This window comes from Nicotiana tabacum, chromosome 4 (genome assembly GCF_000715075.1).
Source record: "Nicotiana tabacum cultivar K326 chromosome 4, ASM71507v2, whole genome shotgun sequence".
Classification (NCBI taxonomy): domain Eukaryota; kingdom Viridiplantae; phylum Streptophyta; class Magnoliopsida; order Solanales; family Solanaceae; genus Nicotiana; species Nicotiana tabacum.
In genome coordinates this window covers 115,443,881-115,515,969 of record NC_134083.1, presented here as the reverse complement: position 1 = coordinate 115,515,969, position 72,089 = coordinate 115,443,881, and the positions used below count along the sequence as shown (strand labels likewise).

Here is a 72,089-nt window from a genome sequence, read left to right as displayed (position 1 = left end):
CCAAAGGTGTCCCGAGTCGACTGAAGATAAAGCTACCTTCTTCTTCTAAGTCCGAGACGAAGTCAAATGATCTTCTGCAAGCAGCTCAGACCCTTTCCAAGTCCAAAGCCATGAAGGATGTAGATGAACCCCCCCCCCCCCCCCAAAAAAAATTCAGTCTCACACTTGCAAAAGGAAGGAGCACGTTAGTTTCGTCAAACAAGGGCAGTGAGCGCCCAGCCTTGTGCCACTTTGTGATGAGAAAACTCATCTTCCCATTTCGCCCAATAGTATTGGAGATATTACTACAACTTCTAGTCTAGTAGAGAGTGAATCTAGCAAAAACCATCATTGGAACTGTCCGAACAAGAAGGCAAAGGAGTTGGGTGATGACTATTACGGTATTGCTGCCTTAGATACCATCATTATTAAGGATGATGCTTTTGTGGATGAGGATGCCGGCTTAATAATGCCATTCCTTGTATTTATCTTGTTTGTATTTCTGTTACCTTCTCTTTTCTTCCCATAATTAAAATACATATTCACATGTGTTATGCACTATGTGAATAACATATCTGGAAAGGGCAGGCCCAGAAGTAGGCCGTGGGCAAGTAGGCCCAATGCAAAAATGCATTGAGGACCCAAAGTCAGGCCCAAATCCGATTGGCCTCATATGTTAAGTATACAGATCTGTTAATCAGATATGTTCATCTTCATCGCAGCTTCATCGGCTCCAATACCCCCCTCAAGTTAGAGGGGTAGAAAGCACACCCAACTTGCCCAAACGATCACGATGAAGAGGTCTTGTGAGTGGTTTTGTGAAGAGATCTGCCAATTGGGTAGAAGATCAAACAAATGATAACGAAATCAGTCCAGCTAGGTATTGTTCGCACACAAAATGACAGGCGATTTCAACGTGCTTCGTCTGTTCGAGAAAATCGGGGTTTTTTGCTATATGAATCACTGCTTGGCTGTCAGAGTGAAGAGTGACTGGAAGAGAAATGGGAATTGACAAATCCTCAAAATGTCAGACCAACCATGTAAGCTCTGCAATCACTCGACGCATAGATCTGTATACTGCCTCGGCCGAAGTGAGTGAGATGGAAGTTTGCTTCTTGGATTTCCAAGAAATCGGAGAGGTACTAAGGGAAATTTAAAAACCACTCACCGACTTCCTCGAGTCCGGGCAGGTGGCCCAATCGGAGTCACAAAAAGCTAGGAGCTTGAATGAGGAGGAAGAAGACATAAAAAGCCCAAGCACAGTGTCTTTGAGCAGATAGCGAAGCACACTGAATGTTGCATCTAGGTCTAGCTTTCGTGGGTCCTTCATTTACTGGCTGAGGTGCTAGACAGTGAAGGATAAATCTGGTCGGGTGTAAGTGAGGTAGTTATGTTTTCCAAGGAGATGGCGATACAAGGTGGGATCCTTTATTCGTTCCCCTGTGTGAGTAGACAAACGAGTAGATGAATCGAGTAGAGAAGAAACAGGTGACAAATGGAGGGAGTCAAATTCTTGGAGAAGGTCTAAAGTAAATTTGCGTTGAGAAAGTATGAGTCCATTTGTTTCTCGGATAACTTTCATTCCTAGAAAAAAATGTAAGTCCCCAAGATCTTTTATTTTAAATTCTTGATTGATAAATTCTTTCAACGCATGTAATTCTGCATTGTCATTCCCTGTCAAGAGTATGTCATCCACATAGACAGCCACTATAGAAATGGAAGAATCTAACTTTTTAAAGAACAAGGAATAGTCATTTAATGAGTGAGTGAATCCCTTAAAATTCAAAGCAGTTGTAAGTTTAGCATACCACTGTCGAGATGTTTGTCGTAGCCCATAAATCGATTTCTTTAACTTACAAGCATGAGTAGGTGAAGGAGGTACAACCCCAAGTGGGAATTTCATGTACACTTCTTCATTTAGATCTCCATGTAGAAAAGCATTATTCATATCGAGCTGGTATAGACCCCATACTATCTTTACTGAAGTAGCTAGTATGCATCTGATTGTGGTCATCTTCACCATAGGTGAAAAAGTTTCATTGAAGTTTATCCCCTTTTTTTGTATGTATCCTCTAATGACCAATCTTGTCGTTTGTCTTTCTACACTACCATTTGAATGTTGTTTAACCCTATACACCCATTTGCATGGTAAAGCCTTCCTCTCAGGTGGTAATTCAACCACTTCCCAAGTCTTATTAAGTTCAAGTGCGTCAATCTCTTTGTCCATTGCTTATTACCATCCTGGGTGATGTGTTGCCTGTAAATAGTTGGTAGGTTCTTATATATTGGACAATGTGTTTAGCATATGTTGATTAGTAGAAGTTAGTCAACTGAAAGATATACAAGTAGGTATAACAGGTATGAGAAAGCAAGAGTTGCTAACATCTGTGAGTTGGAGTTTATTACAGATATAATCCTTGAGATAAGATGGAGTTGTGTGTGGTCTGGTGGACTTCCTAATAAGAACATCCATCATAAGATCAGAATCTAAAGAAGGAAAAACGGGTGCAGATGTATATGAATGACTAGATAATACTGGAGAATCTGGAGAGAACCTAGAAGAAGAGATAGATGGAATAGGTGTGATAGGATGAATTGAAGAAATGGGAGAAGAATAGAAATCAATTGATGATTCAGTAGGCCTTTGGGAAGCTTCAGTGTGAGGTCTACTAGCAAAAGGTGAATTTTCAGGAGTCTGGTTACTTAGAGTAACTTTAGCAATGGGTAAAGAAATAGCAGAAGAATAATTAGACTTAATAGAAGCAAATGGAAAGAATTCTTCATGAAATACAACATCTCTAGAAATGAAGGGCTTCAAATTCGTGAGGTTCAACACTTTGTAACCCTTTTTCCCATAAGGATAACCTAAGAACACACAAGGAGTAGCCCTTAGTTCAAACTTAGTTCTATGATTTGAGATAGTAGAAGCAAAACACAAACACCCAAATTATCTAAGGTTAGAGTAATTTGGCTTGCTTGTAAAAAGAACTTCATAAGGAGCCTTAAGCTTTAAGACACTTGAAGGAAATTTGTTGATCAAATAGGTTGTTATAAGAAGGCAGTCACCCCAGTATGATATAGGTAGGTGTGATCGGTATAACAAGGCTCTGGATGTCTCTAAAAGATGCATATGCTTTCTCTCCACAACTCCATTTTGTTGTGGTGTGTACACACAAGTGGTTTGATGAACAATACCTTGTGACTGAAAAATTTCTAATTGAATGTTTCCACTTCCCAAATCAAAAGCATTGTCTGGCCTTATAGTCTTCACCTTGCTGTTAAACTGCCTTTCTACCATAGCTAGAAAGCTTTTCAGAATAGTTGTTCCTGTCGGGTAGTACCTTTTGGGGTTGGGTGTTTGTTATACTTGTGGTTATGCAGGCCACATTATGAGAGATTGTCCGACGAGTGGTGGTACAAGCATAGTTCAGCCATCGAGATCTATAGTTGGTTCGTCATCATCAGTACACCCCCTAGGCAAGGTTCACAAGCACCAATCAGTCGTGGTAGAGGCAGAGGTGGAGCATCTAGCTCGAGCGGTCCTAAAAACCGCATTTATGCATTAGTAGGTCGACAGGATCAGGAGTCATCACCTGATGTTATTATAGGTATATTATCAGTCTCCTCATATGATGTATATGCATTAATTGACCCCGGTTCCACCTTATCATATATTACTCCGTTTGTTGCTAGTAAGTTTGGAATAAAACCTGAGTTGGTTAAACCTTTTGAGGTGTCCACACCTGTTGGGGATCCAGTGATAGCTAGGCGGGTATATAGAGATTGTATAGTGGTAGTTCATAGTCGATCTACAGTAGCAGGCCTAATTGTGCTAGATGTGGTAGAATTTGATGTTATGATGGGTATAGATTGGTTGGCTTCTTGTTATGCCAACGTCGATTGTAGATCAAAGATGGTCCGATTCCAATTCCTAGGGGAGCCTGTTTTATAATGGAAAGGTAATACAGCATCGCCGAGAGGTAGATTTATTTCCTATCTCAAGGCAAGGAAGATGATCAGAAAGGGCTATTTTTATCACTTAGTTTGGGTACAGGATGTGAAAGTGGAGTCACCAACCATTCAATCTATCCCTCTGGTTAATGAGTTTCCCGATGTTTTTCCTGATGAGCTTCCGGGTCTTCCGCCAGAGCGAGAAATTGAGTTTACTATTGACCTATTACCAGATACTCAGCCAATATCTATCCCTCCCTATAGAATGGCACCAGCAGAGCTGAGAGAGTTGAAGGAACAACTAAGGGACTTGCTTGAAAAAGGCTTTACCAGACCTAGTACATCACTATGGGGAGCACCTGTGTTATTTGTGAGGAAGAAAGATGGTTCCTTACGGATGTGTATTGATTATAGACAATTGAATAAGGTGACGATCAAGAATAAGTACCCACTCCCAAGGATTGATGATTTATTTGATCAGTTGCAAGGTGCCAAGTATTTCTCAAAGATAGACTAGGGAGAAAGATATTCCGAAGACAGCATTCAGGACCAGATATGGGCATTTTGAGTTTCGTGTTATGTCATTTGGTTTGACCAATGCCCTAGCAGTATTCATGGACTAGATGAATTGTGTGTTCAGACCCTTTCTAGATATGTTCGTGATTGTATTTATCGATGATATATTGGTTTACTCCCGTTCAGAGGCAGAGTATGCATATCATTTGCGTACGGTACTCAGAGTTCTACAAAAAGAGAAGTTGTACGCCAAACTCTCTAAATGTGAATTCTGGTTGAATTCTGTAGATTTCCTTGGGCATATTATTTCTTCTCTTTCAGCACCATTGACAAAGTTGACTCAGAAGGGAGCTAAGTTTCAATGGACTGATGCTTGCGAGTGGAGTTTTCAAGCATTGAAGGACAGATTAACTTCAGCACCGGTTCTAACACTCCCAGAGGGAACCGATGGTTATACTATCTATTGTGATGCTTCGGGCGTTGGATTGGGTTGTGTATTGATGCAACATGGTAAGGTTGTAGCTTGCGCTTCTAGACAACTAAGAAAGCACGAGAAGAATTACCCGACCCACAATTTAGAGTTAGCCAAGGTGATTCATGCACTAAAGATGTGGAGGCACTATTTGTATGGAATTCATGTTGATATATATACAGATCATAAAATCCTTCAGTATATCTTCAAGCAAAAGGAATTGAATTTACGTCAAAGGAGATGGTTGGAGCTACTGAAAGACTACGACGTTGAAATTGTATACCATCCAGGGAAGGCGAATGTAGTAGTCGATGCCCTCAGTCGTAGATCTATGGGTAGCCTATCATATTTACAGCCAGAGAAGAGGGGGATAGCCCATGACATTCATCAGCTAGCTAGTCTTGGAGTTCGATTATTGGACTCAAGTGATACTGGAATTACTATTCAGGACACGAAAACATCCTCTTTAGTAACTGAAGTGAAGGAACGCCAGTACGAGGATCCTGTGTTAGCTCATTACAGGGATACAACCCCTCAGAAGGAGAAGACACCATTTGAGATTACAGGAGATTGGGTCCTCAAATATCGAGGGTGATTATGTGTCCCTAATATTGCAGGGCTGCGTCAGCAGGTTATGGGAGAAACTCACTATTCTCGTTATTCTATCCATCCAGGAGCAACAAAGATGTATCATGATATCAGGGAAATATATTGGTGGGACAAAATGAAAAAGGATATAGCGGAGTTTGTTGCTCAGCTCCCTAACTGACAGTAGGTTAAGATTGAGCATCAAAATCCCGAAGGATTATTGCAGGCTATAGAGATTCCGACTTGGAAGTGGGAAGTAATCAATATGGATTTCATCGTAGGTTTACCTTGTACCCAGCGTAAGTTCGATACTATATAGGTGATTGCTGATAGACTTACAAAATCAGCCCATTTTCTGCCTGTTAGGACTACATATTCCGCAGAGGATTATGCAAGGCTTTATATTAAGGAGATAGTATGACTTCATGGTGTCCCTATATCTATAATCTCGGATATAGGAGCTCAATTTACAGCTAATTTCTAGAGGTCCTTCCAAAAAGGATTGGGGACTCAGGTAAGTCTTAGTATAACATTTCATCCCCAGACAGACGGACAGGCTGAGCGTACTATTCAGACACTTGAGGATATGTTACGGGCTTGTGTGATAGACTTCAAGGGTAGCTAGGATGATCATCTTCCACTTAGGCTTCTCAAGTCATTTCTTCCATATTATTGTTTCTCCAAAGTACTTTCACCGAAGCTACGTCATTAGTCCTCAATCTCCGAACCTGTCTCTCTAGTATAGAAATGGGAGTTTCCTCATATGATAGTTGCTCTGTGACCTGAATATCGTCAACTGACACGACTCTGGAAGGATCTCTGATACATTTACGGAGCATAGACACATGAAAGACTAGATGTACAGACTCCAAGTCATAAGGCAAGTCTAACTCATATGCTATCTGGCCTACCTTGCGTATGATCTTATATGGTCCAATGTACCGAGAGATAAGTTTTCCTTTATTACCGAACCTTATAATGCCTTTCATCGGTGATACCTTTAGGAATACCCAATCATCAACCTGAAACTCTAAGTTTCGTCGTCGATTATCCGCATAAGACTTCTGACGGCTTTGAGCTGTTAATAGCCTTTCATGTATAAGCTTAATCTTATCGATTGCCTGTTGTACCATCTCCGGTCCTACTAACTTAGTTTCCCCAACATCGAACCATCCTATAGGCGACCTACACTTCTGTCCATAAAGAGCTTCGTATGGAGCCATCTGAATACTGGAATGATAGCTATTATTATATGCGAACTCCATGAAGTCTAGGTATCCTCACTTATTTCCTCTTCCAAAGAAGGATCCGAGTAAGACATCACAACCTTAAGGTACGAGTATGGATTCTTGTGTTAGTTATTGTCATTGGTTGTCTGAGGCCATTGTCATTATTGATGATTATGGCAATATGTGGCATTGAATTGTTGAGTTTTCTACAGGAAGGGCTGGTAGTACTACTGTTACAAAGGCAACTCTACCAAAATTTATATAGATCCCAGGGAGTTAAACATTCGAGGACGAATGTTTCTAAGGGGGGAGGATGTTACATTTCGCATTTTCGTACGTTAAAGTTTTGTCGTAAGTTATTCGACGTAGGCTCGAGAATGAGATTACTTTTGAGGTTATAAATTGTTATGCTATTTATAACAGGTGGTAAGTAAGTTCCGTGAAAGTTAAAGGGTAAACGAATCAAAAAAATGAGCTTCGTTGAAGGTTGTCAATTTGGGATAAAATACGGTCCGAGCTATAATACCTGGTATTTATACCACATGACCATGATAGTAAGGTGTATAAGGTATGTTAAAAGTGAGTAGTATTTTAAGTAATTTTAGAAACTTCTTAGTTATGTGGATAATTGGGTAATTATTAATTTTTAGTGGGAGATTAAGTAATTAATTAGCATCTTTGGATAAGCCTAATGGACCTCAACGTGGCAGCAAAGACCTTAGGCAAATGTGACTCTTAAGTTCATATAATAAGGTGGCACATTTAGAGGGTTATGTGTCTAAGTCACCATATGAGTGGGGCCCACACCCACTAAGGTATAAGACCTCTCTAATTCACAAAGAGAGGTGCTTATATCTAATCTACAAGTAACGGATCTTCAGCAAAAGAATTCATACGAAGTTATACTATGTAATAACAATGGGATTTACAATTCTAAGGGAGCCCGATATAATCTTTCTCAAGAACATTATACGGATTTTTCCCTACTTCGATCTGCCGTTACGTATCTTTTTTGCGATTGGCATGTGTTAGAGGGATTGTCAAGAGAATAGGTTCAGGTATGTTAAGGCTATCCCTTCTTTCTTTTTAGCATGATTTATACGATACAAACGAAATGAGCAAACGCACAGCTTTCATAAATGACATTATTCATAGAAGTACTAGGGGTGCCTATGTTCTTGATTCCCCATGTGAATTATTATTATATTTTCTATTCATGGGTCTCAGAAAAATGCATAGTTGATAAAGTTTATCCGAAAGGCATATTGATCTTATAACATTCCGAGAAATCTTATTAACGTATTTCTTATGCATTTCATTCATTTATACATGTACATTGACCCATGACCAGATGGCATTATATACGTATATTTATATGTATATGGGATATGGGAAAAGGTTACGGCATTATATACGCACCACCACCTGATCAGCTGGTATATGTTGATGATTTTACCCACAGTGGCCGAGATGATATGATGGGATGCCCTCAGAGGCTTGATGATTTTATGTACACCTATACCTAGTCATGATACGACATTTATACGCATGTGCATGACATTATAAATGTTTCAGGATTCACAAAGTTATTTAGACTCACAGGTGGAATTCTTTACTCCATGTCTCATATTTGTCTTTATGTACTGATTTGCATGCCTTACATACTCCGTACATTATTCGTACTGATGCCCCTATTTCCCGGGGCCTGCGTTTCATGCCCGCAGGTGCAGGTAGACAGGTTGACGGTCCCCCTTCTTAGGATCCTTAATCAACGAGAGTTGGTGTGCCCCATTTGATCTGGGGCTGCTTTGAGTTTTGGTATGATGTGTTTGTATACATATATGGGTATGACAGGGCCTAGTCCCGTCCTTGTGCAGCTGTACATTCAATTAGAGGTCTGTAGACAGTCATGTTTAGTTGGATAGTATGTGGCCTCGTCGGCTTCCAGTCTTGGATATATAGTTGTCTATAGTAGCCTTGCCGGCTCGCTCTACCGTATTCCGCATGTATATGTATATATGTCTTTTGGACAGATTTTCCTCACTTATGTTATTCACGTAATTCAGTAGCTTATTGACAGATGGTATTCATGACCTACCCTTAATTCATGTTTATATCTTAGACGCATGCGCATGGGTGTTTGACAGGTAGGACTCGGGCACTCGTAATGGCACATCAGTTTGGGTCGTGGCAGTTCTTCAACAATTTGTTCTTCAATTCTTGCTCGAATCTTAGATAATTAACAAGGAAAACTCACTAGGTCTTCATCCTAGAGGTAAGATTCTACACCCTAACCCTTCATTTCGAAAATTAACTAGAAATGGGTAATTAGTAAGATAATTCTTGGGTGTGGGAGTTGGTTATTTTGCATGCATGTGTTATCAAGGGGTGTAGGAAAATTGTTGAGTTAAAAATGGTAAAGAATGGGTTGTGGGATGACGAAATCCTCCATAAAAGAACCTAGAAACCTTAATGCACACCTAATGTTTGATAAAATGCTCAAATGAGCTAGAACCATGATCATCTTCCTAATTTTGGTTCAATTTGTTACATTTCTAAAATAGATCAAAGTTGCTAAGATTTACGGAATATTTTAAAGTTTAAGGAAGATCAATTGAGATATGTTGGCTAAACTCTTCTTTAAGAATTGGAACCCCCATTACCCTTGTAAGTTCGAAAATGTTTATTACAAATCGAGTATTCCGAATAAGTTTTGTGACAAAGATATATGTTCAATTCGTGTTTCAAATGCTCTTATCATGTCGTATTATAAATTGGGGATGTGTTCCAAACTATGGATTGTGTATCTACATGTTATAATTTCAAGTCATGATTTATGTGAAAACTATTATGCTAAACTGTGTAGAGATTGTGATTGGGATTACACCTCCACCCGCATACATTGGGGTGAGGCGGCATGGTCGCTTTGTGTATGATTGTGGTATTGTTGTTGCACCACCACCCGCATATATATATATATATATATATATATATATATATATATATATATATATATATATATTGGGGTGAGGCGGCATGGCCGCTTTGTGTAGGTTTTTCTTACTGTGGTTGTACCTCCACCCGCATACATTGGAGTGAGGCGGCAGGGCTGCTTGAGTAGAGTTTTGGTACTCTACTTACACCTCCACCTGCATACATTGGGGTGAGGCGGCGGAGCCTCTTGGTGTAAAAATGGTTACAGAGGATCGCATCTTAAATTCTATAAATGTTAATGACAGCTCTTGATAAGCTTGCTTTGGTTTAAAACTATCTATGTTATTCTATTGTCGCCCTGATTCATCTATTCATATTGTATTTCCGAGTTCTTAAATTGGTATTTGGTTTTCATACTAGTACTATTCGACATGTACTAACGCCCCTTTTTGCCGGGGGTGCTGCATCTTTAATAGATGCAGGTGGTTCCACAACGGAGGATATTGACCAGTGATAGTGGTGCTCATTCCTCCCAGCTGACTTGGTGAGCCCCGTCTCATTCCGGGGTTGTGTATCTTTTGTTTTGTATATGTTAGCATGTTTTGAGGTATAGCCAGAGCCTTGTTGCCGGCACTATCATCGTACTCTTTGGTATCTTTAGAGGCTATGTAGACTTAGTGTGGGTTGTATATGAGTGTCGGGAATGATAAACAAGTTGTGTTGTGATTAAATCACTTGTTCCACTTTGAAACATGAAGGGGTGTGTGTGTGTGTTTTGAGACTTATTAAACGAAGTAACTAATGGTAATGAATTGGTATTGTAGACATGATTACCTTATTGTCTAATTAACGAAAATATGCATTATCTTTATTCATGGATGTGTTTGGGTAGAAGGAAACCTAACATGCTTGCTCGGCCGGGTTGAGCTCGGTTGAGCGCCGGTTGCGCTCCCCGATTTTGGGCTGTGACAAACTTCGTATCAGAGCCTAAGGTTTTAAAGTATCCTAGGATGTCTCGGAGCCGTGTCTAGTAGAGTCCTTCTTATCGGTGTGTTGTCGACCACATCTATAATTAGGATGTTGCTTGGGCATTCAGGAATAATACCCTTCTTTCATATTCTCGATCGTGCGATAAAGCTGATTGTAAGATTGCACTTCTTTAACTCGTGTGTTGCTCTAATTTTCAGTACATGGCACCTAAGAAGAAGGCAAGAACTGGCCAAAGAGCCAATGTCACCCCAGAAGTTGCAGTTGATCATATATTTGATGATGCGGGTGAACACCCGAGGGGTGAGGATATTCCCCCAGTTACTACATTGCTTGCTTCTACCACAACTGATCAGACCGCACATGTCCCTACACCTACTGAAGGTGCAATGGTCCCTCCAACTGATATTCCAGTTCCACCTCCAGCTCCAACTCCAGCTTCTGATTCTGGTGTTTTTGATGTTGATCTTAGGGGAGCCATATAGATGTTGGCACAGATAGTGGCTTCTCAGGCCCAGAGATCGAGTGTTGGGCCTACTTCTTCCAGTCAGCCAGGGGAATCTGCTAGTTCCAGGGTGAACAAGTTTCTTTAGTTAGATCCTCCAGTGTTACGGGTACTAATCCCGAGGAGGACCCCTAGGACTTTATCGATGAGATGCACAAGACTCTCCGGGTTATGCATGCTACAGAGATGGAGGGAGTGGAGTTGGCCTCATAAGCACCTGAAAGTTGTGGCCTATTCTTGGTTTGAGTTGTGGGAGGAATCCCGCGGGGAGGGGAGCCCTCCGGTAAGGTGGGGTGAGTTCACAGATGCCTTTATGGATCATTTCTTTCTTGCCGAATCTAAGGTAGCCCGTGCCGCTGAGTTTGAAAGCCTGAAGCAGGGTAGTATGAATGTGTGGTAGTACCATGTGGAGTTTGCGCGCCTATCCAAGTATGCTATTCACATGTTGCTCACTATGGAGGCTAGAGCGCGCCGGTTTGTACAGGGCCTTAGCCCCTTGGTTATTAATGAGGTCGCTACAGCTGCCTTGAATTCTGATATGACCTATGGTAAGATGGTGGCATTTTCTCAAGCCACAGAGACCCGCAAATTGAAGAATAGAATAGAGTGTCAGAGTAGCAGCAAGGCCCAATCCGTGGGCAACTTTAATGGTTCTTTTGGAGGTGGTAGTGGTGGTGGTGGTGGTGGTGGTGGTGGTAGGTCGGCATTCAGGGGAGGATCATCAGGACCATCTCAATCATTATCTCAGTTTTTGATGAGTGCACAGTCATCTGTACCCAGTCAGGGCAACAAGGGACCCCACCAGCAGGGTCGGCCCGACGGAAGGTTTCAGCAGCGGAGGCTCCCATGCCCTAAGTGTAGGAGGATGCACTTTGGGTCATGCTTTATGGACCTACCTATATGCTATGGGTGCGGTGTGAGGGGTCACATTCAGAGAGATTGCCGCTCGACCAGCCAAAATATGGGCAGAGGTGCGGCGCAGCCAGCTAATTCTGCAGCTACTACATCCACAACACCTCCAGCTCGAGGCACCCTAGCACCAGAAGGGCGTGGTGCGGCTAGGGGTGGTGCATAGAATTCGGGAGGACCCGGTAGATTTTATTCTATGCGGAGGCGTTGGAATTCAGAGGCTTCTCCAGATGTTGTCGCAGGTATATTGATTGTCCAATCGCATGATGTGTATGCTCTTATTGATCCAGGTTCCACTTTGTCTTATGTCACTCCTTATGTTGCTATGGAATTTAGGATAGAACCGGAACAGCTTCATGAGTCGTTCTCCGGTTGGTGAGTCTATTTTGGCCGTGCGGGTTTATAGGGATTGTGCTGTCACATTGCGTGGTCAGGACACCATGGCTGATCTCATTGAATTTGGGATGGTCGATTTTGATGTATTAATGGGGATGGACTAACTTTATTCTTGTTTTGCCAAGCTTGATTGCCGAACCAGGACTGTTAGGTTCGAATTTCCAAATGAGCCAGTTATTAAGTGGAAGGGTGATGATGTAGTGCCGAAGGGTAGGTTTATTTCTTACCTTAAGGCCACGAAGATAATCAACAAGGGATGTATTTACCATTTGGTCTGTGTTACAGACACCGATGCTGAGGCACCTACGCTTGAGTCTGTGCCTATTGTGAATGAATTTCCGGGAGTCTTTCCGGATGAACTCCCTGGGATTCCACTAGACAAGGAGATTGATTTTGGGATTGATGTGATGCCAGACATATAGCCTATATCTATTCCGCCCTATATAATAGCACCGGCAGAATTGAAAGAGCTAAAGGAACAATTGAGGGATTTGTTAGAGAAAGGTTTCATCCGGCCGAGTGTGTCACCTTGGGGCGCACCGGTCCTTTTTGTAAGGAAGAAAGATGGGTCACTAAGAATGTGTATTAACTATCGGCAGCTCAACAAAGTCACGATCAAGAATAAGTACCCACTGCCAAGGATAGATGACTTGTTTGACCAATTGCAAGGTGCTAAGTACTTCTCCAAAATTGACTTATGATCCGGGTATCACCAATTGAAGATCAGGGAGCAGGATATTCCGAAAATAGCTTTCAGGACCCGGTATGGGCACTTTGAATTTCTGGTAATGTCTTTCGGGCTAACAAATGCCCCCGCAGCTTTCATGGATCTTATGAATCGGGTCTTCAAACCTTTCCTCGACTCATTCGTGATAGTGTCCATTGACGATATTCTTGTTTATTTGCAGAGTCGGGAGGAACATGTCGATCTTCTCAGGGCAGTTTTGCAGACCCTGTATCAACACCAGTTGTATGCAAAATTTTCGAAATGTGAATTTTGTCTTGAATCTATTACATTCTTGGGTCATGTCGTCTCTAGAGAAGGAATTGAGGTTGATCCTCAGAAAATTGCAGCTGTAAAGAATTGGCCGAGGCCTACAACCCTAACAGAGATTCGTAGTTTCTTAGGCTTAGCGGGTTATTACAGGACATTTTGTGGAGGGGTTTTCTACTCTTGCCTCTCCGTTGACTAAATTGACACAGAAAGCAATTAAGTTCCAATGGTCAGATGCTTGTGAAAGGAGTTTCCAGGAATTGAAAGCAAAATTGACTACGGCACCGGTGTTGACCTTATCAGAGGGTGCAGATAGATTTGTGGTATATTGTGATGTTTCAAGAATTGGGCTTGGGTGTGTATTAATGCAACATGTCAAGGTGATAGCTTATGCTTCTAGGCAACTCAAGAATCATGAAAAGAACTATCCAATGCATGACTTAAAACTTGCGGCGGTGGTATTTGCATTGAAGATTTGGCATCATTATTTATATGGGGTCCATGTGGATATATTCACAGACCATAAGAGCCTTCAATATATTTTCAAGCAGAAGGAGCTGAATCTGAGGCAGAGAAGATGGCTTGAGTTACTCAAAGATTACGACATCGATATCTTGTATCACCTAGGAAAGGCTAATGTTGTGGCGGATGCTCTTAGCCGAAAATCTATGGGTAGTTTAGATCACTTGGAGGCATATCAAAGGCCATTGGCCAAGGAAGTTCACTGATTGACTAGTTTGGAAGTTCGTCTTGCGGACTCTAGTGAATGAGGGGTAATTGTGCAAAATAGGGCTGAATCATCGCTTGTTGTGGAAGTCAAAGAGAAGCAATATAACAATCCATTGTTGGTGCAATTGAAGGAGGGGATTTATAAACATAATACCATGGCCTTTTCTCTTGGCATGGGTGATGGTACACTAAGGTAACAAGGGCGTCTATGTGTTCCAAATGTAGATGGTCTCCGGGAGAGAATCATGACCGAGGCTTACACTTCTAGGTATTCCATGCACCCGGGCTCTAAAAAAATGTATCATGATCTCAAGGAAGTCTATTGGTGGAATGACATGAAGAGGAATATGGCAGACTTTGTGGCAAGATGTCCGAATTGTCAGCAAGTAAAGGACGAACACCAACGGTCTGGTGGATTGGCACGGAATATAGAAATTCCAATGTGGAAGTGGGAAATGATTAATATGGACTTTGTGGTAGGACTACCACGCACTCCATGCAAGTTTGACTCGATTTAGGTGATTGTGGATCGACTCACGAAATCAGCACACGTTTTGCCAGTTAAGGCTACCGATACAGCGGAATAGTATGCTCAGCTGTATATTAAAGAAATAGTCAGGTTGCATGGCACTCCAGTTTCCATCATTTCTGATTGGGGGGCACAGTTCACGGCTAATCTTTAGAAGAAATTTCAGCAAGGTTTGGGTACTCAGGTGAATCTCAGTATAGCATTTCACCCGCAGACGGACGGGCAGGCAGAGCGGACTATTCAGATGCTTGAGGATATGTTGTGCGCTTGTGTTCTAGACTTCAAAGGTAGCTGGGATGATTATTTGCCACTCATAGAATTTGCCTACAATAATAGTTATCATGCTAGCATTCAAATGACACCGTTAGAGGCTTTATATGGAAGGATATGTAGACCTCCCATTGGGTGGTTCGAGATTGGGGAAGCATAGTTTGTAGGGCCAGACCTCGTACATCAGGCTATGGAAAAAGTTAAGATCATTAAGGAGCGGTTGAAAGCTGCTCAGAGTCGTCAGAAGTCCTATTCGGATGTTTGTCGAAGGGATTTAGAGTTTAAATAAGATGATTGGGTATTCTTGAAGGTTTCCCCCATGAAATATATAATGCCATTTGGTAAGAAAGGGAAATTGAGTCTGAGGTATGTAAGACCGTACAGAATCATTCAGAGGATCGGTGATGTGGCATACAAGCTTGAGCTACCACCTGAGATATCATTAGCGCACTCGGTGTTTCATGTGTCTATGTTAAAGAAAGTAGTTGGAGACCCGACACTCATTGTTCCGGTTGAGACTATTGAGGTTAATGAGAAATTGACTAATGAAGAGATTCCAGTTTCTATTATGGATCGGCAAGTCCTAAAGTTGAGAAATAAAGAAATTGCCTCCGTGAAAGTGTTATGGCGAAACCAATAGGTTGAAGAGGCTACTTGGGAGGCCGAGGAAGAAATGAAGAAAAGGTATCCTTATTTGTTTGAATAGCCATGTATTAATAAAGTTGTGATCTATGAATATTCTAAGAGTTACTTTCTATGAATTATGTATCATTTGTACAGTTGATGTTAAGGGTGTTCCTTTTTCTGGTAATATATTGCTTACGAGGCCACGGTTGGTGTTATTCTTATGTTATATTGCATCATCGGTTATGTATATGTTGTTAGGATTGGTTTTTGGGATTTTCTGTCAGGTGGATAGGCCCAGTTACAGGGGAGACTCTGGCGAAATATTTGGAAATTTAGGGAGTTAGCCAAATTTTGAAACTACTGGTGTGTGAATTAACAATTGAGTCACATTGAATGCTAATGACATATTTTGACCCTCATTCGAGGACGAATGATCCTAAGTGGGGGAGAATGTAAGGCCCCATAGAACTTCGTAAAGGAATATATGGTTTTGTGGTGCCGAAGTAGAATTACGTGTTTGGGGAGAGGGCATTTCTGCTGCCCACTATACGGTCACAGAATCACTCTACGGACCGCATAATGGCCGCAGAGTGAAGCAGATACTGGGCAAGATTTGGAGGAAGTCTGTGGTACATTATGCGACCGCAGACCAGTTCTGCAGTGCATTATGCGACCACAAAATAGGTCTGCGGGCCGCATAATCACTGCAGACCCAGGCAGACGACATCAGCTTTGGGGGCCAAATTGTACGGCCGATATGCGGACCGCATATCCATTCTGTGGTTGCATATGCGACCGTATATCCTGTTTCGGAGTTTCATTTTTGGGTTTTTATAACCCGACCATACTTCTTTAAATAGACGATTTGTACCATCCTTTGAGCAAAAATCTGATATTTTGAGGGTTAGAGAGTGACCTAGAGTGGGAGAGAGTTCTTCAACAATTTGTTCTTCAATTCTTGCTTGAATCTTGGATGATTAACAAGGAAAACTCACTAGATCTTCATCCTAGAGGTAAGATTCTACACCCTAACCCTTTATTTCGAAAGTTAACTAGAAATGGGTAATTAGTAAGATAATTCTTGGGTGTGGGAGTTGGTTATTTTGCATGCATGTGTTATCAAGGGGTGTAGGAATATTGTCGAGCTAAAAATGGTAAAGAATGGGTTGTGGGATGACGGAATCCTCCATAAAAGGACCTAGAAACCTTAATGCACACCTAGTGTCTGATAAAATGCTCAAATGAGCTAGAACCATGATCATCTTCCTAATTTTGGTTCAATTTGTTACATTTCTAAAATAGATCAAAGTTGCTAAGATTTACGGAATATTTTAAAGTTTAAGGAAGATCAATTGAGATATGTTGGCTAAACTCTTCTTTAAGAATTGGAACCCCCATTACCCTTGTAAGTTCGAAAATGTTTATTACAAATCGAGTATTCCGAATAAGTTTTGTGACAAAGATATATGTTCAATTCGTGTTTCAAATGCTCTTATCATGTCGTATTATAAATTGGGGATGTGTTCCAAACTATGGATTATGTATCTACATGTTATAATTCCAAGTCATAATATATATATTGGGGTGAGGCGGCATGGCCGCTTTGTGTAGGTATTTGTATCGTTTATGCATTTCCACGCGCATATATTGGGGTGAGGCGGCATGGCCGCTTTGTGTAGGTTTTTGGTACTGTGGTTATACCTCCACCCGCATACATTGGAGTGAGGCGGCAGGGCCGCTTGAGTAGAGTTTTGGTACTCTGCTTACACCTTCACCTGCATACATTGGGGTGAGGTGGCGGGGCCGCTTTGTGTGAAAATGGTTACAGAGGATCTCATCTTAAATTCTATAAATGTTAATGATAGCTCTTGATAATATTGCTTTGGTTTAACCAGCTATCTATGCTATTCTATTGTCGCCTGATTCATCATATTCATATTGTATTTTCGAGTTCTTAAATTGGTGTTTGGTTTTCATACTAGTACTATTCAACATGTCCTAACGGCCCTTTTGCCGGGGGTGCTGCATCTTTAATGGATGCAGGTGGTTCCACAACGGAGGATATTGACCAGTGACAGCGGTGTTTATTCTTCCCAGCTAACTTGGTGAGCCCCATCTAATTTCGGGGTTATGCATCTTTTGTTTTGTATGTGTTAACGTGTTTTGAGGTATAACCGGAGCCTTGTTGCCGGCACTATCATCGTACTCTTTGGTATCTTTAGAGGCTCTGTAGACTTAGTGTGGGTTGTATCTGGGTGTTGGGAATGATAAACAAGTTGTGTTGTGATTACATAACTTGTTCCACTTTGAACCATAAAGGTGTGTGTGTGTGTGTGTGTATTTTGAGACTTATTAAATGAAGTAACTAATGGTAATGAATTGGTATTGTAGACATGATTGCCTTATTGTCTAATTAACAAAAATATGTATTATCTTTATTCATGGATGTGTTTGGTTAGAAGAAAAGCTAATAGGCTTGCTCGGCCGGGTTCACTCAGTTGAGCGCCGGTCGCGCTCCCCGATTTTGGGGCGCGACATAAATCCCTAATTTGCAAAAACCCTCAATTCTTCCTAAATCCCTAGTTTTCTACCATGGAAGAACAAAGATTAGGGCTAGAAATTAATGGGTGATGTTAAAAATGGAAGAAAATGATTTAAAGTGTACAAACCTATGAATTGGTGTTGAGTTTTTCCTTATAAATCGCCTCTAGGCCGAGCTCTAATGGAGAGTTTATGAAACAAATGCAAGAATCCCGTTTTTGGTCTGTTTTATGGTCTGGGCGTCATGCCTTTTTCGCGTTCGCGAAGGGCCTGCCGCGTTTGCGAAGTGCACCAGCCTAAATGGGCTTCGCGTTCACAAGTCCTCCCATGCGTTCGCGAAGGCTGCTCACCCTGGCCTTCACGTTCACAAGCCAATGCTCGCGTTCGCGTAGAAGAAACAATGATCCCTCCTTCCCAGGTCACAAGCCTACGCGTTCGCAGGAATCTAGTCGTGTTCGCGAAGGGTGAGGCCCTCATTGCTCTGCGTTCGCGACCCAGTTACCACATTTGCGATGAAGAAAATCCCACCCGGCCCAATTCACTCTTCGAGTTCGCGGGAGTGCCTTCGCGAATGTGAAGAAGGGAACACCAGAAGCTAGCAGAAGTGAAAAACTAGCAAACTTTCTAAGTTCAAAAGGACTTTAGGCTATCCGAAACTCACCCGAGCCCTCGAGGATCCAAACCAAATATACACACAAGTCCAAAAACCTGATACGAACTCGCTCGCGTGATTAAAACACCAAAATAATTCCTAAAACTACGAATCGGGCATCAAATCAAATGAAATTTTCAAGAAAACTTTTGAATTTCTATTTTAACAACCGGACGACCGAATCACGTCAAATCACTTTTGTTTTGCACCAAATTTTGCTAACAAGTCATAAATATCATAATGGACCTATTCCAACTTCCAAAACCAAAATCTGGACCCGGTATCAACAAAGTCAAACATTAGTCCAATTTATAAATTCTTTAAACCTTTAAACTTTAAATTTTCAACAAATTGTGATAACTCAAGCTAGGGACTTCTGAATTCGATTCCATGCATACGCCCAAGTCAGAATCATAATACGGACCCACCGGGACCGTCAAAACACGGATCCGAGTCCATTTGCTCAAAATATTGACCGAAATCAACTCAAATGGATTTTTAAGGCAAAATTTCATATTTTTATCAATTTTTAACATAAAAGCCTTTCGGAAAAATACCTGACTGTGCACGCAAATTGAGGAATACTTAAAGGGGCTATCGGAGGCTTCAAAACATAGATTTAAGGTTTAAAACTCTAGATGGACTATCGGGTCATCACATTTGCGGACTCCACCAGATCTACCTCGAGTCTCCAAATGCCAATCCGAGCCGTTACGCCTCATGGACAGCTGGGACCAGTACCAAAATCTGCACAAGAAGTGCAGAGTGTAGTATGAGTACAACCGACCCAATATACTCTATAAGTGTCGAGCTTAACCTCGATGAGGTAGTGACGAGGCTATGACAGGACACCCACGTAATTAAACTTGTACAGACAGAAATATTCGTACAAAATAACAGTAGATAAAGAATTAACAAGTACAATTGGGAGGGGACATGCGAAAGGTGTACAAGATACGATAACTACAATAGGGAATGATAATAAGAAATAGTCAATAAACCTTCAACCAACAAAATAAACAAACATAATGAATAAAACTACACGGCATTACCCTTCGTGCTTTTACTCTCAATTTCATCATGAATCAATTGATACGGCACGGCATCACCCTTCATGCTTTAACTCTCAAATACGGCACGGCATCACCCTTCGTGCTTTAACACTCTCCCTTACCATGTAACAGTAAGCATATAATAATAGGGAGATGGAATAAGCAATATCAAGTCTTCTGTAAACAATCGTTCCACAATACTAATCTCAAGTTCAGAAACAATACTCAATTATCACATATAGTTCATAAGTACGGAAAGAACGATAAATTTATCAATTAACTAGTCTAAGCATGGATATAAGGATAAAGAAAAGAGATAAATTACAAGAAACAAGTTTCACCCGCATGCTTTAACCCAATAACAACGCATAAGTACTCGACACCTTACATATACGTTGTATCCAACATTTAAACAAGTAGCAAATAGGCAAACAAGTCCTAATCCCTCAAGTCAAGGTTAACCACGATACTTACCTCGCTCCCAAAGATCAACTGAAAGCTCATCCATGGCTTTACCTTTCAAACAAGCCTCCGAACCAACCAAATCTAGCAAATTAACAACCAAACGATTCAAAATAAGCCTTAGGAACTACCCACGAATGAAAAATGTTCAATTTAGGTCATTATTGAAAAACAATCAACAAAAGTCAACTCTTGGGCCCGCTTGCTCCAAACCCAAAATTTCGACCAAAACCCGATTACCCATTCACCCCCGAACTCGGTTATGTAATTTGTTTCAAAATCCGACCTCAATTTGAGGTCTAAATTCCAATTTTACAAAAATCCCTAATTTTTCCCAAACCCCCAATTTCCACCATGAAAATCCTAGATTTTCAATTGAAATCTCATGAAATGTAATGAAAAAATTGAAAGAAAGTAGGTTAGGATCACTTACCAATGAATTGGGGAAGAAGAACTCTTGGGAAAATCGCCTCTAAGGTTTCTAAGTTTGAAAATTTGAAGAATGAGAGAAAATCCCGTCTAACTCAGATTTTGATCAGGCGCAGATGTTGCAATTGCGACCTGGGGTTCGCAATTGCGAACCCCAAAAATGTGAGTAAACCATCACAATTGTGAAGTCTTCGCATTCCTGCTGCCTTCACAAATGCGAACAATATGTCCACAAATGCAAAACTGAGGGGATCGCAAATGCGACCTTTTATCTCGCAAATGCGAAAGTCCACCCCCCAGCCCTGCTCGCAAATGAGAAGACTTCTTCGCAAATGCGAGATCTGCAGACAACACCAGAAAACACTCATGCACCAGCTATGATTCTAAGTCCATGTTCACTCCGTAGCTGATCCGAAACTCACCCGAGCCCTCGGGGCTCCAAACCAAATATGCACACAAGTCCAAAAATATCATACGAACTTGCTCGAGCGATCAAATCGCAAAAATAACACCTAGAACTACGAATCGGAGACCAAATCAAATGAAATTTTCAAGAAAACTTTAAAACTTCTATTTTAACAACCGAACGTACGAATCACGTCAAACCAACTCTGTTTCTCACCAAATTTGACAGACAAGTCATAAATATAGTAATGGACCTATACCGGGTTTCTGAACTAAAATACAGACTCGATATCAATAACGTCAAACATTGGTCAATTCTTTAAAGTCATTAAGCTTTTAAACTTTAAAATTTCGACAAAAAGCGATAACTCAATCTAGGGACATCCGAATTCGATTTCGGACATACGCCCAGGTCCCAAATCACAATACGAACCCACCAGGACTATCAAAACACGGATCCGGATCTGTTTGCTCAATATGTTGATCTAAGTCAACTCAAATGGATTTTAAGGCAAAATTCCATATTTTATCACAACATAAAAGCCTTACGGTAAAACACCTGGATTGCGCACATAAATCGAGGAAGGCTTAAGGAAGATATTGGAAGCTTTGATACACAGAATTAAGGTTTAAAACTCTAGATGACCTATCGGGTCATCACACTCACTCAAACATTAGAAGTGAATTATCTAGAGTTAGATCCCGAAGAATTATCTAGCACCTATCCTATCAACCCCTATTTTCTCCCATTGATAACCTTATTGCTTACCTTTTTTTCTATTGTCATTAGTCAACTACTTTAGATTCTTAGTTAATTTTAGTTATTAATCATATAAATCTCGATTGTTGATTCTCTTGGATAGAAATCAAGCTAGAAACTATGAAAATATTGTTTAACTCCAATCCATGTAGATACAATATTATATTATACTATATTCGACTAGTGAGCATATTTAAGTGTGTCTTTTACGCTCTTCAAATTTTGGCGTCGTTGCCGGGGATTGGCAATCAATAGTGTTTCAAATAGTTTGTAGTGCTAATTCAGGAATTTTTCTTTTATTTTATTTGATTTTTCTCTTTATGTTTGGTGTTATTTGACTGTGCACAGGTTATAAGTTTAGATTGGTGCATGACTCGAACTTCTGCAAAGGAAGTGCTACCATACAAGCCAAAAATTGAAAACCAACGGTGACAGCTGAGGAAGGAAAGAAATCTCACCGTGACATCAGAAAAGGTTGGGCAGTATTCAACAAAAGAACTTATGGCTGGAAACAGTGAAGATAATGTAGATTTGGTTGCGAGAGAAGCAGCCCAGCAAAGAGAACAAGCTACACGGGATGTTGAGGAAGTAGCTATTAGAGATGCACAGAACATCTATGAAGAAGAGAGGGGTCTCAGACTTAATCAACATCAACCCTTGCCTGGGAGACCACTTGGCGATTATGCTAGACCGGTCTATAATCAAGGATTATCCAGTGTTTGACCACCTACAATTGCAGCTAATAACTTTGAGTTGAAGCAAGGGTTGCTCCAAACCCTTCAAAATGGTTGTATCTTCAGAGGGAAGATGAACGAAGATCCAAACAATCATCTAATGGATTTCGAGGTGATTATGAACTCCTTTCAATACAATGGTGTGTCACAAGATGCAGTTTACTTAAGAGCATTCCCCTTCACACTCAAAGATGATGCAAAGCAGTGGCTTCGAAGCTTACCTATGGATAAATTCGAACATGGGATGAGATGACCAGAAAATTTCTTGATAAATATTTCTCATTATCTAAGACGGGAAAGATTAGAAGAGAAATTTATAACTTCTGCCAGAAAGATACTGAGACTGTGTTTGAAGCTTGGGAGAGGATTAAGGAAATAGTCAAAAAGTGTCAACATAGCGAAATTGAACTCTGGATGCAACTCCAGGACTTTTGGGATGGATTGACATCGGCCTCACGTAGAAGATTGAGCAATGCAGTTGGAGGTCCTTTGATGAAGAAGACTCCAAAAGAAATAGTCACAATTCTTGATGAGTTATCTGAAGATGCAAATCAGTGGCCCTCTGAGAGTGCTGAAAGAAGAAGATCAACTGGTGTTCACCAAGTTGATGCTACTACATCTGCGCAGGTACAGCTTGATGCTATGGCTAAGGAAATAAAGAAGCTGACCTTAGCCTCGATATAAAATGAGACTCACGCAGCTTGTGATATATGTGGAAGAGGACATCCTACTCACGAGTATCAAGCCTCAACTGAGGAAGTGAATGATGTGGGAAATTATAATGCAATGGGTCAGAGGCACCCCGGTTTCTCAAGGAGTTCACCTAGAGGTACTGCGAACGCTTGGAAACAAAACAACCCTAGACCTTAGGGACAAGGAGCTCCAGTCTTCCAAAATCAACAGAGGCATCAGTTTTAGCCTCAACAGTCCAATCAGCCTAGTCTAGAAGATCTAATGAAGGCCTTCATTGTCAAGACAGATGAGAGGCTAGACGCTCATGGGGCAGCTATCCAAGAATTGGGTACTAGTTTTTGAAACTTGGAGAGACAAGTGGGACAGATTGCAACAATATTATCTGAGAGAGACCCAGGTACTCTGCAAGATGATACTGGGAGAAATCCCAAAGAAACAATGAATGTTGTGACCTTGAGAAGTGGAAAAGTGTTGCAAGATACCACTCAGATCCAAAAAGAGGAGGTACTTGAAAAGGAAAATGGGGAGCAGCTGAAGAATGATATTGATAAGAAGAAGAAAGGCAAGATGGGAGCTGACAAAAAGAAGAAGGAGGAAACTTCGAGAAGGGACTAATCTAATGAGAGCGAGCATATGCCTACTTTACCTTTTCCTCAAAAGCTATATAGAGAAAAGTTGGACAAGCAGTTTGAGAGATTTCTGGATATGCTAAAACAGGTTAATGTAAATTTGCTATTCACCGAAGTGCTCTCACAAATTCCTGCTTATGCCAAATTCATGAAGGAGATCCTTACAAAGAAGAGGAAAATTGAGGAGACTTCAGTGGTGAAGCTCACAGAGCATTGCTGTGCTATATTAGAAAAATAAACTCCCACAAAAGTGTGGAGATCCAGGGAGTTTTACTATACCTTGCTCTTTAGGCTCTATTTATTTTGATAAATCTTTATGTGATTCTGGTGCCCCAATTAATTTAATGTCTCTATCTATTTACAGGAAACTGGAGAAGGAGATTGGAGAGATAAGGTCAGTGCCAATATCTTTGCAGCTGGCACCCAAACGACTCTGATACCCGAGAGGATAGTGGAAGACGTCATAGTTTGGGTAGATAAGTTCGTATTTCCTATAGATTTTATAGTAGTGAAGATGGAGGAGAATAAGGAGGTCCCCCTAATCCTAGGAATACCATTCTTAGCCACGGGTAGAGCAATATTAGATATACACGAGAGAAAGCTCATGCTTAGAGTGGATGAGGAGACTACAATTTTCGAGATGAATGTAGAAATGGGGGTGAAAAAGGAGAAGCCAGCTGCAAGTGTTGAATGGAAGGTGAAGGTCTCAAAAGAGAAGGATGCGGTGAGCGAGAAAGATAAGTGTGGGGTGTACCCCAAGAAGGCTAAGAAGAAGCTATATGCATGGATGTACGCATTAGTTCGAAGGCGAGGAATGGAGCCCGACTTTGACTCAGACCCCGACTAGATGTTCAGGGAAGTTTCCTTTACCTTATGCTTTTTAATTGTGTGTCATGGGGACATGCCATAACTTAAAGTGTGGGGTGGGGGATATGTTGTATGTATGTATGTATGTATATTAGTTTTAGTTTTTGTTGTTTTAGTAGTTAGAGATAGAAAACAAATTGAAAACAAACCATAAAAATTGAAAATGTTTTATTTTTCCCGACGACGGATATCATTCGACGGATTTATTGAGGGATTAAAGTTGAAAGAAAAAGACAAAAAGATTTTCTTTTGTTAGGTAGTGTAATAATTCCCCCTTGATTTTTCTTTGTGCCGCGGTTCTTTTCCAAGGGTTTTATTTGAACACGGTGTTGTTAGTTTTTATTTTTTTTAGGAGTAGGAAACCTTGTGCTATGAATTGAATTGAAAGCAATATCTCTTAACTTTATTATACCTTGAGAATAGTAAGTGCTTTAGTCGTAACTCTTAGGCTCAGTTTTTGACTCTTGTATACATACCTTAAATTGTATGATCTTAACTTTGCTTAACTACTTTGACTAGAGTGTCATGATAGTCCAATCTTGAGTGAGTTATATGCCATGTGTGTGTGACATTTTGTGTTATTCTGTGCATTGAATTTGATGTCTAGAACTTGCCTCGTGAGTTTTCAAAGAGAAATAGTAGTTTTATTCAGTTTTGGAAGGGATATAGGCATTTCTTTGTTGAGCCAGTTATAAGCTTTTACCCACCTAATTATTATGTATCTTAGTTAACCCCCTTGAGTCTGTGATCCTGTTTCTTTGGCAACCACATTACAAGCCTTACCCATTTGTTTGAATTGACCATCTATTGGAACCTTGTACCTCTCGTGAGCACTTGAAAGTGTTATGAACTTTGTAAAAGTTGAAGTATGGGGTGGTTGGTTTGGCTTTTGAGTGGAACTAATGAAATAAGGAGAAAGGTGTATTATTTTGAAAAAGTAAGAGCCACTTGAAAGAAAAGGAAAATATAGTTATATTATTGTGAAAAATATTCCTTGAAGAAGTAGGGAGTTAATATATATTGATGTGAAGGTGGAGTTATGGTTTGACATAAGTGTGGGGTTTTGAAAGGTAAATTGTATGTATTGAAGTGCTTAGGGAGGTGTAGTCACTTTTAGATCTAAATATATCATACCCGTCCCACAACCTACATTACAACCAATTAAAGTCATACTTGATCCTTGACTGAATGAGCTCAATTAGTAGAGTAGGACACTACGGGCAAGCCTATGGTACGTCTTTTGTGGAATATGAATGTTGTTTCTGAGAGTGAGTGAATTCTTTCTATCTTGAGTTCCTAATTGTTCTTAAATTTTATTGTGTGTGGAACTACTCTCTATTGTTGTGTGAGGGAACTTGATTCATGAAGGAAAGGTAATGTCATTGACCTCTATGTTAGAGTAAGTGAGCAGGTTATAAAAAATGCGTGCTGCTTTTGAGTCAAATATTGAGGCTAGGATGTTACGGTATTGTACTTAATCTGTTTTAAATTTTCTTGGAGTAATGAGTTATTATAGTTGTTTAAAAGGTCGTGTCTATATGAAGTGTAGTTTGATTGCTCGAGGATGAGGAATGGTTTAAGTGTGGGGTGTTGATGGTAGGCTATAATCTCGTGTTTTAGTCGCTTATTGCACTCTAATTTACTGCACTTTTATTGTGTTTGAGCTTTAATCGCTAGTGTTTTGTACTTATTGTGTGGTTTATACCTTGTAGGAGTGATTCCGAGCTATGTAGATGTTATGGAATGAATTCGAGTGATTTGGAGCTTTGAAGTCTGAGTAAAAGCCCAAGGGATTAAGCCGGGATTGCGTTCGGGGTTCAAGAACCACATCTGGATATCAAAAAGCAAGGAAAATTCCGTACTCTGAGAAAAGTCCACTGTCACGGCGAGTGGGGCGCCGCGTGGGGCACCGCTGCTGCCCAAAACTCGGCTGCCTATCAGAATCAACTCTCTGGATTTCCCCACTAATGCCCCGCATGGCGCGTCGCCCCATGCGGCATACCTGTGCAATTTGTACAAAGTGAATGTCCTATTTCGGCTAGGAAAAGGTGATTTTGTTTGGGCCCGACTCTACTTGGTATAAATGCATGGGAAAACGTTATTTTCAGGACTTTTGACATATTGTAGACCTAAGGAGGCTAAGGAGGAGTTGGAGAAGCAAAAGCACAAGGATTTCATCATTCCTTCCTCACTCAAGGCCTGAGTTTGGATCGAATTTATGTTTTCCTATACTTTAACTTTAATTGTGATGAATTTCTCCATATCTATGGAGTAGTTGTCATGCCCCAAACCTGGGGAGGCGTGGCTGGCCCCCGGTGCCGTGCTGGCCTGAGCAAACCACTCTGTAACTCATGATTGTTCGACCAAAACTAGAACATACATAGGTCGAGTTAACTAAACTCATTCCTTTTGTAACTATCATGGGCCCACATGGCCACCACTCATAATGTACAACTGTAAGTGGGAAAACACTATATCAATGAACCATCTTTCTTAAAACATGAATACATATGGGTCGTCAAGGCCTCTAACATACTGTATAAAATGAACCTTTGTCTACAAAGCCTCTAAGATTATTTGACATCAAATGGAACAGGGTACCCGCCTACCCATAAGTCTATAGCAAAACTTCGACATGATGAATCATAGACTCGGTTGCACTCCGAATGAGGTGGAGTCTTACCGATCCTTCGCTAAATGCTAACCTCGTCTACTATAAGGGCTCGTCAAACTGATTATCTATACCTGCAGGCATGAATGCAGCGTCCCCAATAAAAGGACGTCAGTACGAATAATGTACCGAGTATGTAAGGTGGAACTGAAACATAACAATAAGTCAACAGTAATTAAAGACATGTAAGAATCAACCTGAATCTCTGAAGTGCCACCGTATATACATACTTAGTATACTTATATATATAATGCTTCTCTTTGAGACTATTATCCATATCGTATGATGCATGACTGCCCAACTGATCAGTGGTAACTGCCCGACCGGCCGTAGCGCGGTGATAAATGCATGACTGTCCGACCGGCCGTAGCTCGGTGGTAAATGTGTAACTGCCCAACCGGTCGTAGCTCGGTGGTAAATGCATGACTGCCCGACCAACCATAGCTCGGTGGTAAATATGTAACTGCCCAACCGGTCGTAGCTTGGTGGTAAATGCATAACTGTCTGACCGGCCGTAGCACGGTGGTAAATGAATATGCATGTCTATCCAACCGACCGTAGCACGGTGGTAAATGAATATGCATGACTGCCCAACCGGTCATAGCACGATGGTAAATGAATATGCATGACTACCCAACCGGCCGTAGCATGGTGGTAAATGAATATGCATGACTGCCTAACCGGTCGTATCACGGTGGTAAATGCATGAAGATGCATGTATCACTATATTAAAAATATTAACATCTTTATCATATACCTCAATAGAGACCTAGGAAATTACTTAGACATACTTGAATATAACTTTACATGAATGAATAACATAGACATCCTTAACTGCTAAGAGTAGAACCACTTATGGAATAGCATTACGTTTACGTATCGTTACTTGGATCATGCCAAAAGAAAAGGAGGGATAGCCTTAACATACCTGAGCCGATTCTCTTGACAATCCCTCTAACACACGTCTTTGACAAAACACGTGATGGCAAGATTGGAGAAGGGAAAATCCGTATGATATTCTTGAGAAAGATTTTACCGTGTCTCCTAGAATTGCAAATACCGTTGCTATTACACAGTATATTTTTGTATGAAAATTCTTGCTGAAGACCCATCACTTAGAAGATGTAAGTATCTTCATTTGTGAAATAAAGAGAGGCTAGCATAAAATCATCTCTTAATGAGGTAAGAAGGCCTCTTATATTTGTGGGTTTGTGGGCCCCACTTGAATAATGACTAAGCCACAAGAAGAATTCTCTTAATGCCACCTTATAACATAACATCATTAGTTACATTTAGGCTTGATTAACTTCACACATGTTGCCACGTTAAGGAGATTAATCAACCTTATCCAAATAAACTAATTAATTAGCTAATCTTCCCCTAAATATCATTAATTATTCAATTATCCACATAATTAAGAATTATCTCAAATTGCTTAAAATACTACTCACTTTTAACATACTTCATACACCTTAATATCATGGTCATGTGGTACCTTGTATGACACTAGTCCATAAATATAGGGTATTATAGCTTGGACCGTATTTTATCACAAAATGACAAGCTTGAATGAAACTCATTTTTTTTGATTGGTTTACCCTCTAACCTTTACGGCGCTTACTTATTACCTGTTATAAATAGCATAAATAATTATAACCTCAAAAATAGTCTTATCCTCATCCTAAAGTACTACTATTAAAATATTAAAATATTAATAAATCATGGTACCATATGCATACACTATTATTTCATTTAAACATCCATGTAAAAATACATATATTTTCTCAACTTCTAATTTTCCTAATCTCATATAAAGAGTACAAGTTTTCGTACGCTTAATTCTTAAAATGGTAGAAGATAGCCTTTTTTTCTTGTGAGAAAATAATTTCTATCTTTACAATAAAGAAAATCTCATAAACTTTCTCATATTATGTGTATAATTTAAAGCATATTCGAAAGTAGTAATATTAATAGCTAAATAAAATCATATTTTTCAAACCTTCTTTTACAAAAATGTTCCACTCAAAATACCATATCAAATGTATATAAACGGTATCAAGGTTGTTAAACTTACGGGGTCTTACAATAACATAATCACAAATCCTTTATAACCTCGTGAATGGTCTTAATCCCTTTAAGCTCATATGGATTACTACGACTCATCCTAGTATTAAAGTACGGGATGTAACAGTAGTTCCCTTTAGGGTTTGATGGATTTGGTGTATTGATGATTGTTTGTGGATTATAACTCTAGTTTTATGTATTGAAGCATTTTTGGATGATTTAATCGTTGCATCTATATTCACTAGTTCATGTAATCGAGAGAGGCATAACTTGTAATATCTTTGCATTATATTGTTGGTTGAGTTCATAGATTCTTCTAAGTAATCGAAAGAGGCTAGTTAAATCATTGATTGAACCTAGTTAGGAGAATAATCGAAAGAGATTTTCCTAAAGACCAATCCACTATGCATTCGTGCATATCTTCACCGAGCTTAAATTGGTTCATCTTATGAGGTTGAGACTTAATCGAGAGAGGAGTTTCTACTAAACGTTTGAACTAATAATTGAGTGAATTCGAGAGACTCACTCGAACATTAGAAGTAGATTATCTAGAGTTAGATCCCGAATAATTATCTTGCACCTATCCTATCAACCCCTATTTTCTCCTATTAATAACTTCCTTGCTTACTTTTTTTCGATTGTCATTAGTCAATAGCTTTAGATTCTTAGTTAATTTTAGTTATTAATCATATAAATCTCAATTGTTGATTCTCCTGAATAGAAATAAAGCTAGAAACTACGAAAAAACTGTTTAACTCCAATCCATATGGATACGATATTATATTATACTGTATTCGACTAGCGAGCATATTTAAGTGTGTGTTTTGCGCTCGTCACTCAACTCTTAGTAAATATAGGCCATGATGCATACACCTTAGATGAGTCGATCCTTGGCATTGACTCACAAGTAGGAAAACCTCCCTAATGTCAATGGTTCATGCACCTAACAACATGCCTTCTGTGGAATGAAAAATTAATTCAGATTAAGACACTAAAGATACGGAGAAAAACATTTACCTAGCCTTTTCTCTCCTTTTAGATGGAAATCAATCACAATATCCCGGATATCTGCATGGTTATAGGAAAGACCCACAAGCTGAAGCAATGGTGGAGGAACATTTGGCGAGTGCACGGAGACGAAATTAGGACATGTCTTAGAGTGTTGACTGCGTTGATGAACGTCTGAGATGATAGAGTGCTTACCAGATTGTTGATTGAATTTTGGGATCCAGCCAAAGCAGTCTTTAAGTTTTTTGACTATGAGATAACACCTACGCTCGAGGAGATTACGAGCTTTACTGAGTTATTTTTCGCAGTACGAAAGCCCATACTGCTGGTCATCATGTCGGGTCATAGGTTTCTCTATGCATTAAGATTGAAGAGTAGCAGGAATTTGAGGAACGTCGAAGACAGGTGGATAAGTCTAGACCAACTGTTTGATAGATTTAGGCATCTAGAGAGTTATGGTCTACATCATGAGGAGTTTCAGTGCGATGTGGAGACGTGGGAGAGCCTTTGCCCTTTGACCTTCTCTTTGGCATTTTTGGGGCTTTTGGTTTCCACAGCAGAAAGGGCGGATCAGCGTCAATTTGATACCTTTGGTCTTGGCCACATTTTAGAGGAATCTAAGGGTCACTCTTGTCCTAATGTTGTTGGCAGAGATGTCAAGGTCATTATCAGCATGTTCAAGGGGGTATGACTTCTTTAAAGGTTGCAACCTACTACTGCAAGTGTGGGCTACGGAGCACTTATTTCAAAGAGAGACGACCATTGATTACTTCGTTAGCACCAACAATATGATCTGCAACCATGAAGAGAGAATGAGGCATTGGGGAGCACCCCATGGACAATAAGAATGGCGTGATATTTTGACTCACCTAACTGGAGATTCGTCAACTGAAAGCTTTCTAGGCTAAGTGACAGAGCAACCGTGAGGGGGCCGAAGAAATATTTTATTGAGCTGATGAGTTTGGAAATGCACTGCTGAGAGTTCTGAGATAGTTTGGTCTATTACAAGATGTACCTTTTTGGTCTCATATGGCTTTGTTTGAGGATGACTACAATGGATAGATCCAAATTCCAAGAGTGAGGCGACTCCAAGGTGAATGGAGTGATTTGGTCACGATGAGTGTGGGATAGATTGCGTGTTGCATGCCAGAGTACTTTGTGTGGATTTCTAAAGAAGATCAGTTGGTCAGTCCTAGTTGAGAAGGGTTAGCAGGATTGAAAGATTCAAGGGTATCTTTGCAAGTGTATCACGAGATTCTAGCCCACTACCTTGTCACATCCACTATGCACCAACAGGTGGTCCCAGGATTAGTTGACCATATGCTACCACCACCTGATGATGACAATGAGTTAGTGAGTACGTGAAAGTCGAGTCCGAAGATGAGCCGGAAGAGGATCCGAAGGAGGAGCCTAAGTATCATCGTGAAGACGTCAAGGAAGATTTTGAAAAGGATCCTAAGGAAGACCCAGAGGAAGAGAGCCTGGGGAAGAGTGGATGATTACTGAGTTGTTGGTTGATTTCCAATCAACACCATTTTAAATTCCCTATGGGAAATCCTATAAGCCCATGAAGTCTTTGTAAAACCTCGGAGGGGCCATGTTGTAACATCCAGCAATTGTTCTCTATCCCTTGTGAAAGCTTTGTAGCCCATGTTGTAACCAACAAATTCGCTATCAATGAAAATCAATTTCTCTCTGCATCTGACGTGTCAAATAATTTGGATATTTTGGTAACACTTATGGCGTAGGCCTACCTCCGCCAAAGAGAGGTCCCCCAATACTTTAGGAACGCGCTTGTTCAATACGTGAATTAACTGCTATGTGTGATTATATATGTACATTTCCCTAGCTAACTTCTATTTTGTTTTGCTTTCTTTCTTGTTTATGTTATTATTTATTCCCCCGAACAGAGGTTGGTTTGTGTTGATAATTAAACTAGTCGATCCATTATATAACCTGATGTCCAAAGGAGAGATGACCACTATACATAACCCGGCCGAAAATGCTCTGGCAGCAACTGATGAGAGAAGGAGACAAAACTCAAAATGATGAGTATGTCATCTGAATGGAGCAAGAGATGGAATCATTGAGAGAGGAATTACAACAGATCAGGGAACTGGAACATCTGGCTACTACAACTACCGTAACTTGTACCACAATCTCTGCCATGACTCAGGCTATACCACCAGTTACCCCTCCAAATCCACCAAACCCTCCCATACATATGCCTTATGTTCCTAACTACATCCAAGCTCCACAAAATCCTCCAACCACAATCAACTTGATCCAGACTCCCCCTCGTGATAATGCTACCTTCAAAAATACCCATACGCAGTATATATCCACAATATGCACTGCCACCCATAAGCGGTATGTTCAACCCACATATACTGCAGGAGAACCAACTTTCACTTCGCCCCTCACGGTCAGGGTGCCTTACGAGATCGATCAGTATGTTGAGATGGAAAAGGAAGCAAGATCTAAAGAAGATGAGTCACTGTCAGAACAACTACGGGTCTTAGAAAGCAAATGAAGAACTTGCAGGTCGCTCGAGGGAGTGAGAGCCTAGATTATGAGGATTTGTGCATACATCCAGACATCGATATTATGGCAGGATACAAACCTCCGAAATTTGATATCTTTGACGAGACGGGCGCCACCTCCCCCCCTCCCCCGCCAACTTGAGGGCCTATTGTGATAAGCTAGTAGGAGTGGGAAGGAAAGAAAAGTTGAGAATGAAGTTATTCATACGAAATTTGACTGGGGAAGCACTCACCCGGTATACCAGACAGGACCCCAGGAATTGGAGAGAATGGCAAGATATGGTTGAGGATTTCATGAACCATTTCAGGGTCAATACTGAGATTACACCAGAGAGGTTTACTTTAGTAAACACACAAAAGAAACCCTCTAAGTCACTTAAAGAGTATACCCATAATTGGAGGTCAAAAGCAGCTATAGCATATCCCCCCTGGATGACAATGAGCTAACAAAATACTTCATTTGTGTCCAGGAAGTAATCTACTTTGAGAAAATGATGGGAATGATGGGCCGAAGTTTTCCGAGCTGGTCAAGATGGGATATTTCTTAGAAGAAGGTATCATCCTGGGAAAAGAGAGTCTATGGCTGTGTTATAAGCTGCTAGCAAGGCTATACAGTCTGGCTCCATCGGCAGCGTAAAGAAGAAGAAGGAAGAGGTAATATCAATTATCCCTTAATATCAACCAAGCCCACCTCGTCGAGCCAACCAATACCCCGCAAACACTCATACTCCAACCCAATCTACTTATACCCCAGTCTATAATTCCCAGCCACACTATAACACCTAGCCATATTACAATCAATCCCAAACCAATACACATTCAAACCCACCACGACGATATGCCCATGTTCAAACCTCCACTCATCAAAACAGACTTGCTTATTCTCACAGACCATGCCCTAACCTCGAAGCACGGAACCCCAAAAACTTTACCCCAATTGCCGATCCTCTGGCCCGACTATTTGAAAGGATGAGACGAGCATGTTTGCTATTCCCGGTTAAGGGAAGAATCCCAGACCACCCTACTAAGTATTTTGATGCAAGTAAGCATTGTGCCTATGATTTAAATGTTCCGGGACTTGACAGCAAATATTGCTACGGTTTGAGGCATGATATCGAAATCTTGATTAAGAGCGAAGCTATCCAATGTACCCCAGCCCCACCAAATGTAAACCATAACAACTACCAAATAACAAAAATCAAGGGGTAAACATGATCACCTTGGATGAAGACTATGATTTAAAAGAGATGATCGTTACCATTGGTAACACTAAAGTCGCAAGAACGGCTCCTTGGGTGGCCCCATTAATCACAATGCAATTGAAGCCGCCAATAATGGTCCTGACATATTAGCCACAGACAATCATAAGCATCATAGAGGTTTGGAATCATGAGAACAAGGCAGTTATGTGGGCCTATAAGTCTAAGGGGAAAGGAAAAATGATAGAAACTGCAGCAGCTCATGGGATGACTCGGTTGGGAAGATGCTACACTCCTAAAGAAATGAATTAGGGAAATCCAAATAGAGAGTAGAACCAGAGAAGGAACATAACTGATGCGGAGGCGTGGAATTCTGGAGGAAGATGTCGGTTAAGGTGATGAGAAAGACCCTTGCGCACATATCAATCATGGATTTGCTGATGAGTTCTAACAGTCACATGACACTTTAGCAAAGGTATTGACTGGAGTAAGCGTGCCATGAAACACCACTAGTGAGGCACTTGCAGCAACTATTGGGAAAATGGTGGAGGCTAATAAGGTCTCTTTTTGAAAGGATGAGCTTCCTACAGAGGGAGTAAACCACAACAGATCTCTACACATCACAGTCAAGTGTGGAGATAAGGTTATATCTCGGGTGCTAGTCGACGGAGGATCTAGAGTGAATATTTGCTCGTTCTCCACTTTGTGGGAATTGGCCATCCATATAATATAGGTGAAAGAAAGTCATGTGAGGGTAAGGGTTTTCGACGGATCGCAGAAAGACGTCATTAGGGAAATCTATCTAGCTTTGCAAGTCGGACCCATTGAGTTTTCGGTGTTATTCCAAGTGATGGATATCTCATCCTCCTACAATTTGCTACTTGGGAGGTCGTGGATACACATGGCAGGAGAAGTTCCTTCCACTATACACCAATGCATGAAGTTTGAATGGGATTGTCAGGGAATAGTGATACATGGAGAATGGAGTCATCCATCTTATTCAGAACACGCAGTTCATTTCATAGAGGTAGACGGGGTCACCTTCAATGCGGTCGAGATCATGCAAACAATAAAAATAGAGAAGAATAAATGGCACCATGACACACAGTCTCCATATAGGTCAGGGATAGCGAACAGGAAGATGATGAAATATGGGTACAAGCCATGATATGGGCTGGGGGCCAGATCAGATGGGATAACTGAGCCAATTCAACTAAAGCAGTAGAAGGGTACTACCAATTTAGGATACCATCCTGCAATCAGAGGAATCTATAACAGTGACCCTGGGAAGAAAGATTTTGTGCTAGAACATGTTTTGAGTCCGGGTCAGAGCTCAAGGCAAGAAGAGGAAATCATCAATGGGATCAGAAGGTTATTTGTGGCAATGAGTGAGGAATGTTGCGGTAGAGTTGACATTAAGACACTGACCATTAAGGATGTCAAACCACGAGAGACTTCATATAACTAGACCGACAATCCATCTCTGGTTCGTCGGGAGTTTTGTGATCAAATTAATAAAAAATTTTGTTCCACGATTATGACATGTAACGAAACCCTTGAACAAAGCATTAGCAATGAGCCAGATTACGAGGAATATGATTAAAGTATGATGCTCGGGAATCTACATCAAGAAATTAAACAGTTAGAAAGTTAGAAGAAGCCCAACCTCGAGGAGACAGAGATGATCAATCTGGGGAATGAAGAAGAATTAAAGGAAACGCTAATCAGCATCCACCTAGATGCAGAACAGAAGAGAGAATTGGTGGAGCTACTTCAGCAATACATTGATGTGTTCGCTTGGTCATATGATGACATGCTGGGTTGAGTACTAATATTGCCTCACACCGACTGCCCACCAATCTTGCCAATCCACCAGTCAATAGAAACCCATAAAATTCAAGATTGGTTTGAGTTTGAGAATCAAAGAAGAAGTCACCAAGCAATTAGAGGTGAATATGGTAAGAGTCACGAACTACCCCACCTGGTTGGCCAACATAGTATTGGTGCCTAAGAAGGAAGTGAAGATTAGGATATGTGTGGATTATTGCGATCTCAACAAATTCATTCCCAAGGATGCATTTTCTCTGCCAAATATCCACATTCTTATTGGCAACTATGCAAAACATGATCTACAATCATTCGTGAATTGTTTCGCCGGATATCACCAAATCTTGATGCACGAAGAAGATCTAGAGATGACAGCATTCACCATACCGTGGGAGTCTATTGTTAAAGGGTCATGCCATTTGGCCTCAAGAATGCCGGTGCCACCTATATGAGAGTTATGACTACCCATTATCATGACATGATCCACAACAAAATTGAAGTATATATGGATGATATCATCATCAAGTCACGAAAGAGTACGAATCATTTACATGACCTAGAGAAGTTCTTTGAATGGTTATGAAGGTACAATTTAAAGTTAAACCCTGCAAAGTGGGTATTCGGAGTCTCTGCTGGAAAATTATTGGGTTTCATCGTCGGCAGGAAAGAAATAGAGTTAAATCCCTCAAAGATCAAGGTTATTCAAGACTTGCCTCCTCCTAAAAGCAAGAAGGACGTAATGAGCTTCCTTGGGAGATTGAATTACATCAGTCAGTTCATGGCCTAATCAACAATAATCTGCGAACCAATTTTCAAGTTATTCAAGAAAGATGCTGCCACAAAACGGATGGAGAAATGCCAAAAAGCTTTTGATAGAATCAAGGAGTACCTGTCTAGCCCACCAGTGTTGGTTCCTCCAAAACTAGGAAAGCCATTATTACTATATCTATCCATTTTGGATAGTGCATTTTGATGCATGTTGGGGCAGCATGATGAGACCGAAAAGAAGGAGCAGGCCATTTACTACCTGAGTAAGAAATTCACGGCGTACGAAGCCACATATACCTTGTTGGAATGAACGTGCCATGTTTTAACTTGGATCGCCCAGAATTTAAGGCACTACCTGTCAGCATACACCATGTATCTGATATCCAGACTTAACTCACTCAAATACATCTTCCAGAAGTGAATGCCAATTGAGATGTAATGACCCGACCCGTCATTTTGAGCATTAGCACTTCGCTCGGCAGCTTGAGGGTATGAGTAGATCCATATGATATATTATGTGAATCATCGGTTTTGTGTTTTCAGGTTATTCGAAATCGATTTGGAAGAATGAATTTCATTGTTGAAGCTTTAAGTTGGAAGAGTTGACCAAGTTTAACTTTTGTGAATTTGACCCCAGAATGGAGTTTCGATGGTTACGTTAGGTCCGGATGGTGATTTTAGACTCGGGCGTATGCCCGAATTTGCATTTGGATATTTCTAGAAGGATTCGGCTTTAATTGGCGAAAGTGAGAAATTTAAAGGTTTGGAAAGTTCATAAGTTTTCCCGGGAGTTGACTTTGATGGTATCGGACTCAGATTGTGGTTCTAAGAATTTGAATAGATTCATTATGTCAATTGGGACTTGTGAGAAAAATATGAGTTCATTCCGTGTTGATTTGATATGTTTTGGCGCGCGTTTTGGAGATTTCAAGTTCAAAGTTCATTTAAGTTTGATTTGAGGTGCGATTCGTCATTTTGATGTTGTTATGTGTGATTTGAGGACTCGATTAGGTCCGTGTTACGTAATGGGACTTGTAGGTATATTTGGAGGGGGTCCCGAGGGGCTCGGGCGAGATTCGGACGAGGTTCGGACCATTTCATCACATGTTGCATTTGGCTAAGGCTGCTGGTTCTGGTGTGGCCGCATCTGCGAACAATTGGTCGCAGAAGCAACATCGTAGATGTGGGTTATTCTTTGCAAAAGCGAACAAGGACAGATGGGTGTGAGAGTCGCAAGTGCGGGTGCATGGGCTCATGGGTGCATCTGCGCGACCGCAGACGCGGTTCAATGTGCATAGAAGCGCGATCGTAGAAGCGGGTAGGAGATCACAGAAGCGATGTGTCGGCTTGTTAGTGGTTATCGCAGAAGCGAAAAGTTATTGCTGAAGCGACTCCGCAAAAGCGGCTGGGATGTTGCAGATGTGAAGAGGACTGTGCAGAACAGTATTAAATCGAGGCTTTGGTTCTTTTATCATATTTTGAGTTTTGGGACTCAGATTGAGGCGAGGTTTGAAGCGATTTTCATCACGTGGATTCGGGTAAGTGTTCTATACTCGGTTTTGATTATGTTTAGTGAATCTATCTTCATTTTTGGCAATTGGTTGATGAATTTTAAAGAGGAAATTGGGGGATTTTGTCTAAAATTTCATAAAGCAAATTTTTGAGTTTTGAACATCGATTCGGAGTCAGATTTGAGTGAAATTAGTATGGTTGGACTCGTAATTGAATGGGTTGTCAGATTTTATAAGTTTCGCCAAGTTCTGAGGCATGGGCCAGGGTTGGACTTTTGGGTTGATTGTTGGGCTTTTGATTGAACATTCGACCTTTATCAATTGGGTTTGTTTCCTTTGGAATTCTTTGATGTAATTGAGTTGCTTAAGCCGTTCGGAGATCGGTACGCGCGGGATGGCATTTTTGGAGCATCGCTTGGCTTGCTTAGTAATAGATTTGGCTTGTTCGAGGTAAGTAACACTTCTAAACATGGTGTTGAGGGTATGAACCCCAAAATATACGTGATATGTGTTTGGTGTTGAGGTGGCGCACATGCTAGGTGACGAGCGTGTGGGCGTGCACCATGTGAATTGTGACTCAGTTATTTCTGTGGTACTGTGAAGGTACCTAATCTTATTTGTATCTATGAAATCTCTACATGCTATTGTAATTGAGCTGTGATCCATGTTAGAAACCATGTCTAGGCTATATGCTTATCCGGTTGGGTGCCACTGAGGTCATTTCTACTGTTGAGTTATTTGCTTACATTGTAATTACATACTCAGTTATAGCATTCATTTTCATATCATATCTCAGTCTCTGTTACTATTTATTGATACATCAAATCATCATTTTGGGCTGATTTTTATGACATTGTGAGCCCGAGAGACTGGAGATATTAATGACTGAGTGAGGTCGAGGGCCTGATGGTGAGGATATTGATGGGATCGGGTTGCACGCCGCAACATGTATTATTTATTATGGTGGTATCAGGTTGCATGTCGCAACATGTTTTATTGATTTATGACATGATTGACTTGTTATAGCGCTTGGGCTAAAGGAGCCCCTCCGGAGTCTGTACACCCCCAGTAAGCACAGGTACCTACTGAGTGCGAGTGTCGTGAGTGAGTGCCGAGTGATTGGGAGGACTAAGTGACTGGGAGGACTAAGTGAATTGATACTCTGAGAGTATGCATATGGTTTATCACTAAGTTGCATTGCATTCGACATGCACACTTGACATACAGGCATAGAGATGTATTTTTCTCATGTTGTCCGATATTGCATCATTCATGACTTCACATACACATTGACATGTAGGCATATAGATGTATTTTCCTCATGCCATTTGAAAATAAAATATTTACCTGTTGAAAGTTAGGAAAAATCACAATTTTCCAAACGTACTCATAGTTTGGTGATTTCGATAAGAGATTTGGATTTTCACAGATATACTTGAAAAGCATGCCTATTTTTCGGAACTATGAACGTGCTGAGTAATATATCTCTACGTTACTTCTTTTAGCATTTTTATTATGTTGTTATGAACTGTTGTTTCCTGTTGGTGTTGGACTCCGACCTTTATTCCAGCTCGTCACTACTTTCAACCTAAGGTTAGGTTTGTTACTTATTGAGTACATGGGGTTAGTTGTACTCATACTACACTTCTGCACCTTGCGTACAGATGTTGGATGTTGATATTGCTATGCATGACGGGAGCTGGATTTGAAGATGTACCTGTGTTCCAGTCATAGTTGTCTCTTGATCTTGGTAGCTTTAGAATTTTAATCAGTTCGTGTATATTTCAAATAGATGATATACTTTATTTCATACCAGCTTTGTAAATTCTAAATCTTAGAAGCTCATGATTTGTACTACCAGTCCTTGGGAAATTCTTGTATAAAAGCAGTGTATTATCATTTCTTTTCTTAATAAATCTCATTAAATTGGATAGTTGTTAATTGGCTTACCTGACGGGTTGGGTTAGGTGTCATCACAACTAGTTGGATTTTGAGTCGTGACATGAGAAGATAGCAAAGTTGCAGATCCTTATCAGTGAATTTAACAATGTGTACGTGACGCAGAAATCCATTATGGGACAAGCTCGTGACAAGTTGGTATCATAGCTCTAGGTTCATAAGTTCTACAAGTCATAAGCAAGTGCCTAGTAGAGTCTTGCGGATCGGTATGATGACGTCCATACCTATCTTCGGGAGGCTACAAGGCATTTAGGATAAACTTCTCATCTTTGTTTCCTTATCGTGTGGCATTGATTCAACTTAAAGCATAACTCTTTGAATTCCTTCCACGTATTCGTTTGCGCATATGAGCGCTCAGTATCAGTTGTGCATCGACGGCTTGTGATTTCATGGATGATGTGCGAGATGTGATTTTTGTGTGCTGATGATGGGCCAGGCTGGAGGACTTGAGGCCAGGTTTTGACCGTAGCTTCAGCACGGGGATTATGGTTGTGCGAGCACGTGCTTTTAGACTAATATATCTGGTAGCGTCCCTATGAGTAGAATTTGTGACTCGATAAGTGGCCAGATGGCTATATGATGAGTATGTTTTGACTGCGGGATATGTCCAGATGGTTTGATTGTGACGATAATAGTTTACTTAAAATGTAAAAAGGACTATTGGGTGCTAGATTACTATCTTGATGTGACGTATGGTCTCGAGTTATGAGTGTGATGGAAATTATTTCATGTTGTTTAATCGTGGAACGAAGTAGTATCTTGTTGTGAGTTCAGACTCAGGAAGATTAAGTGATGGCATAGTAATCCTGGCTGTGAAAGGGTATGGCAAGATGTCAATTTGAGGCTAAGCATGTGCGTTATCTCCTGCGGAGTAATCTACGGAGGTGTGATCCTTATAATATTTTGTGGAGACGTTTTTTCTACCAGTGGGTTATATTTGCACGATTTGAGTTCGGGTTGGTTGAGAACGTTGACCTGACCATCACGAGGTTGAATACGAGATTTGCAGATGATTTGAGGTATTAGATGGTTTGTATTACATGAGCTTATGAAGGATTGAGTTGAACTTCAGTGCGGGATTATGGCAGTAATAGAGTATGGGTATTATGAGTTATCGAGTGTTTTATTCTATGGCTTTGAGCCAAGTAGGGGAGTCTGCTATCGACGATTTGATTGCGTGGTTATGTGTTGCACTGATTTTGGTTTGAGGCATACTTGTGAATCAGTTATGACTTGCAGAGGATGAGATCGAGGATGACTCGAGTAAAGGAATTTCTGGATACGGGTTAGATTACACTTTATGGGTATATGGAAATCATGGAATAAGTTGAGTTGTTATTCGTAACGAACGTAGTGTGCATGGCGTATGAATTTGCTCGGTTGCGTTACGATAGAGTTTCTTCTTTAGGTGTTGTTGTGCTAATGGGGCACAGGTCGTTCGGCCTGTTTGGGCGGTGCAATTGAGATTTGAGCAGAGTGGATAACTCTCGAGAAGGTTCTAATGGATTCAAGATTTATATGTGGCAATTGAGAATTTTCCACACTTGTATATGGCTAGAATCTGAGATTTGCATCGGATGGTGTCGGGATTTGCGGTATTTCTATATCATTATGGATTTTACATTTTAGTATTAGGAAGGTGATGGAAACGGCTTTAGGTTCATAGAAGGTCTTGTCATAGTGGGTGTCTCAGTTATGGTACTTTAGGGGTTCTTAAGAGGGAATACAGCGGCTTATGGGCCTTAGGGCGGTGTGGTTTTATGCTAGGATCTCGTGGGGTGAGTTTTGGTTAAGGAACGTGGTGTTCTGGCAAGGGAAGTGTCCATTTGAGGGTAAATCGGAATGAACTCAGAGAAATAGGACAACTTGGTAATAGCTTGGATCAGCACGGTAATGGATATGATCGGTTCTTTGGGTACTTATGATATAGTGAGCCTCTACAGATGTTTCGTGGCAATGCTCTTGGGTTTTGGCGACCTGTGTGACTTGGTTGAGTTAGAGGGATTCGGTTCTGATTGATGGGTTATGTGCAAATGGATTTCAAAGTGTTCTAAATGGTTTCTACCACGGTTCGAGGTGTATATTTCCTACTACCGTGAGGAGCATATGCGTGTTGTGATTTTCTCCTAGATAAGATCAAATGGGAGGTTCATGCCTAACTGAGAAGGTAGTTTGCTTGTGACTCAAAGTTGATTATGAGATTCTCGTACTTTTCACATAATCGCATGATAGCTGTGGTGTGTTGTGTTTGATTGAGGTTGGCATGTACAAGGTCACGGTCAGCTCTGAAGGAAAGATCATAAATTCTTAGACGACATAGACGGTTTTTGATGTTTAGATGGATGCTATAATTACTTGGTAATTCCTGAGAATGGTGCATATTTCAGAAGGCGAACTGTGTGTTGACTTACGGATGCTTTATTGGTATTGATGTACTCGCCTGGTTGATTGACTACTGATATTTAGATTTTGCTATGTGGCACGGAAGAATTTTAGAAGTAATTCTCGTGGGATCATCGTGTATAAGAGAGGTGTTAGACATTCGAGCGATGGAGTTTGGATCGGATATGGTGATTCATGTGTTCTATGAACTTGGAGACCAAGAATTCTCAGAAAAAGATTGTTTCGTGGTTGTAGAATGTGAAGATGTGGCCGTAGCTAGCCAGATGATAGTATGTGTTATGGTTCAGTCATTCTGAACTTTCGGAGGGTTATGTATCTATTTGTGGATGGCCAGGATTGATCTGGGGGCCCATTTGGTAGGCCTAATGAGGATTTGTATTCTACACTAGGTCAGATTGGTTAACTTTGTACTGCTATAGTTGAGGGATGTGCCATTCGGTTAGAATTGATCTTAGTTGTATCTGATATGTTCTATGAGTTACTCTTCTATGACACGAGGGGCGGTGATTTGTTGGTTATACGCACACATGGTGCAGTTTTATTTGGGTCTTGTAGTGGAATTCGAGCGAAATGGTTATTGGGATGTGGAATGGTTGATTGCACCTTGGTTATGGCCTATTCCGGTTGTGGTATATTGTGTTATTTGCTTCTCTGTGGTTATGGTCATGCACCTTGGGTACTTAATGTCAAATTGCGCGTGGTTGTTGATTTTGAGCATGTTGGCTGGAGGTATTTCATACGGACCAGTGTTTGGATGGGGTCAGGCATTATAGCAGAGTTATATCGGGATATGATCCTTTGTGTTAGATTCATGTGTTTTGCTTGTACGGTGTGTGATGGGTTCTTAGCATTTGCATTGTAGTGGTACGTGTTGAGCTTGCGGGGCGGTTCTCTCATTTGAGTTATTTTCCATGATTGAGTACCTTTGAATTGTTGCGTATTGGTGCACGGATTACATAGTTTGTGGCTCTGGGTAGTATTGGTGTGGCATGTCAGTAGGGTAGCTTGTATTTGAAAAGACGAGGTCGTCGAACCTAGAATGGGTGCTATCGGATTTGATTGCGGTATATTTGGAAGGACAATGTCCCTGATCGGCTTAGAAATTGGCTATATTTCTTGTCGAATGAGAGGGAACTCTATGACTTGTTGATCTGTTGAATGGTTATGAGTTTCTGCGTCTTTCTTTCATCAAAAGAAGTGTACGAAGGTTTAGAATAAGGTTCTTTTGATATGAGGTTTATTACCGGTACCGGGTTTTTTTAGCAGTAATTGTGATCAGAAGTTATTGCTATAAGTACGCGAGTTATGCGGTATATCATGTGATTACATCTTGGGTTATGGTTATTGTTGATACAGCTTATTCAGACTTATACAGTGTGTAGATGCGAGATTCAGATCTTATAAGAAATTCCAGATGTTGGAAATTGGATTCTGTGGTTTACGGGTTAAGGTTGAAGTAATGATCTTTAGTTATGTTGCGTTGTCAGGCCTACATGGAATAGGGTGATGTGGGATCACCCCCACGTATGTGCGTGGTAAGGTTACACAGCGATTTGATAACTTTGGAACGACTCTTGGCACGTTCGAGGACGAACGTATGTTTAAGTGGGGGATGATGTAACGACCCGATCGGTTGTTTTGAGCAATTGCACTTCACTCAGCAGTTTGAGGGCATGAGTAGCTCCGTATGATGTATTATGACTTGTGTGAATCATCGGTTTTGGGTTTTCAGGTTATTCGGAATTGATTTGGAAGAATGAATTTCATTGTTGAAGCTTTAAGTTGGAAGATTGACCAAGTTTGACTTTTGTGAATTTGACCCCGAAACACAGTTTTAATGGTTCCGTCAGGTCCGGATGGTGATTTGGACTCGGGCGAATGCCCGGATTTACATTTGGATATTTCTAGAAGGATTCGGCACTAATTGGCGAAAGTGGGAAATTTGAAGGTTTGGAAAGTTCACAAGTTTCACCGGGAGTTGACTTTGATGGTATCGGACTCGGATTGTGGTTTCGGGAATTTGAATAGCTTCGTTATGTCATTTAGGATTTGTGTGCAAAATTTGAGTTCATTCCGTGTTGATTCGATATGTTTTGGCACGAATTTTGGAGATTTCAAGTTCAAAGTTCATTTAAGTTTGATTTGAGGTGTGATTCATTATTTCGATGTTGATATGTGTGATTTGAAGCCTTGAGTAGGTTCGTGATACGTTATGAGACTTGTTGGTATATTTGGACGGGGTCCCGAGGGGCTCGGGTGAGTTTCGACCCATTTTGTTGCATCTTGCATTTGGCTAAGGCTGCTGCTTCTGGTGTGGTCGCAGAAGCGACGTCGCAGATACGAGTTATTCTTTGCAGAAGTGAACAAGGACAGCTGGGCGTGAGAGTTGCAAGAGCGGGTGCATGGGTGCATCTACGTGACCACAATTGCGGTTCAATATGCGCAGAAGCGAGGGGTCGGCTGGTTAGTGGTTATCGCAGAAGTGAAAATTAGTTGCAGAAGCGACTCCGCAAAAGCGGTTGGCATGTCGCAGATGCGACGAGGACTAGGCAGAACAGTATTAAATCGAGGCTTTGGTTCTTCTATCAAATTTTGAGATTTGGGGCTCGGATTGAGGCAAGTTTTGAAGTGATTTTCATCACGTGGATTGGGTAAGTATTCTACACTCGGTTTTGATTATGTTTCGTGAATCTATCTTCATTTTTGGCAATTGGTTGATGAATTTTAAAGAGGAAATTGGGGGATTTTGTCTAAAATATCATAAAGCGAATTTTTGAGTTTTGAACATTGATTCGGAGTCGGATTTAAGTGAAATTAGTATGGTTGGAGTCGTAATTGAATGAGTTATCGAATTTTATAAGTTTTGCCGTGTTCTGAGGCGCAGACCAGGGTTGGACTTTTGGGTTGATTTTTGGGCTTTTGATTGAAGATTCGACCTTTATCAATTGGGTTTGTTTCCTTTGGCATTATTTGATGTAATTGAGTTGCTTTTGGCTAGTTTTGAGCCGTTCGGAGATCGGTATGCGCGGGATGGCATTTTTGGAGCATCGCTTGGCTTGCTCGGTATTGGATTTGGCTTGTTTGAAGTAAGTAACACTTCTATACTTGGTGTTGAGGGTATGAACCCCTGAATATACGTGATATTTATTTGGTATTGAGGTGGCGCACATGTTAGGTGACGGGCATGTGGGCGTGCACCGTGTGAATTATAACTCGGTTATTTCTGTGGTACTATATAGTTACCTAATCTTATTTGTATCTATGAAATCTCTACGTGCTATAGTAATTGAGCTGTGATCCATGTTAGAAACCATGTCTAGGCTATATGCTTATCCTGTTGGGAGCCACTGAGGTCATTTCTGTTGTTGAGTTATTTGCTTACATTGTAATTACATACTCAGTTATAGCATTCATTTTCATATCATATCTCAGTCTCTGTTACTATTTATTGATACATCACATCATCGTTGTGGGCTGATTTTCATGACATTGTGAGCCCGAGAGACTGGAGAGATTAATGACTGAGTGAGGTCGAGGGCCTGATGGAGAGAATATTGATGGGATCGGGATGCATGATGAAGCATGTTTTATTGATTTATGCCATGACTGACTTGTTATAGCGCTTGCGATGAAGGAGCCCCTCCGAAGTCTGTCACCCACAGTGAACGCAGGTACCTACTGAGTGCGAGTGTTGAGTGCGAGTGCCGTGAGCGAGTGCCGAGTGATTGGGAGGACTGAGTGACTGTGAGGACTGAGTGACTGGGAGGACTGAGTGAATTGATACTCTGAGAGTATGCATATGGTTTATCACTGAGTTGCATTGCATTCGACATGCACACTTGACATGCATGCATAGAGATGCATTTTCCTCATGTTGTCCGATATTGCGCATTCATGACTTCACATACACATTGACATGTAGGCATAGACATGTTGGCTATTGGAGTTGGACTCCGATCTTTGTTCCAGCTCGTCACTACTTTCAACCTAAGGTTAGGTTTGTTACTTATTGAGTACATGGGGTCGGTTGTACTCATACTACACTTTTGCACATTGCGTGTAGATGTTGGATGTTGATGTTGTTGTGCACGGCGGGAGCTGGATTTGAAGATGTACCTGCATTTTGGTCAAAGTTGCCTCTTGATCTTGGTAGCTTTAGAATTTTTATCTGTTCATGTATATTTCAAACAGATGATGTACTTTATTTCATACCAGCTTTGTAAATTCTAAATCTTAGAAGCTCATGATTTGTACTACCAGTCCTTGGGAAATTCTTGTATAAAAGCGGTGTATTATGATTTCTTTTCTTAATAAATCTCATTAAATTAGATAGTTATTAATTGGCTTACCTGACGGCTTGGGTTAGGTGCCATCACGATTAGCTGAATTTTGGGTCATGACAAGTTGGTATCAGAGCTCTAGGTTCATAGGTTCTACAAGTCATGAGAAAGTGCCTAGTAGAGTCTTGCGGATCGGTATGATGACGTCCATACCTATCTTCGGGAGGCTATAGGGCATTTAGGATAAACTTCTCATCTTTCTTTCCTTATCGTGTGGCATTGATTCAACTTAAAGCATAACTCTTTGAATTCCTTCCACGCATTCGTATGCGCATATGAGCGCTCAGTATCAGTTGTGCATCGACGGCTTGTGATTCCATGGATAATGTACGAGATGTGATTTTTGTGTGCTGATAATGGGCCAGGCTGAAGGACTTGAGGCTGGGTTTTGACCGTAGCTTGAGCACGGGGATTCTGGTTGTGCAAGCACGTGCTTTTGGATTAATATGTCTGGTAGCGTCCCTATGAGTAGAATTTGTGACTCGATAAGTGGCTAGATGGCTATATGATGAGTATGTTTTGACTGCGGGATGTGTCCAGATGGTTTGATTGTGACGATAATAGTTTGCTCTAAATGTAAAAAGGACTATTGGGTGCTAGATTACTATCTTGATGTGACGTATGGTCTCGAGTTATGAGTGTGTTGGAAAATATTTCATGTTGTTTAATCGTGGAACGAAGTAGTGTCTTGTTGTGAGTTCAGACTCAGGAAGATTAAGTGATGGCGTAGTAATCCTGGCTGTGAAAAGGTATGGCAAGATGTCAATTTGAGGCTAAGCATGTGCGTTATCTCCTACAGTGTAATCTACGGAGATGTGATCCTTATAATATTTTGTGGAGACTTTTTTTCTACCAGTGGATTATATTTGCACGATTTGAGTTCGGGTTGGTTGAGAACGTTGACCTGACCATCACTAGGTTGAATGCGAGATTTGAGGTATTAGATGGTTTGTGTTACATGAGCTTATGAAGGATTGAGTTGAACTTCAGTGCGGGATTATGGCAGTAATAGAGTATGGGTATTATGAGTTATCGAGTGTTTTATTCTATGGCTTTGAGCCAAGTGGGGGAGTCTGCTATCGACGATTTGATTGCGTGGTTAAGTGTTGCACTGATTTTGGTTTGAGGCATACTTGTGAATCAGTTGTGACTTGCAGAGGTTGAGATCGAGAATGACTCGAGTAAAGGAATTTCTTGATACGGGTTATATTACACTTTATGGGTATATGGAAATCATGGAATGAGTTGAGTTGTTATTCGTGACAGACGTAGTGTGCATGGCATATGAATTTGCTCGGTTGCGTTAAGATAGAGTTTCTTCTTTAGATGTTGTTGTGCTAATGGGGCACATGTCGTTCGGCCTGTTTGGGCGGTGCAATTGAGATTTGAGCAGAGCGGATATCTCTCGAGAAGGTTCTAATGGATTCAAGATTTATATGTGGCAATTGAGAATTTTCCAGACTTGTATATGGCTAGAATCTGAGATTTGCATCGGATGGTGTCGGGACTTGCGGTATTTCTATATCATTATGAATTTTATATTTTAGTATCAGGAAGGTGATGGAAACGGCTTTAGATTCACAGAAGGTCTTCTTATAGTGGGTGTCTCGGTTATGGTACTTTAGGGGTGCTTAAGAGGGAATACATCAGCTTATGGGCCTTAGGGCGGTGTGGTTTTATGCTAGGATCTCGTGGGGTGAGTTTTGGTTAAGGAACGTGGTGTTCTGGCAAGGGAAGTGTCCATTTGAGGGTTAATCGGAATGAACTCAGAGAAATAGGACAACTTAGTAATAGCTTGGATCAGCACGGTAATGGATATGATCGGTTCTTTGGGTACTTATGATATGGTGAGCCTCTATAGGTGTTTCGTGGCAATGCTCTTGGGTTTTGGCGACCTGTGTGACTTGGTTGAGTTAGAGGGATTCGGTTCTGATTGATGGGTTATGTGCAAATGGATTTCTAAGTGTTCTCAATGGTTTCTACCACGGTTCGAGGTATATATTTCCTACTGGCGTGAGGAGCATGTGCGTGTTGTGATTTTCTCCTGGATGAGATCAAATGGGAGGTTCATGGCTAACTGGGAAGGTAGTTTGCTTGTGACTCAGATTTGATTATGAGATTCTCGTACTTTTCATATAATGGCATGATAGCTGTGGTGTGTTGTATGGGATTGAGGTTGGTATGTACAAGGTCACAGTCAGCTCTAAAGGGAAGATCATAAATTCTTAGACGACATGGACGGTTTTCGATGTTTAGATGGATGCCATAATTACTTGGTAGTTACTGAAAAGGGTGCGTATTTCAAAAGGCGCACTGTATGTTGACTTACGGATGCTTTATTGGTATTGATGTACTCGCCTGGTTGATTGACTGTTGATATTCAGATTTTGCTATGTGGCACGGAAGAATTTTAGAAGTAATTCTCATGGGATCATCGTGTATGAGAGAGGTGTTAGACATTCGGGCGATGGAGTTTGGATCGGATATGGTGATTCATGTGTTCTATGAACTTGGAGACCAGGAATTCTCAGAAAAAGATTGTTTCGTGGTTGTAGAATGTGAAGATATGGCCGAAGCTAGCCAGATGATAGTATGTGTTATGGTTCAGTCATTCTGAACTTTCGGAGGGTAATGTATCTATTTGTGGATGGCTAGGATTGATCTGGAGGCCCATTTGGTAGGCCTAATGAGGATGTGTATTCTACACTGGTTCAGATTGGTTGACTTTGTACTGCTATAGTTGAGGGATGTGCCATTCGGTTAGAATTGATCTTAGTTGTATTTGATATGTTCTATGAGTTACTCTTCTATGACACGAGGGGCGGTGATTTGTTGGTTATATGCACACATGGTGCAGTCTTGTTTGGATCTTGTAGCGGAATTCGATCGAAATGGTTATTGGGATGTGGAATGGTTGATTGCGCCTTGGTTATGGCCTATTCCGGTTGTGGTATATTGTGTTATTTGCTTCTCCGTGGTTACAGTCATGCACCTTGGGTACTTGATATCAAATTACGCGTATGTTTGAATTGTTGCGTATTGTTGCACGGATTACATGGTTTGTTGCTCTGGGTTGTATTGGTATGGCATGTCAGTAGGGTAGCTTGTATTTGAAAAGATGAGGTCGTCGGACCTAGAATAGGTGCTATTGGATTTGATTGCAGTATATTTGGAAGGACTATAGAATGAGGTCGTCGGTTTAGAAATTGGCTATAGTTCTTGTCGAAGGAGGGGGAGCTCTATGACTTGTTGATCTGTTTAATGGTTATGAGTTTCTGCGTGTTTCTTTCATCAACAGCAGTGTACGAAGCTTTAGAATGAGGTTCTGTTTGATATGAGGTTTATTATCGGTACCGTGTTTGTTTAAGCAGTAATTGTGATCAGAAGTTATTGCTACAAGTACGCGAGTTATGCGATATATCATGTGATTACATCTTGGGTTATGGTTATGGCTGATACAGCTTGTTCAGACTTATACAATGTGTAAATGCGAGATTCAGATCTTATAAGAAATTTCGGATGTTGGAAATTGGATTCGTGTTTTACGGGCTAAGGTTGAAGTAATGATCTTCAGTTATGTTGCATTGTCATGCCTACATAGAAAAGGGTGATGTGGGATCACCCCCGGGTATGTGTGTGGTAAGGTTACACGGTGATTTGATGGCTTTGGAACGACTCTTGGCACGTTCGAGGACGAACGTATGTTTAAGTGGGGAAGGATGTAAAGACCCGACCGGTCGTTTTGAGAATTTGCACTTTGCTCGGCAGTTTGAGGGCATGAGTAGCTCTGTATGATGTATTATGACTTATGTGAATCGTCGGTTTTGGTTTTCAGGTTATTCGAAATTGATTTGGAAAAATACATTTTATTGTTAAAGCTTTAACTTGGAAGTGTTGATCAAGTTTGACGCTTGTGAATTTGACCCTGGAACGGAGTTTTGATGGTTCCGTTAGGACCGGATAGTGATTTTGGACTCAGGCGTATGCCCGAATTTGCATTTGGATTTTTCTAGAAGGATTCGGCACTAATTGGCAAAAGTGGGAAATTTGAAGGTTTGGAAAGTTCACAAGTTTTACCGGGAGTTGACTTCGATGGTATCGGACTCGGATTGTGGTTTCAGGAATTTGAATAGCTTCATTATGTCATTTGGGACCTGTGTGCAAAATTTGAGTTCATTCTGTGTTGATTTGTTATGTTTTGGCGCGAGTTTTAGAGATTTCAAGTATAAAGTTTATTTAAGTTTGATTTGAGGTGCGATTCATCATTTCAATAATGATATGTGTGATTTAAGGCCTCGAATAGGTTCGTGTTACGTTATGAGACTTGTTGGTATATTTGGACGGGGTCACGAGGGGCTCGGGTGAGTTTCGGACGAGGTTCGGACCGTTTCGTCGCATGTTGCATTTGGCTAAGGCTCTTGGTTCTGGTGTGGCCGCATCTGTGGACAATTGGTCGTAGAAGCGACATCGCAGATGTGGGGTCTTCTTCGCAGAAGCGAACAGGGATAGCTGGGAGTGAGAGTTGCAGGTGTGGGAGCATGAGCGTATCTGCGCGACCGCAGACGCGGTTCAATGTATGCAGAAGCGGGTAGGAGATCGCAAAAGCGAGGGGTCGGGTGGTTAATGTTTATCGCATAAGCGAAAAGTTAGTCGGAGACGCGACTCCGCAAAAGAGACTGGGATGTTGCAGATGCGATGAGAACTGGGTATAACAGTATTAAATCGAGGCTTTGGTTCTTTTATCATATTCTGAGATTTGGGGCTCGGATTGAGGCGAGTTTTGAAGCGATTTTCATCACGTGGATTGGGATAAGTGTTCTACACTCGGCTTTGATTATGTTTCGAGAATTTATCTTCATGTTTTGCAATTGGTTGATGAATTTCAAAGAGGAAATTGGGGGATTTTGTCTAAAATTTCATAAAGGGAATTTTTGAGTTTTGAACATCGATTCAGAGTCGGATTTGAGTGAAATTAGTATTGTTGGACTCTTAATTGAATGAGTTGTCGGATTTTATAAGTTTCGCCGAGTTCTGAGGCACGGGCCCGGGTTGGACTTTTGGGTTGATTTTTGGACTTTTGATTGAAGATTCGACCTATCGATTGGGTTTGTTTCCTTTGGCATTCTTTGATGTAATTGAGTTTCTTTGGACTAGTTTCGAGCCGTTCGGAGATCGGTACGCGCAGGATAGCAATTTTTGGAGCATCGCTTGGCTTGCTCGGTATTGGATATGGCTTGTTTGAGGTAAGTAACACTTCTAAACTTGGTGCTGAGGGTATGAACCCCTGAATATATGTGATATATGATTGGTATTGAGATGGCGCACATGCTAAGTGACGGGCGTGTGGGCATGCACCGTGTGAATTGTGACTCGATTATTTTTGTGGTACTGTGTAGTTACCTAATCTTATTTGTATCTATGAAATTTCTACGTGCTATAGTAATTGATTTGTGATCCATGTTAGAAACCATGTTTAGGCTATATGCTTATCCTGTTGGGACCCACTGAGGTCATTTCTACTGTTGAGTTATTTGCTTACATTGCAATTACATACTCAGTCATATGCATTCATTTGCATATCATATCTCAGTCTCTATTACTATTTATTTATGCATCATATCATCATTTTGGGCTGATTTTCATGACATTGTGAGCCCGAGAAACTAGAGAGATTAATGACTGAGTGAGGTCGAGGGCCTGATGGTGAGGATATTGATGGGATCGAGTTGCACGCCACAACAGGTATTATTGAATTTATGATGGGATCGGGCTTCACGTCGCAGCATGTTTTATTGATTTGTGCCATGATTTACTTGTTATAGCGCTTGGGCTGAAGGAGCCCCTCCGGAGTCTGTATACCCCTAGTGGGGGAAGGTACCTACTGAGTGCGAGTGTCAAGTGCGAGTGTCGTGAGCGAGTGCCGAGTGATTGGGAGGACTGAGTGACTATGAGGAATGAGTGACTGGGAGGACTGAGTGAATTGATACTCTGAGAGTATGCATATGGTTTATCGCTGAGTTGCATTGCATTTGACATGCACACTTGACATACAGGCATAGAGATGCATTTTCCTCATATTGTCCGATATTGCGCCGTTCATGACTTCACATACACAATGACATGTAGGCATAGAGATGTATTTTCTTCATGCCATTTGAAAATGAAACATTTACCTGTTGAAAGTTTTGGGAAAAATCACAGTTTTACAAACATACTCATATTTTGGTGATTTCGGTAAAAGATTTGGATTTTCACTAATATACTTGAAAAGCATGCCCATTTTCCGGAACTGTGAACGAGCTGAGCAATATATCTCTGAGTTACTTCTTTAGCACTTTTATTATGTTATTATGAACTGTTGTTGGCTATTGGTGTTGGACTCTAATCTTTGTTCCAGCTCATCACTACTTTCAACCTAAGGATAGGTTTGTTACTTATTGAGTACATGGGGTCGGTTGCACTCATACTACACTTTTGTACCTTGCGTGCAGATGTTGGATATTGATGTTGTTGTGCACGGCGGGAGCTGGATTTGAAGATGTATCGGTGTTCCGGTCATATGTGCCTCTTGATCTTGGTAGCTTTAAAATTTTAATCTGTTTATATATATTTCAAACAGATGATGTACTTTATTTCATACCAGCTTTGTAAATTCTAAATCTTAGAAGCTCATGATTTGTACTACCAGTCCTTGAAAAATTCTTGTATAAAAGCAGTGTATTATGATTTCTTTTCATAATAAATCTCATTAAATTAGATAGTTGTTAATTGGCTTACCTGACGGGTTGGATTAGGTGCCATCACGATTAGTTGGATTTTGGGTCGTGACATGAGAAGATAGCAAAGTTGCAGATTTTATCAGTGAATTTGACATTGTGTACGTGACGCAAAAATCCATTATGGGACAAGCTCCATTTGATCACCTTGCAGAAAACCTGGTAGACATAAAAATGAGCCACTTGCCACATATTTCCCAGATGAAGAGGTATTATTCGCAGGAGAAGACATTTCGGAGTTTTACCCGAGGTGGAGGATGTTCTTCAATGGAGTTGCAAACTTCAAGGGATTAGGGACCGGGGCAGTCTTAGTCTTTAAATCATGACAACATTACCCAATTTCGACCAAGATAAGTTTCCCGTGTACAAATAATATGGCGGAGTACGAAGCGTGCATCCTTGGGATCAAGATAGTGGTCGATATGAACATCAAAGAACTTTTGGTCATAAGAGATTCTGATATGCTCATCTACCAAGTCCAAGGAGAATGGACTACCAAGAATGTCAAGATTCTTTTGTGCTTGAATTGTGTGAAGGATTATGTCAGAAATTCACCAAGTTCGAGTTCAGGCATGTTCCCAGAATCCAGAATGAATTCACCGATACTCTTGCAACATTGTCATCCATGATTTAACACCCGGAAAAGAATTTACATTGACCCTATTGAAGTGGAGATCTGGGACAAACATGCATACTACTTTCATGTAGATGATGAACCATATGGCAACCTTTGGTATCATTATATCAAAGGTTCCTTGAGACAAGAGAATACCCAGAAAATGCTACTACCGGTCAGAAGCGAGCACTAAGGAGACTGGCAAGCCACTTTTTCTTTAACGGGAAAGTTCTATACAGGAGGACCCCGGACTTGGGCCTGTTAAGGTGTGTAGATGATGCTAAAGCGACAAGATTGTTGGAGGAAATACATGCAGGGATGTGCGGGCCTCATAGGAATGGATTCACCTTAGCCAAGAAGGTTCTGAGGGCAGGATACTTTTGGATGACCATGGAAAGGGATAGCATTCGCTATGTGCAGAAATGTCATCGATGCCAGATTCACGGGGATTTTATTAGGATTCCACCAAATGAGCTAAATATGATGGGTTCTCCTTGGTCATTCGCCGCTTGGGGCATGGATGTGAACGGACCCATAGAACCGACCACGTCAAACGGGCATCGTTTTATCCTAGTGACTATTGATTATTTCACCAAATGGGCTGAAGTTTCTATATATAAAGTCGTTACGAAGAAGGTGGTGGCAGATTTCGTTCGTAACAACATAGTATGATGATTTGGGATCCCAAAGTCAATTATAACTAACAATGCAGCCAATATCAACAGTAATTCATGAGGAAAATTTGTGAGAAGTTCAGAATTGTTCATTGCAATTCCATAGCATACAGACCGCAGATGAATGGAGTAGTTGAAGCAGCCAACAAAAATATCAAGAGGATCTTGAGAAAGATAGTAGACAACCACAGAAAATGGCATGAGAAACTATCATTAGCACTACTTGGTTATCGCACTACAATGAGGATGTATAATGGGGCAACACCATACATGTTGTTATATGGTACATAAGTTGTAATACCCGCAAAGGTAGAGATACCTTCTTTAAGGATTATCCAGGAGGCCAAGTTAGACAACGCAGAATGGATACGTATCAGGCAGGAACAACTAATTCTTATTAATCAGAAGATGATGGATGCAGTTTATCATGGTCAACTTTATCAAAATAAGATGTCCAAGATATTCAACAAGAAAGTGAAACCTCGACAATTCACACCGGGGAAGATGGTCTTAAAGAAGATATTTCCCTATTAAGAGGAAGTTAAAGGAAAGTTTGCACCAAATTGGCAAGGTACATATGTGATCCATTGGGTACTGTCAGGTAGAGCATTATTCTTAACAGAAATGGATGGCAGAGTGAGCACAAAGCCCATCAATTCAGATGCAATCAAGAAGTACTACATTTGAAGACCACTAAGTTAGGTTTTTATGTAACAGAACTACGCTTGACCTGACTTCCCGCGGTGGGATACATAGGCAACCCACGTAGGGTCCGGTCCTATTTGTAATAGAAAATCTAAATATTATTTCCATGTATTCGGAACTACGCCATGAATTGATTTTCTTTTATGGGAATACGTAGACAATCCACATCAGATTCAGTCGTTTATTGTAATATGTTTTGACCTGATTCTGTTTAGATTGTAGGCAGTCTGAGTCAGACTCCGTCGTATCACTTTAAAATATCATTTTTTTTTCTTCATTTCTACACCTATTGTAATTGAACTACGTTTTGACTTGATTCCGTTTGAATACGTAGGTGGCCTGATTCAGGCTCAGTCACTTCAATGTTTTATTTATTCATACCCTCGAACTAGGTTCAGGCCTGATTCCTTTTGGATACGTAAGCAACCTGAAACGGTTCGGTCAATACCCTAGGAAAGCCTTTGTAATGTATTGTCCAAATTAGGAAATGATTACATCCCAAAAGGAATTTGTCATCAGGGGCACATCTAGAAAGGCACTGTCAGCGAATGAGAGTCATCAAGATATGATATTCGCATGAAAGTCTAGGGGTTTCTAAACATTTCATAGTTCGGAACAACGACGTTTATCGTAGATATAAATGATTTTTCTAAATTATTTTCTAAAAAATGCATGTCCTACTTTTCCACCTACCAAGCCTCATGGCATAACTCACCATAGTCGGAAGTAGCGTGAAGGAATCTAGAGCAAGACAAGTTTACGGTCAACACAAATAAACACCCCTCCCCACTAAGAAATTTTCTTTGAACGTAAGATTGACATTGGCCAGATAACGTCATCTAGAATCGGAATCATTGCCAAATTCACGACAATCTCATGAGCTTTCGACTCTCTTTTACCTCATTATTTAATTCATTTCAATCTCATAACTTTTAACTTTTGCAGGTATCCCGGAGCCAAACCTCCAATATAACTAGAGTTGCCCACTTGCTCTGCCAATCGGAGTCTATTGTACAGATCACACCGTTCGCTCTGTCAATCAGAGTATCTTGTATAGATTGGACTGTGTGCTCTGCCAATCAGAGCACCTTGTACAGTCATATGTTAGCTCTGCCAATGGAAGCACAGTGTACAGATCGCACCACCCGCTTTGCCAATTGGAGCCCATTGTACAATCGCAAGGTCCGACCAGGACACACCATTGGTTGTAAAGCTATCACGTCGCTCCGCCAAATCGGATATTTCAAATAGATTATTGCAAACCTCGTCGCCAGCTTCGCCAATCGAAGGATGGTTCATTCAAATTATGTCATACGTCTCGCCGATCAGCGGCCGCAAATCTAGTCCCACCAACCAGAGGGGCCAAACTTAGAAAAATGGTTCTGCAGTCAAGAGTATCGCTTAGGCATGCTCTCTTCTATCCTTATTTTATTTTGAATGTTTTGACATTTTCATTATGCAACTTACATGCGCTTTTACATTCTCATTAATTTAAAATTCCAAACCTCTCGCCACGTGGGGATTCAAATTCAAAGATCAAAATCAAAGTTCAAAGTCAAACACTCCACCACTTGGAGATTCAAATTCAAACATTCCTCCATGCGAAGGCTTAAAGCCAAATACTCCATCACTCAGAGATTCAAAGTCAAAGTTCAAAGTCAAAATTCAAAGTCAAAATTCAAAGTCAAATGCTCTGATAACTTTGGAATTGTACACAACCTAGCTAAACCTCAAAGTCAAATTTCAAACACTCATTCCCCGAAATCCCAAATAATACTCCACAGCTCGGAGGCTTCAAAAAAAAACCTAATCCCCGGAATCCCAAATAATACTCCACGACTCGGAGGTTTCAAATTCAAATATCCCATCGCCCAGAGATCCCAAATTAAGGCTTGCTGGTAGCCAAGCATTATCATTTCACATATTTACATTATATATCCTTCACAATATATGGGTATGTGTGTATCTTCCCTTTGCAGGTCAGACGCTACAATGTGGAACTACCTCTAAGCAGCAAACCAGGTCATATCACTGATGAGGGACGTCAAACTCATAAGCAAGCCAAGGAATAAGTCTCTAGCTCAACTCGACCAATAAAGTCCGAACTATCAAAATCTCTAATCAAGCTGCGACTCAGAAGCCGTTTTGAATCTCAAAATCTCTTCATTTTACAGTATCATCATAACACAATACTGGGGCAATCCCTGCAAGCATAACTCTCCTCAAATCATCATTCCAAAATTATATATGGCATGATCCTCGTTGAGCCAAGGGTATGTAGGTGATTCAAAAGCCATAATTCGGCCATAATTTCATAGTTCATTGTTTTCACAACCCCATATGCTTTCTTTGCAGTATGTGCCTAAAGTCCGGGCAAAATCGGTCATTGAGTCAATTTCTTTGCCCTTAGAATCTTTTATCATCTTTGGTCAAAGATAGGCAGCTGTCGACGACCAATTTTGGCCCTCCTTTTTTCTAATGAACTTATTACGCTTCTTGATCAAGAATAACATAGTAAGATATTTTTTTAAATTATTATTCAAGTTACCTATTTTTCTAAAACTAATGATGGTTATTAATATTAATCATATGCCCATAATTATACAATAGTAATTTAATCTTAAGATTTACAGTTATATCACCTATGTTATTTTAATTAATTAATCAATCGGCTTTTTGTGATTTTAATATAGATATTATATATTTTAACCATTTTGAAAATATGAAATTAGCTTATAAAAATTTGTTAATATTATATCCGTCAATTATACTTTATTATATCTTATTGGGATTAAAGAAGTTTAATTAATTTAATTATGAAAAGGGATTAATATTTAAATGGATTATACTTGCAATAGATGGATTCTAATTATAATGGCCATATGTTCAATATATTTTCAACCTTTTCTTACAAAAGCCCAATAAAATGGCCCAAAAAGTGTCTTTGACCCGTCCAGGCCCAAAATCAATGCAACCACCCTTTTCTACTTGGCAATTCATGCCATATCCCCTCCATCAATCCCGTTTTGCTACATCAGCAGCTCAAACACACCTCACATGGACCGTTGATCACATTTATCAACAGTCCAGATTAATCATTCTTTTCCCTTTTAATTTTAATTTTGCCAGTTTTAATCTCAACCGTTGGATCAAAATGATCCAACGGCCCCTATTTTATTCCCCATGATTGAATTTCTTTTATCTTTAGTACAAATTTTCTGAGACGTTGATCCATCTCATCCAACGGTCCACTTTTCTTCTCTCACTTAAAACATACCAGACCCCTTAAACCCTAATCACTCCACTCATTTGCCAGCCACCCCATTACCCCTTTCTCTCATCTCTCTCTCATCCTCTCCAACCTTTGAATTCCCTAAAACATATCACAAATGAGTGCAAAATCACTATAAGACCATTGTGAGACCATCATCATCATGTTAGCCGAGAATTCAGCTGAAATTATTTCTATTTCCATCATCTCTTTTAAAATATCAAAATCCAAAATCCTAGATTCAAACATGAAAAACATATGATATCATCATCGCACCTTCATTTTTCAAATCCTCCATTAAAGCTCGCATGTACCCTTCATATTTGGAGGAATCTTGACCTCAACGTGACGTTTGACGACCCAGAGATCAAACGTGGGGACCTATGGGTAAAGGCTTTGTTCAGAGGTCATCGGCTTCAAACGGCTAGTCTATTTCGTCACTTTTGAGAAGGTAAATCTTCACTCTCTTTTCCCTCTGATTTTTTTTTATCTTTTCCCTTGATATCGTCATAAGTTCTTTCATCGGTGCTCATTATTGTTCTTTATTTTCTATCAATTTTGAATTTGAGAGTTCAAAAACACAAACCCTAAAATCCCTAATCTTTGGCTATAAATATCTGCTTTAATGCCTTCACCTAACAATGAATCAACATAAATAAATGCAACTACAATAAAGCTTTAAAATATATGTCTATTTGCTCTCTTTTTTTTAATTCTTTCATCTCTTTCAATTCTAGTCAAGCTAATCTATTCTTGAGCTGACTGTGGGCACTAGTTCCTAACGGCTAAAGTCAAGACCTTGGTTTGCTGCCCTAAGGAAGTCAGTGCGCCTTCATTCAATTCGTTTCAATGATTTAATTTTTTCATAACTTATCATGTGTAGTTATTCTACTTGATTTGTCTAAAGTGTGTTGAATCTTATATTGGCAGCCCTGTTTTTCTCACCTAGTTAGAATGAACATGATATGAAGTATGTTGTGAGATTTATTTACTTAGCATGTTACATGTTCATGGTTTAACAATGATTTTACTTTGTTGGCTAAAACCTTTGTTGCTTTGAAGATATTTGTTTGCTTGTTGGTATGTAAATGATACTTCTTATCATCATACTACTGTTTTGTTATGAAAGTCATGCCTATAAGGCTTAGTGGTCTAAGTTCACAATAGGCTGCTGAAGTTTGTACTGCTTGGACTGTTAGTTTAAACCATTGTTGATTTGAGTTCCTTGTTGTCTTTACTGCAAATCCCACCCTTTTTATCATAATGTTGCCTTGTTGTAGATACCATACCTATAGGGTCCTACTTAAGATCAAAATTTAATCACCCTATTCTGTTTAATAGCTATTATTGTTTTCTTTGTTAGCATGACCTTTGTGAGGTTAATTCTAAGTCTAAAATACTTAACCTAGGCTGCTTGATACTCAATGAAGTGTGATCATGAACTATCCACCTGACTATGTATTTGTTTGTCTCTAAGTCATTGTCCTGCAGCTGGTTTAGTTTCCTTAGAGTTTGAGTTTCTAAGGACTTAGACTCACTAAGTGTAAAGCCATGTGTGTTAGTATTGTGTCTTTGTCTAACCTGAGTAAGGCACTAGGCCTCTGTTGAAACCCAATAAATGAGTACATGTTTGAGTGATTATATTGGCTAAAACTCTGGTAAGTACCTTAGGTAATTTGGAATGACATTCTAGACTTGAAATCGTCTTTAACATAGTAAGTATGCCAAAAGGAGTATACTGTTGACAATATTTACCTATGTGACTCTCATTTGACTATGTTTGTTTGAGACAGTGAAGCTATATGTGTTGTTACATATGAAAGGATTCTAAGTTTCCTTCTAAGCTATTGAAACCATTTAAGGGATTTCTGAGACCTCATAGCCATATGTGATGATGATTGTGCCTTTAGCCATGATTAAAATGATGAGAATATTTGAAACACAAAACATATCTAGCATCCTGTTATCTGTGTCATAATGTTTAGATTTATTCTTCATTCATAAAATGATGTTCTTTGATATGGTGTTATTCTAAAATTACGTGTGCCTTCACCTCACTGAATTCTTAAAATAATATCATGTTTACATTAGGCCTTCTTAAAAGCTTGTTTCATGTTGACTGTTTAGGTCTACCTGGCCAGCAAGTTTAGTTGAAGTTTTGAGTCAATGTTTTGTATTCAAACCTCTATGGAAAAATAAAGTTCAATAGATAATGTCTTTGTTGTGGACCTAATTTCACTACCAAGGGACCCACCCTAGCACAAGCACTGCTTGGGGCCCTAGAGACCCTTGTGAACTCTGAAGTGCCACGGGTTCATAGGACAACCTTGTAAGTGAAAAGTAGTTCACTCTAACCATTGGTTATTGGCTTTAGTTAATCTCTAAAGAGGTATCACAAATAAAATTTGGCTTTTCTTTGTTTATTTTAGATCATACTTATGTTCGTTGTTATGTTTCTGCTTTTGCCTTCTATCTGCAAGTACTAATTAAGTTCCCTCTCTTTTGCATGAGCATATTGGGCCTGCTGAGTTTATTGTAAACTCTGGCCCAAATTCAAATAAATTAGGCCGCCTCTCCTCGTCGCATCCATGTCTGTTGAAGCCTACTACTGATTGAATTTAAATTTGGCCTAAATAATTGCCAGCCCACCACAGAGTCCAGTTCCCTTCCTTTACTTTATATCACTACTGTTGTTAGCCTGTTTCTATATATATGTTGTATTATGAAACTAACAGTGATGTTATGTGATCTTATCTTTGTTGTGGTTGTTTAGAAAATGATCTTAGGATAATCAGAATCTCGTAGGGTAAAAGGTAAATATGATTAAGATAACTTTTTTACTTTATAAGGCTAATAACCTCAAAAACCTGAATATGTATCGTCAACTTTATCAATAATGTTCTTTTTCATTCACTTATGTTTTTCTGACGAGTTTTCTTTAGAAGCGTTTGTAGAATTAAATCAAGTTTAAGCGAAACACTTTTGAAAATTCTTCAGTTGAGTCACTTAGGAAAATTTGGCACAAAACATTTCAGAAAAGGGATGATTGCATGATTCAAAATTGATCTGTAGTTTTATAAGGATGAAAAATTATTTTGGGAAGTCAAATAACTTAGACCAAATGAGTCTTTTGAAACAGTCAAGGTATACACGTTTTGGGTCATAAAGGCTAGCATTAGTATACACATGCATTCTTTTAAACAAGTCATTATTTTGAATAAGTCTTATAACTTAGTTTTAAAATTAGGCATTCTTTTCTAAAGCTATAAACCTATTTTCAAATCAAGCATTTTTAGTAAGACAAAGCATTTTATCACTGTAATTAGGCTTTCATATAGACCCCTTTAGCAACCTTAACAACTACTTGACTAGGATATAAATAATTCTTTCCCCATATTTAGCCTAAGTTTAAAGAACTACTTTAATATGGATTTTAAGGGATGCTACATTTTCCTTAGAATAACTAGAACTCTTACCCGAATTCTCACTGGTTTAGCGAACCATTAAGATGTTGATCTTTATGGACTTATAGGTATCCTAGTATACCTTTAAATATTAGGTGGCCACACTTTTTTTATTAACCTCAAAGGAACCACAAATTGTATTTTGTTTTGACCTGTGCAAAATAGGGTGCAACACCGTGCACTTCCGTTTATATTATATGGTGAGGAAGAAAGTAAAAGTACGAAGGGTGATGCCATGTAATTTATTGAATTCACTACTTTTACTTGATATTTGGAATGTGAACTTGGCTTTGTGGTTTTTGTTAAATACTTTTGAAACATGTTTACTCTGTGATACTTTACTTTACGTTTCTGATTGTTGCCCCTTTCATATATCCCTATCCCGTTTTTACTTTGGTTTCTTTACTTGTTATTCTGTTGCTATTGATATATAACTGCATAGGTTTATAGCAGGTGTCTTGTCTTAGCCTTGTCACTACATTGTTGGGGTTAGGCTCGACACTGATTGAGTATATTGGATCGATTGTACTCATACTATACTTTTTCACTTTTTGTGCAGATCCTGACATTGGTACCAATGGAGTTCTAAGAGGTACATAGCAGCTACCAGGCAGTGATTCAAAGTAGAGCTGCATTCCGTTCGTAGGCCTTAGAATAACTTTCCTAGTTCCTATATACTGTTTCCATTTTATTTCAGACAGTATTGTAATTCCTTTCCAAATATTGTATTTAGTATAATCCCGAAGCTCATGTACTTGTGACTTCACATATTGGGATATTCGCGTTAGATGTTGGTTTTAGACTTATTGTGTTTGTATCAGAATTGCCTTTACGTTTTGTTATTAATCTATTGTCAGTCTTTTATAGAGGTTCTTCCTATTCATCTCTTGTGTGTTGGCTTGCCTAGCAAGCATTGTTAGGCGCCATCACGACCTCGATTGGTTGGGCTTTCGTTCGTGACAAGTTGATATCAGAGAAGTAGGTTGCATAGGTCTCATGAGTCATGAGCAAGCTTAGTAGAGTCTTGATGATCGGTATGGAGACGTATGTACTTATCTTCTAGAGGATATATGGCTTTAGGAAATTTCACTTTCTTTCTTTCTCTATCGTGCAACTTTGTTCTATCATTGAGTTTAAATCAATCTTCTCTTATTCTCTCACAAATGGTGAGGACACGTACGACATCCGTAGTTGACCAGGATTCAGAGCCCCTGACTGTAGCCACTACCAGGGGTAAGGGCCATGACCGAGGTAGAGGCAGAGCTCAGTCTAGAGCACGCGCAACGACACCTGTTGTTGAGCCTCAAATATAGTAGGAGGATGAGATCCCTATTTCGACCGAGCCAGTTGGACCAGCTCAGGTCCCAAAGGGGTTCATTGCTAACCCAGTGCTTCAGGACGCCTTAGTCCGCATGGTTGGCTTGATGGAGAGTATGGCACATGCTGGTGTGTTTCTTGTGGCACCAGCCATTTCTCAGGCCGGGGGAGGATCCCAGACTCCCGCTAATCACACTCTAGAGCAGATGGCTCATAAGTATCAGACCCCAGCAGACCTACCAGTTGGGAGAGTTCAGCCTGTTGTTGCTACACAGTCCGAGCAGAGACCCGCAATATCAGCTGAGGGGATGAAGAGGTTGGACAAGTTCACCCAGTTGTTTCCCCCCTCACTTTAGTGGTATACCTTTTGAGGACCCCATGATTTCTTGGACTGTTTCCACGAGATATTGTACAACATAGGTATAGTGGAGTCCAACAGAGTTGATTTCATAGTGTTTCAGATGCATGATTCTTTCAAAAGGTGGTGGTAGTTGTATGTACAGGGTAGGCCAACAGGTTTACCTCTTCTTACATGGGCTCAGTTCTCGTAGTTGTTCTTAGAGAAGTCCATCCCCTTCACCTAGGGAGAGGAGTTCTGTAGTCAGTTTGAGCGCCTTCAGCAGGGTAGCAGATGTTACTCAGTATGAGACCAGATTTGTGAATTTATCACGCCATGCAGCTATCATAATCCCTACTGAGAGGGAGAAGGTGCGTAGTTTCATAGATGGCCTTATATATGGCATCATTCTATAGATGGCCAGAGAGACCGAGGATGATATTTCTTTCACTCGGGTAGTGGAGATTACTAGGAGGATCGAGCACATCAGAGGTCAGGCTAGGGAGATGACCTCTGACAAGAGGCCGCGTCATTTTGGAGGATTTAGTGGTGCCTCATTTGGAGGCAGGGTTCTTTGGTAGAGGCCATCCTATCAGGTTGGTCTAGTTAGATCTACCCAGTCAGCGACAATGCATATGGATCTCGTCCCAAGCAACTAACATATTGTGTTCCTTTAGCTCTGGTTAGTGCACCTCTGATACAAAGTTATTAAGGTGGTTATTCAAGTCGACAAGTACAGTTCCAGGGTCAGCACTGATGTCAGTCGAGTGCTTGTTATACTTGTGGGGATCTAAGGCACGCCACGAAGTTTTTCCTGAAGTCGTAGAGCAGCACGCCACAGTAGGGCACTCGTGCCATGATTCCAGCACTGATGGCTTCACTACCCCACACAATCAGCTAGAGGCGGGGGTTAGGTAGCCCAAGGTTATGGTCAGATAGTTAGATGTGGAGGCCAGCCAGTGAGAGGACGTCCGAGAGGTGGAGGTTAAATTGGTGGGGCTCGGCCCCGTTGTTATGTATTTCTAGCTAGACCTGAGGTAGAGTCATCTGATCCAGTTATTATAGGTATTATCTTAGTCTGTCATAGAGATGCTTCCGTGTTGTTTTATCTGGGCTCTACATATTCTTATGTGTCTTCATATTTTGCTTCGCATTTGAGTATGCCACGTGATTCTCTTGATGTCCCTATTTCTGTGTCGACACCGGTTGGAGACTCTATAGTAGTTGATCAGGTGTATAGGTCATGTGTTGTTACTATTAATGTCTTTCATATTGTAGTTGATCTTTTGTTGTTGAATATGGTAGATCTTGAGGTCATTCTTGGTATGGATTGGTTGTCCTGGTATCAAGCTATCTTGGACTATCATGCCAATACTGTGACTTTAGCTATGTCAGGGTTGCCTAGATTATAGTGGAGAGGGACTCACAGCCACTCCACTAGCAAGGTTGGTTTCATATTTGAAGTCTCGACATATGGTCCAGAAGGGGTGTTTGGCGTATTTTGCTTATATCCATGATTCTAGTGCAAAGGTTCCTTTTATGGATTCGCTACCAGTTGTGAGTGAGTTTCCTGAGGTGTTTCCTATAGATTTGTCGGGTATGCCACCCGACAGGGATATCAAATTTTCCATTGATTTGGTTCCGGGCACTCCGCCTATTTTTATTCTGTTGTACCGTATGGATCCAACTAAGTTGAAAGAATTAAAGGATCAGTTGCAATATTTTCTTGACAAGAGATTTATTATACCGAGTATTTCACCTTAGAGTGCATCGGTGTTGTTTTCCAAGAGAAAGGTCGGATCAATAAGGATGTGCAAAGATTATCGGCAGTTGAACAAGGTCACCATCAAGAACAAGTATTTGTTGCCTAGGATTGATGATTTATTTGACTAGCTTCAGGGTGCCAAGGTGTTTTCTAAGATTAACTTAAGATTAGTCTACCGTCAGGTGAAGATTAGGGCATCGGATATCCCTAAGACAGCTTTTAGGACTCGATATGGTCATTACGAGTTCTTGGTGATGTTATTTGGCTTGACTAATGCTCCAACTGCCTTCACGGATTTAATGAACCGAGTGTTCAAGCCGTATTTGGATTCGTTCATGATTGTCTTCGTTGATGTTATTTTGGTTTACTCTCGTAGTCGAGAGGAGCATGTGTAGCACCTATGGATTGTACTTCAGACTTTGAAGGATCGTCAATTATATGGAAAGTTTTTGAAGTGTGAGTTCTGGTTACACTCGATTGCCTTTTTGGGTCATGTTGTGTCTTTTGAGGTTATCAAGGTGGATCCTAAGAAGATTGAGGCAGTTCAGAACTCGCCTAGACCTATACAGAGATTCAGAGCTTCTTGGATTTGGCGGGTTACTATTAACGATTCGTAGAGGGGTCTTCATTTATCTCAGCCCCATTGGCCAAGTTGACCCAAAATGGTGCTCTTTTCAGATGGTCCGACGAGCGTGAGGCGAGATTTCAGAAGCTCAAGACTTACTTGACTACAGCCCCGGTGTTGGTGTTGCCCACAGGTTCAGAATCTTACACTGTGTATTATGATGCATCACGTATTAGACTTGGCACGGTATTTATGCAGGATGGTAGGGTGATTGCCTATGCGTCTCGTTAGTTGAAGGTTCATGAGAAGAATTACCCTATGCATGATTTGGATATGGCAGCCATTGTTCACGTGCTCAAAATTTGGAGGCACTATCTCTACGACATCCCATGTGAGGTCTATACTGACCATCAGAGTCTCCAACTTCTATTCAAGGTGAAGGATCTTAATTTACAGCAACGGAGATGGTTAGAGTTACTGAAATATTATGATATCACCATATTATATCATTCGGGAAAGGCCAATGTAGTGGCCGATGCATTGAGTATGAAGGCAGAGACCATGTGCAGTTTGGCATTTTTACCGGCAGTGGAGAGGCTATTAGCTATGGATGTTTAGGCTTTGGCCAATCGGTTCATAAGGTTGGATGTTTCAGAGCCTAGTTGGGTTCTTGCTTGTGTTGTGGCACAGTCATTATTGTTGGAGCGTATCAAGGCTCACCAGTTTGATGATCCTCGCTTGTTGGTGTTAAAAGACACGGTGCAATGGGGTGCTGCCAAGGAGGTTGCGATTGGAGATGATGGTGTTATGCGGCTTCAGGGCTGGATTTGTGTTTCGAATATTGATGGGTTGAGAGAGTTAATGCTTGAGGAGGCTCACAATTCACGGTATTCCATTCACCCAGGTGTCACGAAAATGTATCGTGACTTGAATCAGCACTATTGTTGGTCATGTCTCTCGGTGTTTGTATTGTCAAAAGGTGAAGTATGAATATCAGAAACTGGGTGGGTCGACTCAGATATTGGAGATACCGAAGTAGAAGTAGGAGCGCATCACTATGGATTTTGTGGTAGGCTTAACACAAACCTTGAGGAAATATGATGTTGTTTGGGTTATTATGGACCGGTTGACTAAGTCCGCACACTTCATTTCGATGATGACATCCTATTCTTCAGAGCGGTTAGCTCAGATTTACATCCGGGAGATTATCCGTTTGTACGGTGCGCCCATTTCCATCAATTTAGACCGGGGCACATAGTTCACATCACACTTTTGGAGAGCCGTGCAGCATGAGTTGGGCACGCAGGTCGAGCTGAGTACTACATTTCATCCTCAGACGGACGGATAGTCTGATCATACTATTCATATTTTGGAGGACATGTTGCGAGCATGCTCAATGGATTTCTTGGATCAGTAGGACCAGTTCCTACCTTTAGTAGAGTTCTCCTACAACAATAGCTATTAGTCGAGCATTCAGATGGCTCTATACGAGGCCTTATATGGGAGGCAATGTTGATATCCGGTTGGTTTGTTGTGAGGCTAGATTGTTGGGCACGGACTTGGTTCGTGATTCTTTGGAGAAGGTAAAGATGATTCAGGAGCGGCTTCGTACAGCTCAGTCCGGGCAAAAGAGTTATACGGACCAGAAGGTTTGAGATGTGGCTTACATGGAAGGTGAGAAGATTCTTCTCTGAGTGTCGCCTATGAAAGGCGTGATGCGGTTTGGGAATAAGGGTAAGTTGAGCCCGAGGTTTATCGGCCAGTTAGAGATTTTGGATAGAGTTTGGGAGGTTTCCGGTATTTCACATTTCCATGCTTCGGAAGTACCATGAGGATAGGTCACATGTTTTAGACTTCAGCACAGTGCAATTTGATGAAAATTTGGCCTGTGAGGAGGAGCCGGTGGCTACTCTAGACCGACAGGTTCAAAAGTTGAGATCTAAGAGTTTTCCTTCTGTCAAAGTGCATTCGAGAGGTCAGCTGATTGAGGAGGCTATGTGGGAGTCCTAGTCCGATATGAGGAGTAGCTACCCACATCTTTTTACCAAACCAAGTACACTTATATGTATGTTCAAGGATGAACGTTTCTTTTATAAGTGGAGAATGTGATAACCCAACATGTCATTTTGAGTACTAGCTCCCTTATATCTGTTTTGAGACCTCCCGTAGCTTTATTTGATAATTTATCAATTGTGTGCGTGGTCTGTGTCATTTTCTATAAAGTTCATATGTGAAAATTTAAAAAACAAAAGTGATTTTTGTCTTTAAACACAACTAGAGTTTACCACGGTCAACATTTATGGTAAACGACCTCGGATCGGTATTTTACCGATTTTGGTTGGTTTTACGCATGTTTGGTTGGGATTCCGGGTGACTCGAGGTTGTTTCGGCAAATTATGTGAAAAACAGGGAAATTGAGTTGTGAACTTGAAAATATGATTTTTAATGATTGATTCTTGAATTTTGATGTTATTTTGATGATTTGAGGTAGCGAGCGAGTTAGATGTTATTTTGGTGTTTTTAGCTTACGATCATGTTCGTGTTGGGATGTTTTGGTGAGGCCCGGGGGGGCTCAGGTGAGTTTCAAGGTGGTTTTTGGCCATTTTTGCACAAATTGCAGCAACTGACCTTCAAATGCTTGTGCCGGAATGAACGGGAGACGTCCTCTTCAAGAGCACCGTAAATATAAGGTCCCTCTCTTATAAAACCCTCATAGTTAAAGGATAAAAATCGGAAGAATGAATGCCCGGAATAAAAGTTATCGGATGTAAGAAATTCCCGAACTTTATCAAATGGAAAAAACATTTTTGCAAGCAAGAGATGTCTTTTATTTCTTAAATTTCCAAGCTCAATAGAAGTTTCGGCATAGTTACACAAAAAAAATTACATTAATTGGTTTTGTCGGCGGAGTCTGAAGGAAGAGAAGTCTTTGCTGCATCTTTTGAAGATGAAGGATGTTCTGCATCCAGTTCAGTACCTTCATCCTTGTCCTTATCTTCTTCTTTAGCTTTATCTTCAGTTCCTGAGGAATCAGAACATGTGCTCGAGGAGCTTGAAGTAGTGGCCCAAGCAGGAATGTTATCGAGGGAGGTTATCTCCAATTCAAGAGCCTCAACAATGCAGCCATCTATGTTTGAAATGCCTTTTTTGGCCTCCTTCAAGGTTTTTCTCCTCATGTGATAAATCACATAAGTTTTCTCAGAGAGAAAAAAGTTTTCTTGATCTTGGATTTTGGCTCGAAGCTTTTAATTTTGGATTACAACTGTTCATTTTCAGCCATCACGATGCCATAGGTCCGACAAATGTCAGTATTTGTCCTCGCGTGTTCGCGGTTCTGCTCCATGACCTTTTTGAGCCTTTCCTCCATCCTAGCTCTTTTCTCCTCGGCAGCAGCAACCTCCTTTGTGTTGGAATGTAAGCTTGCTTCCAAGTTACTGATTTGTTCCATGGAAGCATACTCACATTTGGCTGTCGCAGTTACAGCATCCTGTAACGCAGCCTACTTGACCTTCAATTCCTTGAGTTCTGTATGCTACTAAGTGGCTTCTTGGCTGTGAACCATCTTTTCTTGCTCAGATTGCTCCAACCGGGCTTCAAGTTTGCCTATCTGAGTATGTTTTGCCTCTAAAGACGGGAGACGCTTAACGAGTTGATCTCGTTCAACAACAATTCGATCTCATTCCGCAGCAAGTACTTCTTTGGCTTGGATCATCTTTTGCAAGCCTTCGGAGGCAAGGAGGTTAGCATGAAAAGTCAAAGAATAAAGTTTTTAAGAATAATGTTTAGCAAGGGGAAAAAAAGAAGAAGAGTAAGACGATACCTGAGCAGCAAAGTGTATGCTGATATTGATCAGACATTCCGCAGAAAGAGCCTCCATCTTTTACCGGTCTTTGTTTGAATCCAAAGGCTTCAAGTAGTTGGCAACTCCCACCGGCTTGGAGAGTAAGTGGCACTCATTCGAAACCGAAAGAATGACACTGCATTTACCATCGGGGTTTTGGATAGGTGCCAGGAAAGTGTTCTCAATGTTCCCATGATCGGGTGACCAAGGGAACGAACACCTTCCATTTGTTCAGGTGGGTCCGGTGGTGAGGCAGGAGCTGATGATACTGCAGCTGGTGATGAAGTAGGAGAAGGAGGAATATCAGAGGTAGAACTCCCCTGACCGGAAGCAACAATTGGAGCTCAAAAATGGGACTCTGCATTTTCAACCATTTCCATTTCTGTAAAGATCCCTCGAATGACCAGTGGTTGAGTGTCCGGTTAAGTAGGGGAAGTTTTTCTTTATCTTTGAAGAGAAACCGCTTCTTCATCATCCTCGATTTCTTCTTCATCAAGGACCAATCTGACCGGTCCTACCGGGGTTTCTTCTGTGGAAGGCTTCTCCTGAATCTCAGCCTTAGAGGTACGTCTTCTTTTTTATTTTTTCTCTTTAGGCTGGGGACTTAGAGAAGATGGGCCTTCACCGAAAGCAAGAGCGGCATCATGAGCCCTCTTTCGATCAATGGCTGATCGAATCCGTCGATGAGCAACCATTGGGTCATTAGAAACCTCAACAACATGGCATAAAGAAGATCCCTTCGGAAGGCCTGTGTATTATGAAAGGGAGTTAGCAAATTTGTACTAGGTTATGTTGGGGATTAAAAAGGAAAAAGAGAAGTTTACGTACCATTGTTCTTGGCCTTCCAGTTGAATTTGGGTGAAATTTCTTTCCACTTACGAGAGTCTGTGTGAAAGTATCTAAAATCTTTTGTACCCATTGGGTCAGGTTCTGAACCGATAGTGGAACCCAACGGGTAGCTGAAATAAGAGAAATAAAAGTTAGTAAAGGAGGAATTTTCTTTAACAAAGTAGGAAAAGAATATTTGAAAAACTTACAAGTAAAGTTCCAGGATTCATGGATAGGAGGTATTTTCGCCGGAAGAATGTCCCCGATAGCAATGACAACGAACTTTTCCATCCAACCATGATCATTATCATGATCAACACTGGTGATGATGGCATGATGACCTCATTTACTAAGTTTGATCATGCTTCCTCGAAAAATCTTTGCGGAGTAGAGGTTGATCATATGAGCAAGAGTGTGGGTTTCACTAGCCCGGGAACACAGTACCTTAAGGCAAAATATTGTCTGCCAAATTAATGGACCTACCAGAGCCAAACAAATTTGGTAGTTATGGCAAAACTCTAAAATAATGGGATCAATTTTTCGGCGATACTTAAAGTAAAAGGGTACGTAAAAATGTACATGAACTCTAGTTTGCTGAAGATGACCCTTTCCACTTTATTTGGGGCTAAAACTTTAATATTTTTCCAATCACAATCTTCTTTAACAACAGGGATACTAGCAGGACATATGGAAGGACATTTGCTGACGGGCCAATTTCTATCATTTTTAGGATTGATAGGTTCCTTTTGTACTTGAAGATCCGTTCAGAATTTAGTTGAGAGGGGATGATTGTGTTGG

The 72,089-nt window shown here is 40.6% G+C and overlaps 1 long non-coding RNA gene and 1 other non-coding gene across 2 annotated transcripts; one reads left to right on the top strand and one right to left on the bottom strand.

The window, feature by feature from the left end:
• Nucleotides 1-22,947: 22,947 nt before the first annotated feature.
• LOC142180436 (small nucleolar RNA R71) lies at nucleotides 22,948-23,051 on the bottom strand. The gene has a single exon (XR_012709061.1). It is a non-coding gene; the product is annotated as a small nucleolar RNA R71 (small nucleolar RNA).
• A 36,155-nt stretch (nucleotides 23,052-59,206) lies between these two features.
• LOC107822576 (uncharacterized) lies at nucleotides 59,207-63,504 on the top strand. The gene is made up of 2 exons (XR_001656350.2): nucleotides 59,207-59,625; nucleotides 63,198-63,504. It is a non-coding gene; the product is annotated as an uncharacterized LOC107822576 (long non-coding RNA).
• The last annotated feature ends 8,585 nt before the right edge of the window (nucleotides 63,505-72,089 follow it).